The sequence below is a fragment of the Myotis lucifugus genome, unplaced genomic scaffold, assembly GCF_000147115.1.
Source record: "Myotis lucifugus unplaced genomic scaffold, Myoluc2.0 scaffold_41, whole genome shotgun sequence".
Taxonomy (NCBI): domain Eukaryota; kingdom Metazoa; phylum Chordata; class Mammalia; order Chiroptera; family Vespertilionidae; genus Myotis; species Myotis lucifugus.
Window position 1 is genome coordinate 1,558,930 of NW_005871089.1, and position 72,089 is coordinate 1,631,018.

The following is a 72,089-nucleotide window of genomic DNA, read 5'->3' on the forward strand; positions in this document are numbered from 1 at the left end:
TCGCAGTTTGCCGACCACTGTCCTAGGCTGATCGGCTCTGCGGACCAGCTGAGTCTACAGCAGTGGAGCTGCAGTGGAGGGGCCCATCCCATGGAACAAGACTTACTTCAGCAGGGCTCTTGTGCCTGCTGCATCCATGCCTTGCGTATGTTGCTCATGGAGATGGTTGGGAGGTGCTCCCATGTCGTCTGAAGCTTTCCATGTGGCTCTGGGACCTCCTGGGAGGTGCAGGGTAAGGTCAGCTTCTGCCTGTGCCCTACCCAGGACCACTTAGCGTGAGCTGCAGAGCTATCTGCAGATATTTGCCACTTGTGCTGGGCTTGGAGATCCCCAGGAGGAACCAAGCTGAAAACTGAGGCCGCTGCCATTAGTGCAGGGCTTGGGGCTGCTTAGCAAAAGATAGGGGGTGCACTGAGGCAAGTTGTTGTTTGTTTAGCATTTGTAGACCTTTCAGAGATTTTTAGGGAAGTCTGAAGCATGAGGGAAGACAGGCCATTTGTATGGCAATGGCACCGGATGTAGCTTGGGGGGTGGGTGGGGCTAAAAGTTGGGTGAGGCAGGGTCTCAGAGAATCACTAGGGCTGAATGAATGGTGTTAGCCATGTTGATGGAGACTCAGATATGGTGCCAACTTGTGCTTGTGGTGGGAGGGCTCAGCCAAGGAACAATGGCCTCTACCAGCACTTCTAGCCCATCCAGCTCCCACCTTGATGCCAGACAATTCAGTTTCTCCCCCATATCCTTAATGCCTTTCAAGCTGCTGCCCAAGCACTGGAACTCAGAGGGAATGAGTCCGAGTAAGTCCATCCATGGGCCCTTAAGAGGAATAATACTTGGGACTCTAGCAGCCCTCCGTCTCTCTGAGCTACAGTCCCTGCTGGTTTTCACAGTCAGAAGTTATGGGGACTTCTTTTTCTAGCACCAGAACTCTGGGTTGGGGGGCTGGTGTTGGGTTGGGAACCCTCAATCCTCAGAGGGGACCTCTGCAGCTGAGATATCTCTCCCGACTTTTAACCACCACATGTGGGTGTGGGACCACCTTGTTATGCATCTCTGCTCCTCCTACCAGTCTCCACATGGCTTTTTCTGTATATCCTTAATTATAGGGCTTCTGCTCAGCTAGACTTCAGGTGGTTCTCAATGAATTTTGCTCTGTAATTTAGTTGTAATTTTCATGTGGTCATTGGAAGAAGTGAGTACTGCATTGACCTACTCTGCCATCTGATAGAAACCCATGCCCCTTATATGTAAAGCCTAGAAGATGAGGGCTTCTAGGAGCTAAGAATATCCACCTCACACATACCTGGATAATTCTGCATTTCTGCCTCCTCTTTGTAAGGCCTTTGCACACCAGGGACTACGTAGTTGGCAGAGAGATTTTGTCCAGCATCCTGGCCTAATCAAGTGGTGGTGGCTGCTTCAAGATTATAATAAAAAGGACTCTATATCACTTCAATTCTCAGCCAGAAAGATTTCCATGTCTGCCATAAGCAAGGAATGTGGAACACCAGTGGCATCACTATTTCTCACTCTCTGTGACCTAAACTACGAGAATCAAGATATTTGCTCTAGTCCCAGCTTTCCAATGGGTTCCTATGATCCAGGGTAATGATACAGAAAATCAACTCTCTCAAGGAAGATGGGCTAGGGGAGAAGGAGGTGACTGGGGCTGTATAGCAGGACTGCATCTCACCCAATACCTTCTAGCAGCATGGAGGCAAGGTGTCTGCAATCACTCATACACTGGACTTCCTCAAGTTGCATTCTCCTCTCAGGTGGTAGCTTGTCCTCTCCAAGCCGTCTCTTGACATTAACTTTAGTTTTCTGTTGTAACACATTTTATTTTGAGGAGATACAGTGGGTACTCACAGTGAAATTGGCCCTCGGCCTCTGTTTTCCATTGGGAGGATGCTGGCTGGCTCATTTATGGGCTGGAAGTTGGAACTTCAAAGAGAATCCATTATCATCTAGTAACAAAAGATTTAGAAGCCAGCACCCAGGGAAATATTTGTTTCTCCTTATTCTTTCCATGTGAATGCAAAATAAAGCAAGTTTAAAATAGAACTGTAATGTGTGGAATAGAAAACCCCAGGAGGACTTTAAAAGTGGGCTTCCTAGAACTGGGGACAGCATGCAGCTCTATTTATGGCAGTGTGGTCTACTGGAAAAATCAAGATCTGAAATCAGAAAGCTGGAGCTCTGCTTTCAGCCTTGTCACTCACTGAAAAAGTCACTTCTCTCCAGGCCCCAGTTTTCCCATTTGTTACCTGCCCTGCCCATCTCAAAGGGTTTGAGGATAATCCAATAAGAGAAAGGATATGAATATGCTTTAAAAAGAAGTCTCAAGAGCTATGTAAATGGAAGGAATGCTTGTTTTCATAAGTGGGCTGTCTCTTTGCTATCACTGCAGGAGAGGCTGTTTGGATCATAAGTATTTGGCCTCTGACTTTCACTCTGGATTGGAGCAGCCGTGGGTGGCAGGAATGCAGGGAAAAAGGAAATATTAGAGCTAGCAAGTGTGGGCCTCAGTCTCAGGGTTGGCCAGGTCTCAAGGGGGGGCGGGGGGGGGGATCTCATGAAGAATACACTTATGTGATTTTTTTGAATGTTTCAGAGTCTGAAGAAAAGTTTTAAGGGAAATATCACAATCAATAGCAATAGAGTTACCCTTCATCCTAGGCTGTATAAATCTACATGAAATGCAGAATAGAAGAACTTATCTAAATAATTCAACATCCGTCTTCCTTCTCACATGTACACACACATGCATGCCTGTACACGTACACACAGGCACAGTATCTGGCTCATAGTAGACAGGAAGTTTCTGATCAATGAAATACCACCTGATCTGGAGTATATATTTACAGAAATGGCCCCCAATGAAGCATGCCTCTGTGAATCCATGTCCTTGTGTGGACCCTACCACATTGGCTCTGGGCTTGGCCATCTTTGCTTTGGTTAATGGGACCTTAGCAGGGACTTGAAAAGCACATCAGGACATGCATATTAAATGTAGAAGCCTGGGCCAGCCTGCTGAAGAATGTGGTACAGTCAACAGCCAACTCCATCTACCAGTCATGTGAGTGAGGTCATGTCAGACCCTCCAGTCCCCAGCAAACCAGCAGATGACTGCAGCCAGACAGTCAGCAGAATCATCCAGCCTAACTTAGCCCAAGTTGCTGGCCCATGGAATCATGAGAAAATATAACTGTAGTTTTAATCCACTAAATTTTGGGTTGGCATGTTATACACTAAGAGATAATTGAGATACTACTTCTTTTTTTTAAAAAAAATGTATAGACTCCTTTAGACCAGGAATGACAAATATGTTACAACTTGTCTATCAACTCTAATTGATTGGTAGTGTCTTCCTGGGAGGCTGTGTTGAAAAGAATTTGAAAGCCATGTTAATGGAAAAGAAAGCCATAATTTGTTAGTAATGTGTGCAAAAACATGAGTGGAAATAGTGGCAATATGTCTGCCTTATATTTGCCATTCTTATTCCACATTTTATCAGTCAGAGGTCAATGAATAAGAAAAGCAAAATCATTAAACTTAAATGTTAAATTGGCCAATTGGTGAGGATTTTGTCTCATGAATTAGGTAACATTTCACAGGAAGAGTGATTGTGAAGGCAGAATTCTTTGAGTGAACTCAACCAGACATTATTTATGTCGGTGGAGAACACAATTCTGTGACTAAGGAAAACCACAACTTAAAAACTCTAGGTGGCTACCCAGGCTTGCCTGGGACAGTGCACAAGTGGGTTTATTATGGTCACAGATCTGGTCATCAGCTTCATAGGTCCAGAAACTCAGTGTTGTTGATGCATCCAGAGCTGACTGGGCTCTTGGGAACAGACCTACTAGAAACACATTTGTGAGATACTGACAGCAAAATAAAATCTGAGGGCTTTCCAAGGATACAACAAGTCTTATCTGCTCCCCACATTAATTAGCCACTTAAAAGGCTCAGTCCCAGGAAGAGGATGGAATAAAAAGAAAGGAAGTGGAAAGGTTCAGAGAGAATATTTTACATGAGTCAGAACAGGCAGATAAAATATCTCTGTTTGACAACAGTGCCCTCTCTCCAGTAATAGGAAAACCTCTGACCGCAGTGCCTCTCTTCCTTGAGAAGAACTTGAGGCACACTGACCACTTATGGACATTGATTCTTCTCTGCCAAACCCATTTCTTTCGTGAGACATGCTTCCTCAGATACATTAATATGATTGATTAGGCTATTGTTACTTTAAAGTTCAGAAGCACTTTTGGGGATTCCATCTTAATTAAAGTTAGCTTTCCTACGTTCCTGATTGTCCATTACCACTTTGATTGATAAGGCATTTTACCCCCTCAAAGATTTTCTTTTTGTTGTTGTTGTTAATCCTCACTCAACGATATTTTTCCATTGATTTTTAGAGAGAGTGGAAGAGAGGGAAAGACAGAGAGAGAAACATCGATGTGAAGAAACACACTGATTGGTTGCCTCCTGCATAAGCCCTGACCAGGACCCAGGGAGGGCCAGCCTGCAACCAAGGTATGTGCCCTTGACTGGAATTGAACCTGGGAACCTTTGGTCCGCAGGCCGACGCTCTAACCACTGAGCCAAACCAGCTAGGGCTTTTTCAAAGATTTTTACATAATGCATTGATTTTGTCCATCTTCCCATCCACCACCCATCCATTTATCCATCCATCCATCCATCCATCCATCCATCCATCCATCCATAATTTCACCTATTTATCCTGTGAATAGTAATATGTACTCAGTTGATGCTAGGGAATACAAAGAGAAATAAGGCATGGGCCTTGCCTTTAAGGAACCTCAAAATTGAAAAGGGAGACAGGATTCTAGGTGGGAGACCAGTCCTGAACAAGTTCATGGAGGAAATAAGGATACATCAAGAGTGAGCGGAGGTGATAGGAAAGAAAGGACAAATATCAGAGAAAGAGAATGTTAAAGAGAGAAAATGGACTGTGATTAGCTATTGGGTGGGCAGTGAGGGAAAAGGAGAAAACCAGTATAAGAAAAATGATTGAAATGATTAACTATTATGTATTTATTAGTATCATCATTATTATTAACTAGAGGCTCGGTGCACGAATTCGTGCACGGGTGGGGCCTCTCGGTATGGCCTGTGGGGATTGGGCCGAAACCGGCACTCCTGCCTGCCGCTCCCGCTTATACCAGCCCTGCTGCACCTGCCATGGGCTCGTGCCCAGTCAGTCCTGATTGGGAGAGGCTTGCGCCACCGCAGCGGCACTTGCCAGCCACTGGCGCCCTTCCTGAGGGGGGTGGGAGGGCCGGGACAGGATCGGGGCCCTCCAGGTTGGTGGTGGGACGACCTTGCCTGCCCAGGATCCAGATCCGTCCTGCTGACGTTCGTGCCAGTTGTCAGGAGCCACCTGGCGGCCACTTTTATATGGTTTCTTCCTTGCAGAGCATCTAGGGAGGAGAAGCCGCTAAGGTGCCTGAGGCCGACTTTCAGGAGTCCAACAGTGCTGTTGCGCCAGCAGTGCCTGTCCGTTGGTGCCTGGCCCATTCTCCAGAGATTGGACCTGCAGGACTACTGAGGGAGTGAGTGGCTGCTGCGGGGCTGGTGGGCCGCCAGGACAGGTTGGTCAGCTGAGCGGCACTCCCGCTGTGAGAGTGCACTGACCACCAGGGGGCAGCTCTTGTGTTGAGCCTCTGCCCCCTGGTGGTCAGTGGTTGTTCAGTCCCTTAGGCTTTTATATATATAGACTAGAGGCCCTATGCATGAAATTGGTGCAAGACTAGGCCTTCCTTCCCCTGGCTAATGGCACTGGCTTCCCTCTGGCACCTGGGACCCGGGCTTCCCTCGCAGCCCCAGCTTCGTCTGGAAGGTCATCTGGAAGGATGTCCTAGACTGGAGATAGCTGGCATTTACAAAGCACTTCCACCATGTCAGGTACTATTCTAAGCCCTTTGTATGCCTGAATTAATTTAATCCTCAAAACCCAGAATGACTGGCATTGGCATTACATTCATATTTCAGGTGAGGAAGTGGAGAAACAGAGAGATAAGTAAGTTGTCCAAAGTGACACAGCTAGTTAATGACAGGAGTGGATGATCTTCAGATGTCCAGTTCAGTGTTTAAGTTGGTGCCTCCCACAAAGATAGGAAATGCAGGAGGAAGATACACAGTACAGTTTTATAAATGCACAATTTGGGATGCCCGGGACCATCTTAGGGAAGAACTTTGGGAGGAAACTGTATTTATGGGATGGAGGCCAAGGGGAGCATCTGTGCTAGAAACATCAACTTGGGCACCATCAACGTCCATATGTGGTGGTGAAAACCCTAGGCCTGGTGTGGAATGTCAAGGACAGGGCCAAGGTCAGGACCTGGGAGAAGACTCAAGAATGAGGGGCATTTGGAGCAAGGGAAGCTGTGTAAGGAGAATGGAAATGAATGATTAAAGAGTTAGGATATGAACCAGGAATAGGTAGTGTCATAGAGGGTGAGGGAGTGAAGAGATTCAAAAAGGAGCCAATGTTCTGATGGGTCACATACCACCAAAGGGAGCATATGAATTTGGCCTGAGGAGCAGCCACTAAATTAGACATTCAGGAGGCTTCACAACAAGTGACTTTGGCAAACACAGTGTCAGTGGCATGAACTCCAGCTCCCCAAAACCTGGGTCAGTGGTTCTCAAACTCTGGTGCCGAAGAATCCCTGACAGTTTATGAAAATGCAGATTCCTGGGGCTGCCTCCAGAAACTTGGATTCATAATGCTTGGGTTGGGGCCCAGAAACCTGAATTTTAAAAATTCTCCCTTCACTCAGGTGATTCTGATACAGTTGTTCACAAATTATATTTTGATAAACACTGCCCAGAAGACGGAAGCATTTTCTTTCCCACTTGCCCAGGTTCTAATTTCCTGCTAAGTGATCTACAACCTCTGTGGGAAGTCAACGCTGAATGATCAGCTTACCCTTCCTCCCCTACCCTCAGGGGTCTTGCCCCTCGGACCCCAGTGATATCATCAGGCCCTAATCAAATATATTAGTGTTAATCCTCACCTGAGGATATTTTTTCCATTGCTTTTCAGAGTGGAGGGAGGGGTCTTGGAGGAGAGAGAGAGAAACATTGATGTGAGAGACACACATTGACTGGTTCACTCTCACAACCCAGGTACATGCCCTTGACTGGAAATCGAACCCGAGACCCTTCGGTCTGCAGGACAATGCTGTAACTAACTGGCTAGGGCACTAATCATATTTTAATGCTACAATTAGAAAAACATTCATACCTATCACAGACACACACACACATGCGTGCATATGCATATACACACACCATGCATATACAGAATAGGTGAGAAAGCCATCTATCCCAGAGATAAAGAAAATAAATATAAATACGTGTGACAAGTCCAGTATGGGAAAAGGAGACTACAATAATACAAAAGGAAGCAATGCAAAAGTGCATCAAATACCACCAAAGAGAGCATATATGTGAGGTTCTTGACTAAGAGAAAATATAAATACATTGTATTGACGCTAAGGAACAAAGTACAAAGGAACACAGAGGAAGGAATGACAAATTCAGTTTGGAGGAGCTGGTGAAGGCATCCCTGAGAAGGTGACGTCTGAGATATTATCAGTAAGAGTTCGCTAGGCAGAGAAAAGGAAAAGAGAAACAGCTGTGTCAAAGTAGGGAGGCACAAAGGAGCCGTGTTTCCAAAACAGATAAGAAGTTTAGCAGGGCTGGAATACAGGAAGCAGGGTGGAGGGAGGTGGACGCAGATGGAATAACAATGAACAAGGTTGGAAAAAGTTACTTTGGGCTGCCCTTTGAAGGGTCTTTGATGCATGCTAAGGGATTTGAACTTGATCCTCTGGAAGTGGAGAGCCCAGTGGGTTTTCAGAGGGGACTGCGTCTTCTGTGTTAGGGAGCCAAGGATATGACAGTGGGGAAGCTGGCAGATCTCTTCCCCTCAGTCTGCTCAGCACCCTGTAGACAGGAAATGTCTAGTAGAGACAGACCCTGAGTTCACATGTTATTTGCAGATGCAGCTTTTGAGTTTGTTTCTTCTAAGCTGTGGAACCTGAAGACTATGGTTTGAGAAATAAACCATGGGGAGAAATAACACTCAAATGAAATAAAGAAGTATAACTTCTCCATCTCTAAACATGAATTTAAAATAATCACAAAAAAACAAAGTTTCATTTTTGCATGGTGGACTCGGGGAGGAGAATAAAAAATGACCAAAGAATAACAAAATAGAAAAAACAAGTGCTAGAGGAAAGAATATAAAAACAGGAAGTCCACAGGCAGCAATTCCCCCTGACCTCAATGGCAAAGCCCCAGGGGCCGATTCTCTGCAGGTCATGGGGGTGGGGAAGGGAAAGCTGAGGTACAGCTTTGGGCACTAGAACAGGGGATCAATGCCAGGAACTTCAGAAACCATTTCTATATGGGATGGAGGAGAGGTGGTCTCTTGGCTCCCTAATTGGGCCGAGGTGAAGTAGGAGGCAACAGCTAAATTCTGAGTCCTGTGTCTGGGTCTATGTCACTCTGGCCTAGGGCCTCTACCTCTGCAGCCTGTTTCCTCATCTGGGATGTAGTGTGGTTGGCCAGGCCTCCATGCATGCAAAGCCAAGGGGCACATCAAAATCCAGCTGTGCACTCTGGCATGAGTGGTGACCAGGAAGAAAGAGTGCTTTATTTTTCTAATTTTCACCAGAACATTATTCTGCCAGCCAGACCCAGAGCCCACAGGGCCGTGAGCACTTAGAGGGGTGCCTTTTTCTCTTCCATATATAGGAGCTCCATGGCCTTAACAGGGTTGGGGGTGGGGGTGCAGTAGACTATGCTGGAATTATAGGCTGAGGCCACCCCATGGAGAATCTTGGATGCCATGCGAAGGATCTTGGACTTGATCTTGAAGGAAATGAAAAGTCAGATATGCTTGAGCCCACTTGCCTCCCCCCATGCTCTTTCCCTGGCCCTGCTCAATGGACAGCCTCTGCTGCCACTGCCACCCACCTCCTAACACAGCAGCTGTCTCCGCCATCCTGGGCATGAGTGCTGGGTTTAGCATGACCTTTATGATGCCCACTCTGATAGGAGGCATTGAAACAGCTCTAGCGCCTGTGTCCAAAGTGACCTGGACCCACTGAGGCTGGCCCCATAGCTGCCCAGAGGGCCAGATACATGCAGAAGTATGAGGAAGTAAATGCCCATGGGTTGAATTTTGACCAGCTTCACTTCCCCTTTCTTTCACTCTCACTGCCCTGGGATGAACTCCCCTCCCCATACAACTCTGCCTCTTGTTTCTTAGGGAACCTGGGCTAAGACAGAGGTCCTCAGTAATAACTGATTCTGGCCATCCTTTTGTTGCCCCGGAGTGTGTTGGGACAAACTCATACTTGTCTGAGACATTTGGGCAGTAAAATCAAGAGGGCATGGAGTCAAACAGACCAGGGCTTAAATCCCGGCTCATTGCTCACTAGCTATGTAGACTTGGGCGATGACTTGACTTCTCTAAGTCTTGGTTTCTACTGTGAGATGGAGATAATAAAACTTACTGCATGGAGTTGGTGATGGTTAAATGAAATGAGATGATGTTTGTATAATAGTTAGCAGATTTCTGGACACGTAGGATGAATCAGACAATGCTGTTTTGTTCTAATGATAGGAAAAATGAAGAGTAGGCACCCAGGAGGCCTTTGAGTCAGCGCCTTGTAGCAACTGCAGAGGGACATCTGCGGCCTGTGGGAGGGGCCAGTCTGGAAAATATCCCAGACTAGATTCTGAGTGTGGAAGGGGACATGAACATTCATTCAGCCCCCTGCCCCTTGCCCCAGTCACTCATTTTATCTATAGGCCACACATGCCCACTCAGACACCCAATCAGATCTCAGCCCAGAAACTGTCCACCCCTCACCCACAAGTGCTGTTTCCACTGCTGCTCCTGTCCCCATTTCATTCTCAGAAAGGACAGGCTTCTTGCCTGGCTCATTTCCACTCTGGCCTTAGTCTTGGAGACTGAAGGTGACATTTGGCAGGGGGTGAGGCCCAGGGCAACCTAGGACAGAGACTGTCACTGCCCACAGCCTCAGCAGCCTGCGGAAGACTCTGATGCCAGCTCGGATGTCAGTGATTCCACCTCAAGGTCACTGTCACATTGGCACAGCAGGCTGCTGCTGGGGCCTGGGTTTACTTTTACTGCTCCACTTCTGCGTGGGAGCAGACCACTGGGGGGGGGGGGGGGCAGACTGGAGAGACAACAGGGAGGGGCTTCTACATCCCCTGGGTCTCTACACCTGCCCTGTATCTGGAGCTGAGCCCTTAGGTCTGAGGCAACCGAGGTAAACTTGAAAATATGCTACTATAGGTCTCATAAGGGAAGGTTTGGTTTTGTTCTGTTTCATTTTGGATGACGGGGGAGCTTGTATATGGAAGGAGCCAAAGAGAGAGAGAGAGAGAGAGAGAGAGAGAGAGAGAGAGATGACAGTTGGTACAGCAAAGGCCCACAGGAAACCCGGGAGGGGTTAAAGGCTGTGGAATCCAAGATACAGGTGAGGATTATAATCTCTCTACGGATGGGACACCTCCACTCTCTGACATTGGCAAGAGGATGTGAGGGCAGCATACGTAAGTTTGTAGGAGGGAAACTGGACGTTGAGGTATTTCATGCCAGGGCATTCAATGTTCTCTGGGAACTAGAAGGCACAGCCACCTGCTGAGAGGAGAGCTGAAGTAAGGATGGAATTAGAGAGTAGTAGTGAAGATCCAGAATAGCCACCATGAGGAAGAAACAAGATGCTCTCTAGAGATATGGTTCAGAGGCACTGAAGATTGTAAATGTGTGATTTTCTCTTTAGCAGCATCCAGCTGTGCAGATCCAGGGATCCAGGGTCCAAGAGAGCAGAGGTGGTGTTAGTCCAGAGTCACTACCTATGAATGGGACTAAAGGGCATCATTATGGGAAGCATCTTGCCCAACGCTTGGAGTCTAAATAGTTTTAAAGCCCAGATCTTCCCTTGTTCCTCAAAAGATAAGTGGCTCAGAGATATTTTAGTTATCATCAGACGCTCCTATGCCCACCGTGCATGCCCTTGCCTTTTCCTCACCCCTAGAGTCAAGGGACTGGTCTTAGGGACAGCTCAGGTGCTACAGGGGTAGGTGGCCAGGCAGGTACCCTACCTCTCTGGCAATGATTGATCTCCCTGTGCTCAAAGACAGCACACAGCCAAGACAAGGTGGAACCTCTGATTCCCTGGGGTACACAGGATCTTTAAAGCCTGGGGCCATAGGCCTAGATCTCTGCCCATCTATCAAAAACTGTTCATGAGATGTCACCCTGCCTTTTTTCCTAGGACCCAACATATGGACAAGAAATGCCACCCACCTTTCCTGGTGCCAAGGCCAACTTTATTAAAAGGGGTTGTTCTCAGAGGTTTTATTATCCTGACTCTGTGTTTCCACAAATTAGTTGTTTCCCCAAACTCCCCATTGTGGATGGGAAGAGCTAGGGACCAGTGTGACTTAGAAATATGTTTCCCGGAAGAGGATTTATTGGCAGAGCAACCAAATTGGTGCCGCTTATTGTCCTCACATATAAGATAGCTTAGTGCTAAGCCCTGGCCTACCTTTCTGAGATGCCATGAGCACAGAGATGTCAACCAAATGGCTTGGCCTTCCAGGAGTGGGATAAGCCAAGTGTCTGACTTTTTTTTAAAAAACCACTTTCAGTTTTGTTGATCCCCTTATTTAAAAGGATAAAGGACCAAAAACCGATGACGATGACAACAACAACAAAAACAAGAAACCTCCACCTATCCTACATCTTTTATCTCCAGGTTCAACTATTCATCCCTTTTCATTTTGGCAGTTAAGACTTTGTTCTATAGTGATACTTGCTGTGTCGCCATCTCGTGGTGGAAGAGGGTAACTGCCTATTATGTTCTGGGATTGTATTCATTATTTCAATAAGTACTGTATTTGTTGAGGGTCCACTTTGCAACAGGCACTGCATAGTAACTGCAGTCATCTGTTTACATTAAAATAAGACTCTGCCTATGTGGTAGGAATATGCCCCTGGGATTGGTGGTAACTGCCATTCCAGACCTTGCGTAGCAGCTGCAACATAGGAATCCAATAGCCTTACCCCCGTCCCACCTCTCTCTTTGAGATTTCATCCAGAATCTTGGCTGCTGAGGGAGCCTGATGGAATAAGGATGCCTGGGGCTGCAGAATTCATTTCAGGTGCAACAAAGTGTGACCTTTTCCATCTGTGGTAATTTCCCATCCTTACACATCAGTGGCTCTCAGCCCTGGTTGCACATTAGCATCACCCACAGGCTTTTAGAAACAGTGAAGTCCAGATCTCACCCCCAAAGATTCTGATTTTATAGTTCAGGGGTGAGGTGTTGGTATTTTTAAAGCTCTTTGGGTGATTCTAATGTGCCGTCAGGATTGAAAGATCCCTTACAAATTGATAAGCATGGGTCAGACATCACCCTTTTAATTGCTATTATAACTGGAAGAATGACTCCCTCACACACACCTCTCCCACTCCCCACACTCAGACAGAAATTGGGGAGCAGTATGGCCCCATCATCTAAGAATTTAATCTGTCTCTCACATTACAAGGAATAGTTTCCAAGTTTCCAGTGGTCTTTGAGAAGCTCACAGGCTCCTTTTCTGGTTCTTGTCCAGACTAAGGGAGCAGAGTTGCAAGTAGAATGGGTGGGGAAAGAGCTGAGCAAAGGAACATGTCCGGTCGGAATGTAAAGTACAACTCCAAGGAGCAGCCTTGCAAAGTATGGGAAGTTATGGGGAAGAGAGGTTGTTTTGTTTTCTTCTTAAGGGTATGAAGTTAGTCTATACTATCTCTGGGAATTAAAGTTTGTCATTGAGAGGCATGTGTGTGCATGTACCAACTCTTAGTCCATGGATACTTGGAAAAATAAAGAGGTCAAAATCTGGGGTCTCCACATCCCTCACAGCTTATCTGGCTCGGACGGACTTGGAGAACTCAAGTTCATCTTGAACCATTTGCTGAGACATTTTGGGTGAAATAATTAAGACTTGACTCAATGAACTTGTGGGGAGTTGGGTGGGGAGTGGGAGATTCTCCTGTGACAGACCAGTCCTCATAGGTGGATGCTGTCACAGAGCGGGGAGTTTTGGAGAGGGAGGCTGCCTCACCCAAAGGAAGCAGATATAAGGTCAAGGGAACATGTTTAGGTTCTGGAGAGCACCCTGTTAAAGAGATTCCTCCTGTGAAATGTTTAATTTCTTGGATGTTTTTCCAAGAAAAATGATACCTGGCTGCCATTTAAATTTTTCTCTCTGATATGGTATAACGTTAATTTTTAACCTTTAGTAAAGTCTGATATATTTACTTGCATTTGATTGATAATTTTGTTGGGGAGAGAAGGGACGCGTTTGCCTGCCTTCCCTGGACGTAGGCTATGACTCGGGAAGCAGCAGGATGCTGGTGTGGCCTGCCCATTGTTGACGGGATCATGGCCACGCAGAGCCCAGAGCCACCAGGAGAACAAAACTCAGAAGCCAGGAAAACTCAGACCTGAGGGGAGGGTGACAGCCCCTACGTCTCTCACAAATATAGAGGGAGGTGACCCTTGAGAAGGAAGGAAAGCTGTCATTTGGGTTCCACCATATATTCTTTCATTTCTGAGATGAAGGGAAAGAGAAAGGCAGGCGACTGAGAGGGCTGAGCGAGAGATGTAATTTTTTCCTTATTAGTTTGTGGTAGCAGCAGGATAGTCAAGCAGAGACTTCCCATAGGTATGAGGACATGTGTGGTAAAGACAAGGTGAAAAATTGAAGTTGAGAGGTAAAAATTGTAGAATCTAAGCACTACGAAAAATTTCCAGATATAACAGGTTTTGGAGACATAGACAAGTCTTAACCCTTTATACTTCACATGAGGAAACTGAGACCCTGAGAGAGGCAAGGGTCACTGATGTCCCCAAAGCTACAGAGCTATTTGACCTGAGATACTTGGCTCGACTACCTCTCCTGACTCCCAGAACAGGGCCTGTTTTTGTTTTTTCTTTTCCCAGGGGTCATCTTGAACCTAGTAATTTGAACATTGACTGTGGTGAACACATGAAGGCAATATGTGGGATGTTTTAGGGAACTCACCAACCCATATTCTTTCATTGGGTTTTATGGTGCCAATTGAAGGTACATTTTATTTTCGGTTTTCTAGAAATCTATTTTTGTTGTTTTGTTTTTCGTAGAGTAATTACCAATGTTTGTGCAGGCAGGGAGTTAAGTATCTGAGGCAGCACTCTCCCTTTTGTTTTCAGCGTACTCAGGCTTTAGGACTGCACGGGCCAAGTGTATCGAATGGTTTCCATTTAAAAGGGAACTGGAGATTGAGCCAGAGAGCTTGGCTGCAGTCCCCATGCTAAGTGATTCCAATGGGGGCAGACCTAACCCTTTTGTTGAGGAGACATTTGCCCAGGACCGGGATTCTTAAAAGAAGAGACAAAGCAGGAAAGAGGCACAGAAACATTCCAGGAACCAAATGAACCACCGCTTTTGAATGGGAATTGGCTACACTGGACAGACCGGGAAAGGGGAGTGTCTCTCTCTCTCTCTCTCTCTCTCTCTCTCTCTCTCTCTCTCTCTCCTTACAGAATGAATGCTCATATAGCCATTTTGTCAACCTGGACTTGGGAGTTTGGGTTGGGATTTTTGCTGCTAGTCAGAGGGTCCAGCAAATAGAGACCTATATTGGCACTCAAGTATCTTTTTTTCTACATTAAATGAGAAGCCACCTCAAGTGGTGACTCACAGGCTTCCCGACAGCCTTGACAACACTTGTTTTCTGAGGTTTGAGGTGCTAGCCCTTCCCATGATGCTCTGTTCTCCATGGATGAACCTCCCTTGTCCTTGTGGAGTTGGGATGACACAGAAAGTAGCTCTGGGGTGTGTTCAAACTTGCCCACACTTCCTGAGTGGCATGTTTATAGCAACAGGTCCTAAGCTGTGAGCTGGAGGAAGTGTCTGTGGTCTGAATCAGGTCGCCCTGTGCCTGGGACCCTCGGAAAAGCTTGGAGACACCACGTTTGTTTATTCGGAGGCAGAAGGCCAAGAAAACACACTGAAAGGAACTCTGTCCCTTCACCATTGGAGTTGGCCAGACAAGGAAATTCTCTCTAACCTCAAGACCACACCGCATTTTAAAAGCCAACTGATTTCTTGCCCTCCTTGCCCTCGGTTCCAGTAAAATGTTCCAGTTATTTGGACTGTTCTTCTCAAGGTATGATTACTTTTCTCTTTAATTCATCATTTTTTAAAAATGCAAAAGCCGTTTTTCCATAATTCACTGTCACTAGTATACCTCCATTCTCCACATGGCAGCCAGTATGATTTTTAAGAAGCAGATTCCTTTACAACCGTTTCTATGGCCCTGTCCTCTCACTGACTTCACTGTGCGCCCCCCCCCCCCCCAGCTCTTAACTCTAGCTCAGTGGTTCTCAACCTTCTGACCCTTTAAATACAGTTCCTCATGTTGTGACCCAACCATAAAATTATTTTCGTTGCTACTTCATAACTGTAATGTTGCTACTGTTATGAATCGTAATGTAAATATCTGATATGCAGGATGGTCTTAGGTGACCCCTGTGAAAGGGTCGTTTGACCGCCAAAGGGGTCGCGACCCACAGGTTGAGAACCGCGGCCTAGCTCTTCAGGTTTAGGAGACTGATAAAGATGGATTAGGCTGCATACACACTTTTACATACATCAATCATTTTTATTACTTTAAAAATTTACATACAATCAACTTCACTTTTGTTGTGTGTAGTCCTATGAGGTGTTACACATGCGTCAATTCTTGTTACCACCACCACAGCAGGACACAAAATGATTCCAATGCCCCGAAGAGCTCCCTGATGCTGCCCCTTTGTAATCAGTTCCTGTCCCCAAAGCCTGGCAACCACGGCTCTGTTCCTATCGTTTTGCCTTTTCCAGACTGTCACATGAAGTGAATCACACGGTAGCTAATCTTTTGAGACTGGCTTCTTCATACAGCATCATGTATTTGAGAGTCATCCAGTTGTTCTGTGCAGCAATAACCTATTCTTTTGATTGCTGAGTAGTATTCCATTGTATCAATGTACCACAGTTGTTGTTTTTTAATCCATTTACTCATTGAAGAATATTTGAATAGTTTCTAGTTTGGGGAAATTATGAACAATGCTGCTATTAAACATTAGTGTATAGGTTTTTGTGTGAACATAAGTTCTTACTTCTCACTAATAAATACCGACAGATGAGATTGCTAGATCAAATGGTAGTCATATGTTTAACTTTGTAAGAAAATATCAAACTATTCTCCAGAGTGCCTGTCCTGTACCAGTCAAGTGCAAGAGTTCCAGTTGCTCCATACCTTTGTCAGCATTCATATTATCAGAATTTTTTATATTAGCCATTCTAAAAGGTATGTAATGATATCTCGTTCTAGCTATTAATTTGCATTTCCCTAAGGACTAATGATGTGAACAACTGTTCATATGTTTATTTGCCATCTCTATATCTTCTTTTGGAGGTATGTGTTCAAGTCTTTTGCGCATTTTTATTTATTTTTAAAATATATTTTTATTGATTTTAGAGAGGAAGGAAGAGGCGGAGAGAGATAGAAACATCAATGATGAAAGAGAATCATTGATCAGCTGCCTCCTGCATGGCCCCTACTGGGATAGAGCCCGAAACCTGGGCATGTGCCCTGACAGAGAATTGAACCATGACTTCCTGGTTCATAGGTCGATACTCAACCACTGAGCCACATGGGCCAGCCTTTTACCCATTTTTAAAAATTAGGTTGTTTGTTTTCTTATTGTTGAGGTATGAATTTTTAAAAATATATTCTGGATACAAGTCCTTTATTGGATATGTGATTTGCAAATACTTTCTTCCAGTCTGTGGCTTATCTTTTCATTCTCTTAATAGTGTCTTTCACAGTGAAAAAGTTTTTAATTCAATGAATTTCAATTTATCAACATTTTTAAAGGATTTTGTTTTGTGATCCAATAGCACAAGATTTTTTCTTTATCTGTGTTATAGTTTTTTTTAATTTTACTTTTAAGTCTGTAATTTTGTTGTTAATCTTCACCTGAGGATATTTTTTCCATTGATTTTTAGAGAGAGGGAGGGAGGGACAGGGAGAGAGAGAAACATCGATGTGAGAGAGACACATTGATTGGTTGCCTTTTATAAGCACCCCGACCAGGGCCAGGGATTGAACTTGCAACCAAAGTATGTGCCCTTGACAGGGAATTGAACCCATGACCCTGCGGTGCACAGGCCGACGCTCTAACCACTGAACACACTATCCAGGGCCTGCGATTTATTTTTATTTAATATTTGCTTTTGATGTGAGGTATAGGTTGAGGTTCAAACTTTGCATATGAATATTCAACTATTCCACCACCAACTGTTGAAAAGACAACCTATTGAATTGTTTTCATACCTTTGTCAAAACTTTGACCAGACACTTCATAAAAGAAGATACATGAATGGCAAATAAGCATGTGAAAGGTCTTCAACATCAGGAAAAGATCTTCAATGTTAGAGAAATGCACATTAAAACCACAATGAGTTATCACCGCACACCTTTCAGACTGGCTAAAATTAAGTGTTGGTGAGGACGTGTCAGAGCTGGAACTCTCAGGCACTGCAGGTGGGAATATAAAATGGTACAAACTATTTGAAAAGAGTTTGCCAGTTTCTTTAAAAGTTAGTCACACAATTACCACTTCTTCCAACGATTCTACTCCTAGGTATTTACCCAAGAGAAATGGAAACATATGTCCATACACATGTCCAAAAACTCATACGCGAAAGTTCATAGCAGCTTTATGTGTAATAGCCAAAACAGGACTCAGCCTTAATGCCCATCAAGTGAACAGATAAGCAAAATGGATACAGCGGAGTACTGCACATCAATAAAAAAGAATGAACTATTGATACATGCTGCAACGTGGATTGTTCTCAAAATAATTATGTTAAGTTCAGGAAGCAAGACAAAAAAGCATTTTCTGTATGATTTAATTAATATTAAATTTCAAGAAATGTAAACTAACATAAATGATAGAAAGTAGATCAGTGATTGCCAGGAGTTAAAGTAGGTAGGTGGAGAGGGGTAGGAAGAAAGGATTACCAAAAGACACAAGGAAACTTTGGGAATAATGGATATGTTCATTAACTTGATTGAGGTGTTGGTTTTACAGATGTATACATATGTCAAAATTTATCATCTTGTGATAAATTTTTATTATGTGCGGTTTGTTGTAAGTCAATTATACCTCAATAAAACTCTTTAAAATTGACTATATTTCTGGAGTCTCTATGCTGTTCCACTTATCTATGTGTTTTTTCAGTCCATACCATCCTGTTTCAATAACTGTAGTTTTATTTATTTAGTTATTTTTTAATTATGAATTTTAGAGAGAGAAAGAAGAAGCGGTGGGAGAGAGCGAAAGAGAAAAATCAATTTGTTGTTCCACTAATTTATGCATTCATTGGTTGATTCTTGTTAGTGCCCTGACCAGGAATTGAACCCATAACCTTGGCGTATCAGGATGACACTCTCCAGCGGTTCTCAACCTGTGGGTCGCAAACAATGAAAATACATCCTACCTATCAGATATTTACATTACAATTCATAACAGTAGCAAAATTACAGTTATGAAGTAGCAACGAAAATAATTTTATGGTTGGGGGTCATCACAACATGAGGAACTGTATTAAATGGTCACGGCATTAGGAAGGTTGAGAACCACTGCTTCTAACCAACTGACCAGGGCTTATAGTTTTATTTCATAGTATATATTAAAATCAGGTAGTGTGAGTCTTACAACTTGTTCTTCTTTTTCAAAATTGTTTTGAGTATTCTAGTTCCTTGATTTTGAATGCAATGTAATCAGCTTATCTATATCTACCAAAAAATCATAATGGGATTTGCTTGGGATTGTCTTTAATCTACAGACCAATTGGGTAAGTTTGACATTTTAACTATAATGATAATCTAATACATGAACGGAATATGTCTCCTCATTTATTTAGGTCTTCTTTTTAAAAATAAATATTTTATTGATTTTTTACAGAGAGGAAGGGAGAGGGCTAGAGAGTTAGAAACATCGATGAGAGAGAAACATTGATCAGCTGCTTCCTGCACACCCCCTACTGGGGATGTGCCCGCAACCAAGGTACATGCCCTTGACCAGAATCGAACCTGCGACCTTTCAGTCCGAAGGCCGACGCTGTATCCACTGAGCCAAACCGGTTAGGGCTATTTAGGTCTTCTTTGATGTCTTTCCTCAGTGTTTTGTAGTTTTTACCATTTACATTTTGCACATATTTTGTTAAAGCTATAGCTAAGTACAAACAGTAATGTGTTTTAGTTTTTGTTTCCAATTAATTGATCATTTGTAGGTATAGAAAAATGATTTATTTTTGTATGGTGACCTATTCCATGATCTCGCTATACACACTTGGTTCTAGAACAGGGGTGGGCAAACTTTTTGACTCGAGGGCCACAATGGGTTCTTAAACTGGACCGGAGGGCCGGAACAAAAGCATGGGTGGAGTGTTTGTGTGAACTAATATAAATTCAAAGTAAACATCATTACATAAAAGGGTACGGTCTTTTTTTTTTTTTAGTTTTATTCATTTCAAACGGGCTGGATCCGGCCCGCGGGCCGGAAGTTTGCCCACGGCTTGGTTCTAGAAGCTTTTTTTGTAGCATTCTTGGGATTTTCTTACAAGTCAACTATTGATAACGGCATTTTACTTTCTTCCGTTCCACTTTGAAGCCTTTTATATCTTGTCCTAATTACACTTGCTACGTTTTCTAGGTACAATATGGTACAGCTAGGATCAGAGCTAACCATTTCTTGTTAATCCCTCACCTGAGGATATTTTCCCATTGATTTTAGAGAGAGTAGAAAGGAGAGGGAGAAACAGAGAGAGATAAACATTGATGTGAGAGATACACATCGATTGGTTGCCTCCTCCGTGAGCCTGACCAGGACTGGGGATCAAGCCTACAACCGAGGTGCGTGCTCTTGACTGGAATCAAATCCAGGACCCTTCAGTCCTTGGGCTGATGCTCTATCCACAGAGCCAAACTGGCTAGGGCTCCTATATAATAAAAGCCTAATATGCTAAGTGTTCGGTCAGCTGTTCAACCAATCAAAGCATAATATGCTAATGATATGCTAAGGCCACTCAACCGCTGGCTCTGACTTGCACTGACCACCAGGAGGCAGACAGTCAACCAGTCAACTAGTTGCTCTGATGTGCACTGACCACCAGGAGGCAGATGCTCCGACCAGTAGGTTAGCTTGCTGCTGGGGTCCAGCCAATCAGGACTGAGTGAGACGGGCCAGACATGCCCTGGAGCCCTCCTGTGGTCCCTCCCCAGATGGCCAACCTCCCACATCCCTCCCTGGCCCCGATCGTGCACTGGTGGGGTCCCTCAGCTGGCCTGCGTCCTCTTGCAATCCTGGGCTCCTCGGGGGATGTTGGAGAGCCAGTTTCGACTTGATGGCGGAATGACTGGTTGCTATGACATGCACTGACCACCAGGGGGCAGACACTCGATGCAGGAGTTGCCCCCTGGTGGTCAGTGAGCTCCCACAGGGGGTGCCGCTCAGCCAGAAGCCAGGCTTACGGCTGGCGAGTGCATTGGTGGTGGTGGTGGGACCCTCTCCTGCCTCTGCAGCAGCACTAAGGATGTCCAACTGCCAGCTTAGGCCTGCTCCCCTCAGGGCTCCCGGTCTGAGAGAGGGCGCAGGCCGGGCTGAGAGACCCCCCTCCCCTCTGCGTGCACAAATTTCGTGCACTTGGCCTTTAGTTCTTAACATAAGGAAAAAAGAGAGAGCCAGGCAAGTCCCTGTCAGTGTGATGCAGGAGGGATACACAGTCAGCCATGAAGTAGTCTTCTTGACAAAAAATTAAACCAGAGGCAGACCAAAAAAGAAAAATTCAGGATGAGACCAGAGGATGCCAAAAGAAAACAACTCAGTGATCCAGAAAAATAACATTTTAATGCAATTCTTAAAAAATTAAAAATTAACGAAAAAACTGCATGATAAAAAAATACCAACATTTTAAACAATGGCAGGATCAGTATTACCTACCGGCTTTTCCTTTGCCGCAGGTTCCATATGACTCTACCCTGGTGTAGAGTCTAGATCAAATGGCCATTTTACAGTAAACACAAGGATAGAAGAAATGTTGAATGAATCCAGTATGTGGGAAACTACAGGATGATGATGATGATGAGTTTCTTCAGTAAGTAAATTGCAAGAAAAAATCCCCTGCAGTGCCTGAGTGCATAGTCAGTTAACAGATGTGCTCACTTTATGATGCTTTGGCAAGCCATACCCTCATGATATGGGTACTTTTCAGCGGTTCTATTGTAATAAAATGTTTTTTAAAAGGTGTGGGAGAAACACTTAAATTAAAACAGTTACTAAGTTCAGGTGATTAGATTTTGGCTGTTTATATAATTTTTAAAAATGTTTCATAATGTTTAGTAATCCTTTTATAACTTATCACTATATAATTTATATAACTATGATTACTACCAAATGTCTAGTTATGTTATATCATTTATAATTTTATAATTTATACAGTATACTTTTATGAATTATAAATTTAAGCCAAAGTTTTAGAAATATTCTCTGGCTCATAATTATTAGAAATGCATACTGAAGTATGTAAGGGTCAACTGAATGAAGTATTTCATCTGTTTTTATTTATTTTTAAATATATTTTTTATTGTTGATAGTGTTACAGATATCTCTCATTGCTCTCCCCGCCTCCCCCCCATTCACCCCCATCCGGATCTGTTTCAAAATATCTTAGCAACTACCCTAGCTGGTTCGGCTCAGTGGATAGAACATCAGCCTGCGGATTGAAGGGTCCCAGGATCGATTCCAGTCAAGGGTACATGCCGGGGTTGCAGGCTTGATCCCCAGAAGGGGGTGTGCTGGAGGCAGCCGATCAATGATTCTCTCTCATCATTGATGTTTCTATCTCTCTCTCCCTATCCCTTCCTCTCTGAAATCAATAAAAAAATACCTTAGCAATTAATCCAGAAACTATGCCCTAAGAAATATTTTTAGTTACAAAGGAGGAGGAGGAGGAGGAGGAGAAGGTGAAGAAGAAGAAGGAAGAGAAGAAAAAGAAGAAGAAAGGAAGGAGGAAAGAAAAAGTTCTAAATGAAGTAATTGTGGGAAAAATGATGATTATTGAATCTGGGGAACATATTAGAGCTTCTTATATTCTCTACTTTTGTGTTTGCTTTAAATTTTGTAATCATAAAATTATAAATAAATAAATAACCTGTCACCCCACCTGTTGTCAGTTTCTATCCCATCACCTTGTTTTATTTTTTTCTAAACTATTATCTGTTATTATCTTTTTTATGGGTGTATTGCAGACCTCCTCCAAGAAGAATATAAGCACAAGAAGAATAGAATGCACCTGAGTCTTGTTCACTCATTCATTCCCCACAACAAAAAAAGTTAAAACAGTGAACTTTGTCAGTATCTTACATCTAACATGATTTCTCAAACAGTTGATGTGTGGTAATGGATATTTTATTTTTATATTATTTACAGAGTAAAATCTCAGTACAGCCTCACTTTTTGTCTCAAAGGGATCCCAGCTCCTCACAGGTGTCCCAACTCCTTTTCCTTGGATGGAGTCAGACTTTGATGGATGCAGAGACTACATCCCCTCCAGGAGTTCTTCAACAATCATTTCATAGTCCTGAGAGCTCATTGTCTGCCAATGGGTAACAACTACAAAGCCCAGCCCTTTCATTTGACCTACTGTTAAGTTCTTCTGTGAAGCTATTGATTTCAAAGTACTCTGGGGCTTTATAGACCCATCTTCCTTAAATTGTTGTAAGGCTCTGCTCAACAAAGAACAGATGTTGCACTCTGTTAATCTGCAATCACCAGCTTCTAATCAGTTTCCAATGTCAAAGTCAGCTTCTCCATCTTTGAAGAGACTCTGCAACTCAGAACACGAAAGTTTCTGTTCCAAAACTTAGCTCCTTAAAAGTGAAAACACAGTTGAAATTTCTCACACTATATTACTGTGTTTAAAAATAGAACAAATCTACTTGTCTTTCTGATTTATTTTCTGTTCTCGGTTATAGGTTTGTGGACTTACGGTATTAGAAGAGTCATTTTTGGATAATGAAAATATTTATTCATGCTCATATTTGCTCTTTCTCTGAAGTCTGCCCCATGTCCACTTGGAACAACATATTAGAGCCTCAAGGACATTTGCACAATTGAATGTATCTGAGTTGCTAATTGGGTTGGCTCTTTGGAGTGTATTCCAGGTGCTTCAGGATGGACATCTCCCTTATTTTGCACAGATGAGAGGCAGCGTCAGTGGTTTCTTGATCCCGACTCCATCCCTAAGCTCCTCCCATCTATCCTAGGTACTCACACTCCTTTTCAGATTCTTCAGGGGTTCAGAGTCCTGGTCCCAGGTTTAATCATGCAGATTGTACTTTCCCATAGGTTATGACGGGACACCAGGCTCTCCAAGGGACATTCCAGCACCGCAGTGTTTCCGGACAAGGCATTGTCAACGAGTCCTTGGAATCTGTGTGGCCTGTGAGAGGGCCTGCTTGGATGTTCGGAAACACCAAACTTGTCGCACACTGTATAATATTTTTAAGGCTGCAGAAAACAAGTTTTTATTCAGTAGTCATTCAACAAATATTTCCTGAACTCCAGCCACGGGCCAGACTTAATTAGATGCAGTGAGCTACTTGGTCTTTACCTCAAGGTTCATAATCCAGCAAAGAAATGGTGCATAAACAATTAACTCTAATGCAACGTGATTAGTGCTCTAGGTAAGGCTTTCCTATACTTCGTAGGATGAGTATATATGGCTAAGAGTTTTAGTGATGACATGTTTTTTTTTTTTTTGGAGAAATTTCTTTAAACTAGTATTGTGTGAAGTATTTTCCATATATTATCCCCTTTAATCCTTACAAAAACACTGATGTTGTAGCTATCATCATCATTCTACAGATGAGGAAACTGAATCTTAGAGAGGTGAGACAGGCCGCATAGTCTGGAAATTACAAGGCTGGAATTTAAACTAGGGTCTTTCTTATTCCCCAAAGATGAAAGTGTAAACTGGACTCTATGCAGGTGTTGGGTTATAATCCCTTTAGATAGGGCTATGTCCCAGGTTGGACACCAGAGGGCGCTGAGAGCAAACCAATGGGAGGAATTTGCCTCCAGGGGCTACCATTTTGAAATTGACCTCAAATTCATCTTTGAAGGTGTGTTAATAATAAGTGTTGAGAAAGCAGGTCTGAATGTACTGCACATTCCAGCTACAGATAAGGGCAAGGATCACGTAGGCTTCATCTTTCATCCAAAGCACTGTAGCCCATTATTTCTTTTGTCCATAGTATAGAATGCATGAGGAATTTAACTAGATATCTGTGTACAGTCTGTGTATGTCTCGCTTGCTTCTGTGCATCCACAGCTGATTACAAGTCAGGAGTGCTGTGCAAACAGCTGCTCGGCTAGACACTGGTTCAAGTGAAAGTAGCTCAGTTTACCCGCTGGACTGCATACACACTCCAGACATGACCCCACCACATTCATTCCAGCTCCCAGAGCAATGAGTGACCGGCACGACTCCCACTCCACTGACAGCCTCACAAAGGACTGGCCCATCAACATGCCCATCATTGTGAGAGGTGCTTCATGTGACGAAGTCCTCAGGCTGTCGCCTACAGGATTATGTCTCCATTATGGAATGGGCACTCACCTGGATCGAAGGTGGTGCCGGAACTAGAAGTCAACATTCCCGATTGTTCCCATCCTTTCCTCCTAGAGCATTGCCATGAGTTTCTAGGTGTTTTTCCATCATGGTTGCCACTTACAATATAGAATATGTGCTGAATTGGAAATAGTGAGTTCACATTTTAGGGAAAGTAGATAAAAATAATCAGTGACCAATGTGTCTTCACAGATGTCCTTTCTCAGTGTTTCAGTCCCATGTGGCAGAAAGCAAGCAGAGCCACACCCGGGAGTGATGCAATGGTAGATGAGATGCAGGCATGTTCCTGCCTCTGGATGAACAGAGCTGATGTTCAGAGGGCCTTCCCCCAAGACACATGGTGGGAGGTTAGGGTAGTTTGCCCCTTATTCTATGTTTAGGGAAGGAACAGCCAGCAACTTGTTTGTTTGTTTGTTTGTTTGTTTAAGTAAAGAAGTTATGTGAAGTAAGATGAGTTTGGAGGCATTAGGAGGGACCAGACACTAAGGACCTTGGGAGAAGGGAGAAGGACTTGGGGAAGAGGGAGCATGCAAGAAACATTTCAGGACTAGAACCAACAGCTCTGAGTTGCTGACCCTCACATTCTTTGAGTGTTTACCGTATGCAATTTAAGTATTTTACAGGTACTAACTTATTTAATCCTCACAAATCAATGAGGTGGGAATATTATCGTCCACCTTTTATGGGAGAGGAAACGGAGGCACAGATAAACAGATGTTATTTGTGAAAGGCCACTAGGATTTGAACCCAGCTGTCAAAGCCCAGCACCTGCATTCTGCACATATGCCGTGCAGGCTGTTTTCCAGTCTGGGGCCACGGGAGATGGTGGTGTCCCTGGCTGGGATGGGAGTCAGGAGGAGCATGTGCGTGGAAGGTGCAGTTGGAGGAGGGTGTTTTGGACATGTGTAGAGTTTGAATGTTCTGCCAGCACCTCAGGTGGAGAGGTCCAACAAGCTTTGAATCCCAATATGGAGAGAGAGCTGGTTTTCATTAAAAATAATGAAACATCTGTAAAAATACTCTTGGCTGAGTTTCCCAGTCAAGCTATTCAAGAAAGGCCTTCTATGCTAACAAACAGGAAGCCCAGGCTCCTGCTGAAGGTTTGGCCAGAGCTTTAGAAAGAGCAGGTTCATTAGCAAGGTGTTCAGGGTCTCTGGGCTCATGAAGGTCTACAAGAGAGACCAAGCCCAAGCCTTGAAAAAGGAGGATGGGATGGATGGGTCTAAGGCCCCCTCAATTGTTCTGAATGCCCCCCTCATTCTAACCAGTCTGTGCTTCTCATGCTGCCTGCCCACTGGAATCACCTAGGGCAGTGGTCGGCAAACTCATTAGTCAACAGAGCCAAATATCAACAGTACAACGATTGAAATTTCTTTTGAGAGCCAATTTTTTTAAACTTAAACTACATAGGTAGGTACATTGTTATTAACTTAATTAGGGTACTCCTAAGCTGGCCTTTGCTAAAAACGTCCTCAATCTGATTGAGGTACATTCGCTGAGGTCGACCCCTTCCAACTCTCCCATTCACACTCGTCTTGTATACTTGTTTCGTCTATCAGATGGACCGACTTCTGTGCATGGGCCATGAAGTTTCAATCGCACTGTACATGCACGCCCGCACGTGGTATTTTGTGGAAGAGCCACACTCAAGGGGCCAAAGAGCCGCATGTGGCTCGCGAGCCGCAGTTTGCCGACCACTGGCCTAGGGAGTTTAAAAAAACAACTGATTCCCTGGCCTCATCCATAACTAATTAAATTAGACGATGTCAGGGTAGACACAGGCAGTTTTGGAAAGCTCTCTAGGTGATTCTAATGTGAGGCGGGGGGTGAGCACCAGAGCACTGGAAGGAGGGTTTGTCTTTAAAGATGATCAGAGAAGAGGGTAATGACTAACGTCTACAAAGTACTTTTCAGTTCATAAAGCACTTGCACATACATGGCCTTATTTAAGGAGCATCTTATTATTATCCACTGGTTGGATGGGGAAACTTTGAATCAAAAAGAGAAATTACTTGCTCAAGGTCAGAACAGACACTTAAAAAAGCTAGAAACCAGATCTGCTGACCCCAAATTTGGGTTCCTTCATAAGACCACATAGGGCAGTACTACAAATAGAAGGCCAAGTTCATCTGTATTCACACAGAAAGGTGAGGATATAGGTATTTTTTCAAAGAAATTATGGTCCACGGGATTGAATCTAAAAACAGAGCTGCAGCTTGTGTGCCAGAGCATAAAGGAGTGGAAGAGTCTGAGCTAACCAGGCCCAGAGCTGGTGAAGCCCAGAGGGCCCTGCGGCCAGGCGGGCGTTGGCTGTGGGGAAGGCTCAGGCAGGGCTGAGTGGAGGCAGAGTCAGGAAGTGAAGCACAGACAGAGGCCTGGAGCGGCCACAGCATTGCCCAGGGTGAGGAGGCCTTTGGGCCACCTATAGCTGGTAGTGGTAGAAAAGGCACATCTGAGTAATTCCTGGAGGCATTTACCAGTTAATAGAGATTCTTCTGGGTCTTCAAAGGGACCCATTATCTTACTAACCAGATAATGAACACCTGCTAATTTGCATAGAGCTGTATAATTTAAAATACATTATCTTTTTCCATTTTCATAATGGCTTGTAGTATTATCTTACCTGAGGCATTGAAAGGATAACTGAATGTTTCTAGTAAAATGCCCAGCACATAGGAGGTGCTGAATAAATATTAGCACCTTTTGTGGTTCTTTTATTTATATATTTATTTATTTTAGATGAATCTTAGTCTCATTTTATTTATTTTTTGTTAATCCTCACCCAAGGGTATTTTTTCACTGATTTTTAGAGAGAGTGGAAGGGAGGGGGAGAGACAGAAAGAAACGTCAATGGGAAAGAGACACATCGATTGGTTAGTTGCCCCCCGTACGTACCCTGACCAGGGACAGGGATTGAGCCTGCAACCTAGGTACATGCCCTTGACCATAATCAAACCCGGGACCCCTCAGCCCACAGGCCAACGCTCTATCCACTGAGCCAACTTGGCCAGGGCTGTGGTTATTTTTAATGTGGATGGTTCGGTTCAGTGATGCTGAGTACAGCCGGGTGTTTGGAGTGTGGGCTCCAGCACCAGCTCCACCTATCTGGCCATTAAATCTTGGAAGTGTTAGTCATTTATCTGCACAATATCTCTGTTTCTTCTGGTGTAAAATAGAAATAATATCTGAACCTATTTCATGTGGTTCTTAGGAAAATTAGATAATGCACGGAAAACTCTCAGCATAGCTCCTGGCATCTAATCACTATTCAATAATATTAACAAATTCCATTAAATGTGACTTGCCTCAAATCCCCCTGAATAAGCCAACACTGAAGCCTTGGCCAGTGCTCTTTCAGCGACACTCAGGCAGCTTCCAGTGATAATGGACATTAACCCGAGGAAAAGGAGCAACTGCATTTCAGGCACTGACATCAAGACAAGCACTTTGCAGGGATATAATGAGGCTGAGTGGGGCTAGTAACTGCCTAAGGTCTAGGAAGTGGGGGGTGGCATGTGGCAGTCACACTATGTGACCTCTAGTCCCACACCTTTGTTCTCAGAATCATCAGGCAGGCTTGTTAAAATCCAGATTCCAGGCCCGTCTCCCAGAGGTTTTGATTCAGCAGGCCTGAAAATTTGCATTTCTAACAGATTCCCAAGTGATGTCAATGCCAGTCCAGGGAGATCACATCTAGAGAGCTTGGTCTACACAGGGCTGTCTTCTGCTCTGTGATTCACTGTGATGAGAGGGGTGGTGCTCTAACATCTGCATAAACTCTGCCACCTCTCAGGCTGCCACGAGCCCCAGGGCTGCCGTGAGGCACGCTCAAGAAATGTTTTGGTTAAGCACTTCAGGGCCTCATGACACACTAACCACAGCCTTGTCAGGAGGCAGGTATTTGTCAGGCATGATTTCAGAGCCAACACTCCCAGTTGAGTGTTTTATTTTATTTATTTTTAAAATAGATTTTCATTGATTTCAGAGAGGAACGGAGAAGGAGAGAGAGATAGAAACATCAATGATGAGAGAGAATCATTGATCGGCTGCCTCCTGCATGCCCCCTACTGGGGATCTAGCCTGCAATTCGGGCATGTGCCCTGACCAGGAATCGACCCGTGACCTCCAGGTTCATAGGTCAACACTCAACCACTGAGCCACGCGGCCGGGCTTGAGTGTTTTATTTTTTATTCACTTGACAGAAAACATACATTAGATCCTAGAAAACACCATGCTACAGGTTTAACGAGTTGCCACTGCACAAAAGAACTCTTCTGGGCTCTGAGGACGCCGCGTGGCCGAGGACAGCTCACCAAGGAGAAGGAGAAGAATCCTGCCCCGAAGAAGAGGCTGGCTGCCAGGCTTCCCGGGAGCCCATCCCACAGCCGTACGGAGCCGTGACGTTCACACACACGCAGAACAGCATCACAACAGCGGTCGTGTTGGGAGGAAGGGGTCTCCTGAACTAGAAGATGGCCTTAAAACCAGGGTGTCCAGACAATCTATATACACTACAAACATATAAATTAACAGGTTCATATGTATACAAAATTCTTGAAAGGGGACTTAATTTCATTCTATGGCATGCCAGGTATTTATCAGAACCTTGAAAACAGGTTGTTTTCAATGGAGCCAGTATTAAAAATAAAAGGTATTTATACATGGGCCCTGCTCCTCTCGTGTGCACTATGGAATCCTCTGGTGTTGTCAGGGCCTCTGGGCAACCTCAGCACCCCCACAGGTAACCCATCTGCACTCTGCATCTTCCGAGAGAGCAGGGGACTCGCTCTGGGGCTCTTCTCCTGTGTCCCCATCTCAGCTTGGCGGCGCCTCCGAACCCAGGGGCTGCCAGAGGGAGTGATGCTGCTGTCGGAGGAATAATCCATGCACTTGCGAAGGATCTCAGGACTGGTGCTACAGTTCAGCCTACCTTCCTCGGCCAGTGGGGATTTTCTGGAAACGCCTCTGCGTTGAGCCAAGGGGCTGCTCCAAGGACTTGAGCACGGAGAGGCATTTGGACTCAGAAAGAGATTCTGGTGGCCAGAAGGGCTGAGTTTATTGGTGGCCACATGCCGCCGGCCAGCCATAGGGGACGTGGGATTGCTCTCGGGGTCGGAGGAGCTGTTAGCAGAAGACTCGTCACCCATGTATTGAAGCTCCTCAACTCTCTTGTTCGGGGACTTGTTCAAGTGGATGCTCGCAGTGGGCTCCTCATCGTGGGTCTTGTCTTTGGGAGGTTTCTTTTTGGGTGGCTTCATACCAATCAGAACAGCTTTCATGTTCTCTTTGCCCTGAGATTCCGTGATCATAAACTCATGGGCTTTGATGGCGGCTTCCACCTCCTCAAACTCCACAATGGCACATTCTTGGGTCCCCACCTGGCTGTACCGGCTGCTAATCCTCCGAATGTCAGGGGGCAGCTCTCTCCCAGGTTTGAGGATCCGCACTGATGAAATGACGCCAAAGGTCCCAAAGAGCTTGAGTAGGTGTTCCATCACCTTCTCTTGCACCCTCCCATTCTTCTGCGGGGCGCCCAGGGCCCACAGCTTAGGGGACAGGTAGAGATCATAGACCAGGAGCATCTTGCTGGGGAGGTTCTCATTGGGGAAGAGAGGGACAGGGGTGGTCCTCCTCACCTTCCGGTGGTCCTCATTCAACTCCAGGGTCACCGAGTACTTGAGGGCATGAGCTGTGGTTCTCCAGTCCCGTGTAAGGTGTTTCACCTGAAGAACACAAAGCCAATCTGAAATGGCACCCAATGTCCTGGTCTACCTTGTGTCCTCTGTAATCTCCCTCCCACCTTTCCTTATTCCCCAGGACTGGTATCTACAATCATACCAGGTGTGAGCAGGCACTCAAAAATCTAGTGAATGAATGAAGGAACAAACACACTTTGCAGAATTTCAAATGAGGCAGCACAGTTTAGAGCAGTGCTGTCCAAAAGAACTTGTCATGCTGATGGGAATATTCTATCTATTCTGAACAAGTTTAGAGATTAAACCTGCAGGCTCTGGACCAAGGCTGTTGGATGCACAAATGCAAGGCTCACCTCTAACTGGCAGTGAGACCTAAAAAGTTATTCAACCTCCCAGTGCCTCAAATTCCTCATTTGTGAAATGGGGATGTTAATATGCCTACCTCATGGAGTCAGTCTGAGGATTAAATGAATAAATACAGGGTGCCCCCCCAAAAATGGATATGCACTTTGAATGATTATAAAATCAGTGTTTATTAGCATGCAGTTCATTTTCAAAATTTAAAAGAATCTACAGAAATGAATCATTTGTTTTGCCAATGCTTGTTTTCAAACTGATGACCTTTCTGAATTGTATATCTGCATTTATGCCTTTGCTACAGAGGAGGTTCCAAAAAATGTTTCATATTTCACTGCAATATCTCCTGGAAATAATTTGAGCTGTTTCAACTTGGAATTAAATGCAACTTAGGCCTCATGAAGAATGATTCAATAAAGCCCCTCCTCACAGTGGAAAGTGTGGGTATCAATGTTGCAGTATGTGAAAGCTATATTTATATGGTAAAACAGTAATTTTCAAGAGGCCCACTTTCAGTGAGGGAATGCCAGGAAGGATGAGTCATCCTGAAGAAACGGTGAAGACGGGTGGGGTGGGTGGCCTGATCCAGGAATGGCGAGATCACCCCGAGTCCTCTGAGGCCAGGCCAGAACAAGCTGCTCTGCAGAGGAACCAAAGCAGGAACTTCCCTGGACTCAAGAAGGAGGACTCCCTCACAGGGCAGCATTGGGAGGACCTTGGCAGAGCTCTCAAGCGCACAGGCAGGCTCCTGGAAAGAGGACACTTCCACTCTAGCCTGTGGCCTCCAGATGAAATAACCGGGTTTGTGCTTAGGATGTGGGAACCACAAGTCACCTACACACAGACAATGGGGCTGATCACTGTGACCCAGGCTAAGGGCAGAGAGAAGTGGGTCCAGGGAAAGAGTTGGACTGGAGGTGAGTGGGTGTAATGAGGGATCCAGAAAGGGTGAAGATGATGACCGCAGGTCAGGGCCAGGTTGTGGGAGAGCCAAACAGTGGTCCTTTTGAGGGTAGAACATGGGGAGCCTTCTCCAAAACAGGTCAGGGAGGGAGACTCTGGAGAGGACAATCTACTGCCTAAGCCCGGAGCCTGAGCGGACGGTGCCCGGAGGCGGCCAGTGCTGCCTTGCTCAGAGGGCTGGAGAAGTGGCCGCTGGCCACGGCCAGTGGAGAGAAGAGCAGGTTCTGGCAAGCACCCCTCCAGAGCCGGGAGCAAGGTCCATGAGAATCTCAGTCTGAGCAGCCCAGGCCTGTGTCTGAGCTTTTAGGAGTGGCCAGGCACCTAAGAGGAACCAGGGAGCTGCGGGCTTTGTGCAATTACTGAAAGAACTTTGTGAGATTTTAAAACACTGTCATTTCCCTGTTTGTTACCTTTGTTGTATAGGTTTGCTATTATGATTAGCAGGAAACCCTGTCAAAGGAAAAAGGTCTTTGCTCTCATTTTGGAGGCATGGGGGAGTCTGTGTCCATCTGCGGCTGGTTTTCAACAGAGAAGACACCTCCTAAATAGATACATAAATGGCAAGTTAAAAAGGAAAGAAAATCAGGATGACTCTTAGGGCGTCTGGGGAGGAAAAAAGAAATGTATAGGATGATTCCACTGGCTGCTGCATTTTGGGGCTCCCGACACTCTGCATGTGAAGGCTTGCTCACTGTTCTCTGCACATGTGTGATATTGCGATTTATAATAAGAAATATATGTATTTGGTCTTCATTCCCATTCCTGGCACTGAGCTCCTGAAACCTTTTGCCAAGTCCTGGGGGATCAGAGCACTAGCAGCATCTTTTGTTCTAATGAGGTGACCCTGGGTGGGCTCCCAAAGCTCCTGGATGGGGCTGGTCACCAGAAAGACTGAGTCATAATATGAAGCTTAGAACTTTCAGGCCTCTGCCCCATCCTCTGAGAGGGGAGAAAGGGTGGAAATGAAGTTAATAATGATCACTTTTAGGTGAGGAAGCCTCCAAAAAAATCCCAGTAGTAGGGGATTTGGAGAGCTTCCAGGTGGGTGAACACATCTGCCTACATGGAGGGTGGTGCACCCCAACTCCACCGGGACAGGCGTTCCTGTGCTCATCCCTTCTATCCCATCCCTTCTATCTCTTCACCTGGTTATTCATCTGTATCCTTTGTTATGTCCAACTGGTAAATGTAAGTGTTTCCCCGAGTTCTGTGCGCTATTTTGGCAAATAATCGAATCCAAGGGGAGGAGGCCACAGGAACCTCTGATCTGTAGCCAAGTTGGACAGAAGTTGTGGGTAACTTGGGGACCTACTACTTGTGATTGGCACCCGAAGTGGGGGTCAGTCTGTGGGACCGAGCCCTTAACCTCTGGGATCTAATGCCATCTCCAGGTAGACAGTGTCAGAATTGAGGTGAAGTGAGGACATTCAGCTGTGTCACAGAAATGCTTGGTGTGGGAACCCTCCCCTCACTTCTATTGAAGTGTGAGTGTGGGAACAGTGTGGCAGCAAAGGAGGTACACAGGAGGAGAGTAGGTTTTTCCGTTGTAACATGAAATGCCCCTTCCCCTGTCCTGTATGTTGAAAACTCCTACTCATTCTCCAAGATCCAACTTTAATGTCGCCACTTCTGGGAAGACTTCCCAATTCTCCAATCAGGATTAGTTGCTCTAAGCAACTCACCACCAACAGTGCTTGCTTTCTTTCATGGTGCTGTCTAAGGTCATATTGTAGCCCTTCACTAGTCTCTCTCTCCTTCACTGGACTTTGCAAAGGCAAGGGAAAGGCAAGGGAATGCCAAATTCATCTTGTATATCCTGTGCCTAACACAGGACTCAGCATACAGGATGAGTATGCTTGATGAATGAATAAAATAAAGAGAACAACAGAAGAGGGCAGAGCACACCAGGACCCGAGGCAGAGAAGCAGTCTGGGTGCTTCCTGACAACTTGGCCAGGACCTACTCATTACACATTTCATTATACAACAGTCAGCGTAGTGCTTTTCCATTCTAGTAAACACACTTCCCTCAAGGGAGGCAGAGTTCTGAGGCCAACTTATCTGTCAGCTCTTCGAGAAGCAGGCAAACACGGTCCACTTGCTGGATGTGTACACAGCAGGGCCATGCGGTCTGCTGCCCAGACGGCAGCAACAGGCAGATTTCCCACATCTCCATCTACAGATGAGGGTGGCATTGCACACAAAGGCGGCTGAAATCTTGGAGAAGGGCTTATCTCCCAGAGTTCTGAGCACTCTTTCCTCCTTTTATTTATTCAACTATACAAATGAAAAGCTTGAATTGCATATAATTCTAGGCCTGGCAGGTGTCTCAAAAGGCCATTGCTGAGATCTGTCCCCAAACCCAGGACCCTTTTCATAGTGTGGGACAATCCCAAATCCCTCCTCTTGATCATTTTTCTCTTTTTTCAGGCCTCAGAGGAAGTAAAAAATTACTAGTCATTACGTTTGAAAAGGGCAAAAAATATTTTGACCCATAACCCCAAACAGCCTTGAAACCCTTGGGGCAGCTCTGACAATGAGGCCTCACCTTTTTGAAGGATGTGAGTAGCTTAACACTCACATATCCCAACTTGTTCCTCCTCACGTGCTTTAGCAGGAAGGCATCCTTTTCCAAGTTTTCATCGGAAAAGTAGAATTCGATCTGATCCACCAGTTTCCTGATTAACTCCTCGTCTGGAGGCTTCCACTCCTGCTCCAGGTCCTCATGCTCATTCTCGCCCCCACTTGTTGTGGTGCCACTGAGACCAGAAGGAGACACTGGGTGTTATGAGCTGAATTGTCTCCCCCCACCCAGAATTCATATGTTGAAGTCCCAACATTCCCAGCTCAGAATGTGACCTTATTTGGAAAGAGTCTTACAGGTGTCATTAGTTGAAGATGAGGCCATATCAGAGCAGGAAGGTCCCTAATCCAGTATGACTCATCTTTAAAAGGGGAACCCGGACACACAGAGAGAATGCTGTGTGAAGATGAAGGCAGGGACGGGGAAAGGGGAGCATGCAGAAGTCAAGGAACATCAAAGATTGCCAAAAAAATGCCTAGGCCAGACCCTTCCATAGCACCTTGAGAGGGAGCATGCCCCCACTGACACCTTGATTTCAGACTTCTGGCCTCCAGAACTGAGAGGCAATAATTTTCTGTTGTTCTAGGCCAGTGATGGCGAACCTATGACACGCGTGTCAGAGGTGACACGCGAACTCATTTTTTTGGTTGGTTTTTCTTTGTTAAATGGCATTTAAATATATAAAATAAATATCAAAAATATAAGTCTTTGTTTTACTATGGTTGCAAATATCAAAAAATTTCTATATGTGACACGGCACCAGAGTTAAGTTAGGGTTTTTCAAAATGCTGACACGCCGAGCTCAAAAGGTTCGCCATCACCGTTCTAGGCCCTCCAATTTGTGGTGCTTTGTTACAGCAGCCCAGGAAATTGCGCTGGGCCAGACCTGAATTGGACTCCACAGAGGGGGTGATCACATGGCCACAGGGGATAGGTTTTGCTTCCAAAAAGCTAAGAAATCATGCTTTTGTTTTTAACGAAGAGGGGGGACCATTAATACAACAACACCCTCTACTAATATTTATGTGCTGCTCTGCTACCCGATGCTTTTCACAACACACTCCTTATCCTTCCCTCCCCACCTCCACCCTGCAAATCCTGATTTCCAGAAGATAGTTTGGCAAAGTGACTAAGAGTCCCAGTTCTAGAGTTACACTGCCTGGGTTTGAATCCTGACACCAGCATTTATTAACTGAGTCAAACTGGGCAGGAGCTCCACTGCCACACCTCGGTGCCATTTCTGTAAATTGGGAGTCATGATAGGATTATTGTGACGGTTAGATGGATTAAGACATCCCATATCCCGAAGAGCTCCTGCATATCCGTAGAGCTCAGTGAACGACAGATACATCCATTTGCTCATTCATAAGAGGCAGATCTAGGATCCAAACTCAAACTGTGTCTCCAAAGCCAGCACACACAATATTTTCCCGGTTTCGTTGGGACCCTGCCCTGGAATCTGAAACAATCCCACTCACGGGGGGCTTCTAAATGAAACCCACACCCCCAGCAGCTCCACCTGGATGACTTCCCCTCCTGAGAATAGAACATGAGAACAAGCCAAGGAAATCCTGGGCAAAGCTTCTTCAGGGTGGTCAACCTTTCACAAAGGGGTTATAAAAACTTCAAAGCCACCAATATTTAGGGAATGTGTGATTATCCAAATCATAGTGGATATCATCATTAAAAGTTATCAAAGGTGAGTTATCATTTGTACATTTATTACCAAATTAAATTATGCATTATACAAATACTACATATACTCCACAATAAAAAGGATTAGTTAAAAATTACTTCCAGAAAAAAATATAGCTGCTTTCCTATGTGGTAGCTTTATGTCCAAGAGCATGAACACCCGACTCACAGCTTCCATTACCATGTTCTGAGCAGAGAGAACAACTGCTGGTACTGACACACACACCTAGTCCACCGAAAGCATCAGTGTGCTTCTACTCTGTTGGGAGAATGTGTTCCCAACAGCATTATTCACAATAGCCAAAAGATGGAAGCAACTCAAAGTCCATTGATGGATAAATGGGTAAACAAGATGTGGTATGTACATACAGTGAAATAGATTTCAGCCTCAAAAAGAAAATTCTGACACATACTATAATATGGATGAACCCTGAGGACATTATGCGAAGTGAAATAAGCCAGTCACAAAAGGACAAATACTGTATGATTCCATTTATATGAGGTCCCTAGAATAATCAAATTCATAGAGACAGAAAGTAGAGTGGTGGGTAAAAGGAATTGGGGCAGGGTGAATGGGGAGTTACTGTTTAATGGATAGAGTTTCAAGTGGGAAAGAAAAAAATTCTGGAGTAGGAAGGTGGTGTTGGTTTCACAACAATGTGAGTGTACTTAATGCCACTTAAAAAGGGTTAAGATGATAAATTGCATGTGTATTTTACCACAATTAAATTTTTTTAAAAACGGAGGCATTCAATAAAAAAGTATGTATGTTTACATGCATATTATGTTTCCTTTACAAAGAAGCAAACAAGTAACATTTCCCTTGGATCAGCATTAAACTCTTACATGAATTAATCAACCAATCCATCTCACAATTTTCAAATTCAGAAATTAAAATTAGCATAAAATACAGGCATTGGTTGATTTTAAAAATGAAAAGGTTTCGTTATTTGCCTGCAGACAGTCTGGAAATTTTTTTAAAAAATACCTTCCTAATGTCCCAAGACAAATGTGTATGAAGAAAAGAAACATGGAGACTAACTTTAAAAATATCTTTTTAAAAAAGTCTTTTAAAAAATATTCTTTTAAAAATGGAATGCTATCCAAGGAAAAATATTAAAGCAACCCATGGGTATAGCAGATCAAATGCAATTTCAACACTAGATAGCTGACTATTTTAGAAGGTCTATAAAACATAGCTGTGGCAGACATTAATCTGACTTACCCAGCATCTACTAGCAAACTCTTCCCCACCTGCTTTTTTTTTTTTACTAGAGAGATTATTTAAAAAACAAAAAACACTAAATACACATTTTCCCAGCTTCTCTTACAAGTAATAGCCATTTGTCACATTATAGCCAATAACACACAAATGAAAATGTTTGGCCCTGCCCCTTCCCCTTTTATCTGTTTTGAGTGTGGATGTGATGGTTAGAGCTTTAGCAGCTATTTCACTGCCATAAGGAAAAGGCCAAAAGAATCAGCTTGGGCCCTGGCCAGTTTGGCTCGGTGGATAGAGTGTCAGCCTGCGGACTGAAGGGTCCCAGGTTCGATTCTGGTCAAGGGCATGTACCTTGGTTGCAGGCACATCCCCAGTAGGGGGTGTGCAGGAGGCAGCTGATCGATGTTTCTCTTTCATCGATGTTTCTAACTCTCTATCTCTCTCCCTTCCTCTCTGTAAAAAATCAATAAAATATATTTTTAAAAAAGAATCAGCTTGGTCTGATTTACTGACGTTATTGAGTTGCTGAACCAATTCCTGTAACTACCTACCTGAAGATTTCTAATTACATGAGGAAGATAATATCCTATTTGTTTAATTCACTAGTTAGTTGGGTTATCTATTACTTATAGCCAAATACTAGGGTAGTAACACTGCATTGAGGAAAGAGGTTTTCCAAACATGCCAGTGGAAAATGCAGTGGAACAATCAATGGAGTGAAAAAGGAGAAGTGAATTGGACAGAACAAATTTTCACTTTATTAAAGAAAATGTGTACCCTAAATAGTAGTTGAAACAGATAGGTTGAATATACCAGGTAAAATAATTACAAATGCATAGGAAATTCTAAGCCCAGCTGACAAGGATTACAATAAAAGCAGGGGATGAGGTGAGGTGTGTGACAATGATCAATGAAGAATTGTGGGTGGACTCAGGGGTATTAGCGAGTCCAGTTAAGTCCTAACCAGAGCCTTGATGCTATTATAAAAACTGTATTCTTAAACAAATAAAACATAATGGCAGGAAGGCGATTAGTTTTTCAATGTCTCCAGTGCCCATTCTAGAGCCTCCTGTTCTTCCCAATGGCTGCCACGGGAAGACTTTATTTCCTGCAGATGATTCGTTTGGGGGCTTGAGAAAAAGAAGTTCATCCAATCAGACTTGCCCAAACCTCCCTTGTGTCCTGCCTTCCCACCCCCAAGCTTCCTCCGTGTCTAGACATCCACCAGAGGCCCCGTTTACCACATCAGAAGCCTTTTCTCCATCCTGGTCCTCTTGCTCTGCTGCAGGATGGTGGATACTGCTGACCACCTTCTTCTAGAAACTATTCTCCCTGGGCTTATATGACTTGCTCTTTTCTGATTCTTCTCATCCATTTAATTGCCCTTTCAGCCTCCTCTTTCTTCTCCCTTTTCTAAGCGGAGGTATTCCCTAAGGACCTCTCCTTGACTTTTTATCTCCTGACAGCCTCCTCACTTCTGCCCCTGGTTAGCTCATTCAATTCAACTCTGCCTCTCCTCCCCACCTCTGTCCTCTCACTCCTGAGCTCCAGTCCTACCTGCCTGCCTGCCATTCCACTTAGATACCCTGATACTGAATCAAATTCATTATGTCCGGTTCTGCAGAACTCAGGTAGGATTGACACCTGAGCCTACCAAGAGACATTCTATCTGGGAAGCTCAACTTCCTTTCAGTCTCACAGTAAACAATCCATAATGTGTTCAGGGTAACTCTGCATCAGTTATTTGCACCCACTGAGCAAGCAAGCAGGTAGGCAGAGATTTTGAACAGGTGGGCAGAATTGGGGAGGTGTGTACAACCCCTATTCGAGTGCAGAGGTGAGCTTCTTGCCAACAGGGGACCCCTCCCGCTGCATGGGTGCTTTAGCAGCAACTGTGTCTCTCCAAAGGGGACTCTTAGAAGAATCAGAGAGCCTGTTTTATAGCTGGGAGCATGCTGCACTGTTTCCTGGTTCAAACAAAAAAGATCCGGAATCCTTTACGAACATTTAAAAAGTTTATATCCTTTAAATATTAATATTGGCAACTTTTTGTCAATTACAGCAGCCCTGTAAAAACCATATATCGTCTCTCCCAAACTGCCTCACCAACTACTTTCCCTATTCATTCTTCTCTGCACTTGGGCTCAAAACCTAAGATGTCTCTTTTGCCCACATCAAGTCAGTTGCCAAGTGTTGGTTTTATTCTGCAGCATCTCCCACCTGCTCTCTTTTCTTTCTTTTTAAACAATATATTTTATTGATTTTTTACAGAGAGGAAGGGAGAGGGATAGAGAGTTAGAAACATCAATGAGAGAGAAACATCCATCAGCTGCCTCCTGCACACCTCCTACTGGGGATGTGCCCGCAACCAAGGTACATGCCCTTGACCGGAATTGAACCTGGGACCTTTCAGTCCGCAGGCTGATTCTCTATCCACTGAGCCAAACCGGTTAGGGCCCACCTGTTCTCTTTTCCATTCCAACTATCCTCATTACTTTCCCCTTGAAGACTATTAATAGCTCATCAAAAATGAATCTTAAAAATTCAGTAAAACTAAAATAAAATACTAGAGATTTTATTTTAGCAACACTTTTCTGCCAATTTCTTCTCACTAGAAGCAACCTCTCTTTACTTGATCATTTAGTTCTTATGAGAGTTTTCTTATAATTCTACAAAATATGCTCATAGCTCTACTTTTCACTTGTCAATTACAGACATTCTCTACTCGTGTCCTATTATATAAGATGAGGATTTGGGGTTGCTCACCTATCAAAGCCTCTTATCCCAATTTAAAAAAATTTTTGCCCTAGCCAGTTTGGCTGATTGGCTCAGTGGACAGAGCATCGGCCTGCAGACTGAAAGGTCCTGGGTTAGATTCCAGTCAAGGGCACGTACCACAGCCTCAGTCCTGGTCAGGATGCATGCAGGAGGGAGGCAACCAATCGATATGTTTCTCTCACATTGATATTTCTCTCTGTCTTTCCCTACTTTCCACTCTCTAAAAATCAAGGGAAAAATATCCTCAGGTGAGGATTAAAAATATATATTAAAACATTTTATATTCTTTTTGTCGTTTTGTGTTTTTAAATAATGCTGTGTTTTTAAATTCTGTTTCTTACTCTATCAACATTAAATAATATTTCTCAATTCCTCACTACACATGATAAGCATATTATTACCCTTCATTTCTCCTTCCATTTCCAAACATCCAAATTTTATCAGATATACCTTTATTTCATTTTGTAATGGTTCATAACATTTACATTCTAATTTGTAATTAATTTTCCATGTTTTGTCTAAAGACAGTAAAAGTTAAAAGTTAAAAGTTAATCAGTTATATCTATTTTTCTGAGTATTGTTCACTGCAGGTTGAAGGCATTTGCTAAGGTTACATTTGTTTTTTAAAGCCCTGTTAGTTGACTGACCATCTGGATTGGTCCTCTATGTCTCTTTTCTCTCATAGTGTCTGTCTTTGCCTTTGTCTTTGATTTACAAGGGAAGAGATTTCCTTGACATTATCTTCCAACCTCTCCTAGCGAATTTTTTAATTTTAGTAATTATTTATTTATTCTCTAAGAACTTCTCTATGTTTTCAGATTGTTCCTTTTTAAGAGCATCTTGTTCTTGTTTTGTGGATGCAATATTTTAAATTCTCTCTCAGGGTACTAACTGGAGTACACATTTTTTAGTCTTTTTGTTTCCAACAGTGTCACCTCTGTGTCCTCTGAGGTCAGTTTTTCTATTTAACTTTCATGTCATTGATTTTCTTCATGTGACTGGTAAACAATTCATCTTTTTCTTTATAAACATTTAAAAAATAAACTTATTTTAGAATAGTTTTTAGATTTATAGAAAAATTGTGAAAATAGTACAGAGAGTTCCCATAAACCCCACACCAGGCTTCTTCTTCTATTATTAATAGCTTACATTCATAATATATTAATGAATATTGGTGCATTATTATTAGCTAAAGTCCACACTTTATTCGGATTTTCTTAGTTTTTACCTAATATCCTTTTTCTGTTGCAGGATCCCATCCAGGATGTCATATTGCATTTAGTCATCATGTCTCAGTAGGCTCCCCTTGGCTGTGACAGTTTCTCAGACTTTCCTTGTTCTTGATGACCTTGACAGTGTTCAGGTGTCTTGTAGAATGTCTCTCTTTATGATTTGTCTGATTTGTCTGATAGTTTTCTCATGATTAGACTGAGGCTATGGGGTTCTAGGAGGACCACAGAAGTAAATTTCCATTCTCATCACATCATATCAAGGCTACATACTATCAACATGACTACCCACTGTGGATGCTGACCCTGGTAGTTTGTCTCCATCATAAAGTGACTCCTTTCCCTCCCTTCACATACTGTACACTTTGGAAGGTAGTCACTGCACACAGCCCACACTTCAGGAATGGGGAGTTAGACTCCAAGGCTATTCCTTTTGAAGAATGAAGGTCTGGATAGCTTTTTCTTGGTGGGTCATGTGGGTTCCCTCTAGAGCTGTACACTCCTATTGGTTTTCTTCTTAGGTGGCTCACGCCAATTGGCAGGCTTCACTTTAGGGAGAACAGGCAGGGAATCATTACGTAAAAGCTTATGTGGAGAAGGCTTTACATTGTAGATACAGGCTCTCCCTTAGCAGCCCTAGATCACCAGTTAGTTCATTTAGTTCCTTTAGAAAATAATCTTTTTTCCCCCCTTGGAAGTAAATGGTATGCTGTCTGCTACTTTTCATTGTCAGGCAGAGAGACTGGACAATTGTTCTAAAGGAAGAATTTGAATTACTTCTCAGATATTAGCATTGTATAATGCTAATTATAAACAATTATAAACATTGTAGCAATGTTTCACGCTTGTATCCTTTCCAGGCTTCTGTCTTCCCATCTCCTGCCACCTCCTCTGGCCCCCTGCCTCACTCCAGTTGCATTTCAGGTTAAGCCTCTTCCACTCTGTGCCTTAGCACATGTTTTGAAAAACAGCCATGTCATTGCTCTAATGATGATGTTAACAAAACAACAATGTTTTCTATTTCATATTAAATAAAACCCAAGTCCTTAGCTCTATATTCACATTTACTTAGAATCTGGCTGTGTAACTGGCTTTCAAACTTCTTTCAACCTATTCCTTTCAGATCCTTTGCTCCAAGCAATTAAAGACTTATAGTTCCTGCCCTGGCCTGGTGGAAGGCTGGCTGGAGTGTCATTGGTACACCAAAAGGTTTTAGGTTTGATTTCCGGTCAGGGTACATACCTAGGTTGTGGGTTTGATCCTTGGTCAGGCACATACAGGAGGCAACTGATCGATGCTTCTCTCTCTCTCTTCCCCTCTCTCTAAAATCAATAGAACATTTTAAAAAAGACTTATAGTTCTGCTCAGCCATCATGGCTCAGTGATTGAGTATCCATCTATGAACCAGGAGGTCACAGTTCGATTCCTGGTCAGGGCACATGCCCAGGTTGCGGGCTTGATCCCCAGTGTGGGGTGTGCAGAAGGCAGCCGACCAATGATTCTCTCTCATCATTGATGTTTCTATCTCTCTCTCCCTCTCTCTTCCTCTCTGAAATCAATAAAAATATATTTTGAGAAAACTAAAAAAAAAGACTTACAGTTCCTTATAAGGGTCCCAAGGTTTCTGAACTGTAGGCCTTTGAGCATACTGTTCCCATCTCCTTGAATGCTTTGCCCCATCTCTCAAGTATAAATCCTAGCTAGACATCAAGGTTCATCTCAAATGCAATTCTCCCAAGAAGGAAGTCATTTGAGCTTTCAACTAACACCTGTCTATACTTGTATTGGAACTACTTGGGTGCACTTCTTTTTAGTGTCCTGAACTCAAAGTGCCTGGAGAGCAGGGTTCATATTGGGTTCTTTCATTCTAGCATCAACCAAGAGCCTTGCACACAGTAGGAATTTAAAAAGTACCGCCAATATAAAGTGAATCATTTCTGTAAGGGCAAATCATGCCTATCAGGATTCTTTGAGACAGAAAGTATAAGTATGGTTACTGGTGAATATCTTTAGTGCCCTTTCTTTTTTAAAAATATATTTTTATGGATTTCAGAGAGAAAGGGAGAGGGAGAAGGAGAGGGAGAGGGAGAGGGAGAGAAACATTAATGATGAGAGAGAATCATTGATAGGCTGCCTCCTACACACCCCACACTGGGGATTGAGCCCTGGGCATGTGCCCTGACTAGAAATTGAACCATAACCTCCTGGTTTATAGGTCGATGTTCAATCCCTGAGCCCATCAGCTGGGCTTGTTAGTGGCCTTTCAAGAGAACTTTGAAAAAGATTTAAGTTTTATGTTTACATTATTGTTTCATTTTAAATAAAGCATTGTACATTGGGAGTGGTGATAAATTCTTATAAAGCCTGCTAGAAATAGAAACATGGTGTAGAAATAGGGGGCACATTTCAAAACAGAGGACTGGGCTCCATAGGCCAGTGTTGAAATATTTATCATATTTGCAAATAATTTGGAGAAACAAATACAGCATAAAATATCCAAGGCTTTTCTCATAAAATCTCAAGCTAATTTGGATATGTTAATTGAGTGGTTAATCTATGAAACTTTACAGAAGGAAAATATCCAATCTAAAATGGTGGAGTAGTGAGCTCCTCACTGAGACTTTCAACACAGGAAAGACCTCTTGGACTCATCTGTCCTTGCAGATGGTCTGATATGGTGCTTTGGCCACCGAGACCAGGAAAATGCTGGACAGCAACAAGGAGAATACTGAGAAAACATCATTTATGAAAAATACTAGGGTTTAGTTCCATCTGTGTGAAGTTTCTTTTGCCTTGTCTCTAGAAAAAGATAAGAATCTGAAAAAGTTCAAAAAGGCAACCAAATTGATGATGCAATATGAAAACACAAGGGCAGACTCAGAAGATAAAGGTTCTTCTTAGAGACAGATTGAAGATATGCAAGTTTGTTCAACTTCGGAAAAGGCACCTTGGGAACAACTCCATTTTGGATGTCACTAGCAGAGGCTACATCCTGTCCTGTGTGCCCACGGTTCTGATATATTTATTAGAGATCATGACCTATCTTCTGACATGATGTTTGGATATGTTCTCAGTGCCTAGGAAGAGTATAACTAGTGGATGTTTCTGCAGATCTAAATAATGATTTGTGATGAGGAGCAGAGGTAAGGTATACAAAGTACTTAGCTCCAGCCTGACCAACCTGGCTCAGTGATTTGTGCATCGACCTATGAACCAGAAGGTCACGGTTCGATTCCTGGTCAGGACACATGCCCGGGTTGCGGGCTTGATCCCCAGTGGGGTGGGGGGTGTGTGCAGGGGGAAGCCAATCAATGATTTTCTCTCATCATTGATGTTTCTCTCTCTCCCTCTCCCTTCCTTTCTGAAATCAATAAAAACATATTTTAAAAAACACACAGAAGCCAGAACCGGTTTGGCTCAGTGGATAGAGCGTCGGCCTGCGGACTGAAAGGTCCCAGGTTCGATTCCGGTCAAGGGCATGTACCTTGGTTGCGGGCACATCCCCAGTGGGGGGTGTGCAGGAGGCAGCTAATCGATGTTTCTCTCTCATCGATGTTTCTAACTCTCTATCCCTCTTCCTTCCTCTCTGTGAAAAATCAATAAAATATATTTAAAAAAATAAAAAAAAAAATAAAAAAAAAATAAAAAACACACAGAAAACCAAAGTACTTAGTTCCATGTCTGGCACAAACTGGCATTGATAAATGGAGGCTTTCATTATCATCATCCAGAGCAAGGGAACGATCGCTTGAGCAATGTCCCTAAACATTATGGAGAGAAAGAAGCCTAGATGTTTCTGTTTGCTATATGAAAAGCAGGTATGCTAAAAAAAGAAAGAAAAGAAAAGCAGGTATGCTCAGTGGCTTATTATTTGTACTAATATTTAGTATTATAATTTTAAATCATTTTATACATTGTAAGACAAAGCAAACAAATGAATAGGTTAATATTATTAGAAATCAAGAGTTCCAGTGTAAAATTAAAGGAAGTAAAGCAAAACCTTATAATATTAAATTAGAATTAGCAATATAAATTAAAAAAGAAAACATTTCCTAGCTCTGTCCATTGAAAGGACCTGAAAGCAATGGTGCCCCAGTAGAAATTAGCACTCAAATCCAAGTCTTGGTTTCTAAATACCTTTCCACTAGTATTTGAAAAGCTAGGGATTCCGGTGGAAATGGCTAAATCCCATGACTGGAATAGGAAAAATATAAATTAAGTCTAGAATATCTAATATCAGAAAGTAAGTACTCAAAAAGGGGAAAATAATTAACCATTTCTGTCTGCCTCTTTAGGAGGAACTCCTGTTCAATCCCAGGCGATGACACAAAACTCTCTTTTACAGCAGAATGCAAATAAATGTTCTATAAAGGATAAAATTAGAAAGTCACCAATTTGCCATCCCCAATGATGGCAAGGATCTGACTCCAGCAAGGGTCATCAGTGCATGCTACAGCCATTAGGAGAAAGTGGTTGGAGAAAGAATATTCACAAGAAGTGCACCTATTACTTGTTAATTGCAATAGAGGGACCACCTTAACTAAGGGGTCAAATTTAGCATCACTAATGGTACATGCTGCCTAAGGAGACGCAATGAAAAGCCCATGGCATTGCCTATGAAGTGTTCTTGCCAAAATGTTTCATCTGAATCTAATCAAGTCTTTAGCCCTAACTTCTAGTTTACAGGAAACACACATGGCACAAAGGAGCAAGTTAAACCAGACCAATTCAAACTGTGAAACATTCAACAAGACATCTGGCCTCTTAATTCCAAAATAGAAAAGGATTTTTTAAAAAGTGGTAATGTTCTAGATTAAAAGATTGTAAAGACACATAATAGGCAAATGCCTCGACCTGGATGGGATTCTGGTGTAAAGGGGGAAAATACAGCTGTAAAACACAATATGGGGCAATTGGGGAAATCCTGACTATGAAACTTGACTATTAGATTATTTTAGGGATTATATTAGGGAATTGTTAATTTTCTTTTTTTAAAAAAAACTTTAAAAATATTTTTCTTGATTTCAGAGAGGAAGGGAGAGGGAAAGATAGAAATATCAATGATGGGAGAGAATTACTGATTGGCTGCTTCCTGAACTCCCCCTACTGGGGACTGAGCCGGCAACCCAGGCATGTGCCCCCAATCAGAATCAAACCCAGGACCCTTCAGTCCACAGGCCAGTGCTCTATCCACTTAGCCAAAGAGGCTAGGGCAGGGAATTGTTAATTTTCGTAATTGCAATAATAATATAGGAGACTGTCATTATTAAGCGCTACAAAATGAAGTATGTAGGGTATAAGTCTTATGTCCCAGATATTTGTAAATGCTTCAGGAGAAACCATACACATTATATGTCCATCAAATAAATGACAAAAATATTTCCAACTGTATTATTGTTTCACATTTTATGTTTGAAATTTTTATGTTAAAAAGTGATAATAAAAGGAAAAAACTCTTTAGTGAACAAGATGTGAGAAGACTAATGACCATTTGGAGGTTACAAAGATTTTTCCATTTAACCCTTGTCCCTGGGTATAAGCCAGGTATTGGGCTAGGTACTGGAGACACGGAGAGGACTCGGGCAAGATCACTGCCTTCAAGGATCTCACTATCTAGTGGAGGAGACACACATATACTTCAACCCCATAGAGTGACTCTGATCTCAGAGACATGATTCATTCGACAAATATTTAGAAAATACTCACTACATGCCAGGTGCTGAGAACAGGGCAAGCATGGTCCCTGAATTCACGGAGCTCATATTCTGTTGAGGGATATGGAACTCTAGAATTATAATTGTGGGTAAGTGCTCAGACTAAAATGGACAGAGGGCTACAGCAACACAAAGGAGAGGAAACAAATCCAGTTTTGGGGTCGGGATGGGGAAGAGGCAGTAAAGCCTTCGGGCTGACGAGAAGTCATCAATCAGAGGGACTTAGAGGCGTGACTACAAAGGCATATAGACACAAACTGCACCCTGCATTCAGGGACCTAGAGGGGATCGGGCCTGTGGGAGCATGAATTGTTAGGGCAGGCAGGAGAGGAAGCAGTGGGCTGCGGGGATGACATGGGTGGGTGCCACATCTCACCGAGCAGATTCAGAAACCTGGGCTGCCTCTAGCAGGCTCTGGGACCCCAGAGTGTTCTCTCAGGGTGGCGGCATCTCTGTGCCAGGCTGGGCCCAAATGAGGGACAGTGTGCATCCTGTCCTTGGCTGCATCCCCTTGTGCTCTGGATGTCTGCCTGCTGGGTTCTGTTGGCTGCACTACCCTGAAGAGCCCCAGGGATTTTCTGGGGTCAACTCTATGCCAGTGGGCAGCAGGAAATGCTTCTGACTGACTGTTCTATGAGACTCAAGCCACTGGAGCTGGGAGAAAGGGTGGTTCTGGAGGGAAGGTGAGGAGGGTGGGGGCAAGAGGCCTACCAGAACTGAGGATCGTGTTCTAGATCCCAGAGGGGATCTTTCTGGGCCCCAAAAATAAGTAGGGCTTTCATCCGTGCTAATGGTACTGTCTTAGCCCCAGGATAGAGGGCAGCTTTTTGCTAACCACAGGCAAAATAAATGTGAGAAGGATAAACCACTCGGGGCTATTATACATGACCTCTGTAATTATTTGACTAGGTGGCTGCCTTCTCCTCAGCACTGTGAGATCCAGTGACTATGGACTCATTATTTTTATACTCTCAATACTCAGCAGAGCTGAATGAATGAATCAGACTTTATAGTATGTAAAGTGCTGAAATATCTACTATGTCATCTGCTGTGGCCCAGCTTTCCTCCTTGAATACCTCTGTCGCCACTGGACTACCCTGAACCTCTGGGTCCTTAAATCCAGACTTTTCTGGGAAAGAGTCAGCCAGTGGTGGGGGATGGCTTTGGTCCCAGTCTCCTTATGCCCTTGAGTTGACTATTTTTCCAATGAAGGAGATTTATGCCTGCCGCAGAATAATCCTGCAGAGCCCTGACAGCTAAAAGCATGTGCAAGGAGTCTCAGAAGAAGGCTCTTAATAAGCGCCTGTTGGCATTTCCCAGAATTTGCAAGTTCTGCCATTCTCTACTCTCATTTCTATGGATACTCCATACTGTCTCTCCTTTCAACAGCAGGAACAAAACCACAGTCCTAAAAGGCCTGGGCATTAGTTGGACACAAGAATAAGATCTCCAGTTGATGACAAAGTTCAGGGCCCAGAGGCACAGCTAGACAGGTGGCTTCTTGTGCCATACCAGCTCCAGACTACCCACCACCCAGGAACCCAACGCCAAGGCAGCAAGAAGATGATGCAAGCATAGAAGTCAGGTGGGGAAGACTATGTGAAAATGGGAATCCCCAGCAAGGGAGGATACAGGCAGCAAGCCCTGAACCGAATCAGGGCAACAGAGCTCTCTGCACCATGAAATCACCCCTCCTGGGATCCCACAGCAGCAAGTGTCCCTGTGCCTGGCCCCACCCAGAGAGGGAAGCCATTTGGATTGATAAACAGACTGGGCAGTGAGGATTTGCTGGAATCCCTGGGGTAAGGGGGGGCGGGGTGTCAGCCTCTAGTCTAGGGTAAAGTCCGGGCTGGGCTGAGCTTTTTAGAAGCTCAGGGAAGGAGAGGACAGGGAGAGGATAGCCCAGGAAGGACTTCCTCCTGGGTCCCAGACCATGCCCACCGACAGGCCCCTCAGATCCCCGCCACCAGCCCTGGGAGGGAGGGAGCCTTGGTCGCGTTACAGAGCTGCGGACCCTGGCACAAGGACTGCCACAAGCCCTTCTGACCGTGCGACACCCGGAGCAGCATCCCCGGGCAGGGCTGACTCAACCCCCTCCGCTCGCTGAGCGGTCGCCCCCGAACTCCCAGGTGCCGGACCGGGGGTCGGCAGCTCCCACTGGGCCCGGCACGCCGTCGCGCCTACCTGTGCCCGCGGCTCGGCTCCTCCTCGCTCGCGCTGCCCCAGCCGGGGCTGAGGTTCCGAGCCGGATGCCCCGCGCCCCGCGCCTCCGCGCCCTCCTCCTCGTCCTCCAGCTCCTCCGCGTCCTCGGCCTCCTGGATGGCAACGCGGATCTGCACCGCGGTCTCGGGCCCGGGCAGAGCCTCCTCGCCGGCCTGGGCCATGGCTCGCGGGCCGGTCGGCTCTGCGGCGCCTCAAGGCCGAACCAGCCGGGCTGCAGCGTCTACGACCCAGGGGGCAGGGGCCAGCGGGGGCGGCCGCACGGGGCGGCCCGGGAGGCACGGGGTCCCCGCCTCCGGCCGCTGCCGCCACCGCCCCGGACGCAGGCGGAGAGCCAGCACGGGCGGGGCCGCGGAGGGAGAGGGCGGCTTCCTCTGCTCTCCTCCCGCAGAGGCCTGTCCGGGGAAGATGCCCCGGCCCCCAGCCTTCCAGCGCGCACCCTCTGCTCACCGCCCCGACCTGACGCGAGGAGCTGGGCTCCGGGCTCCAGCCGGCTCCTTTCACGGCTGCCCAGGGCGGGGCGCAACACATCTGACTTCTCAGTTTGTGGATGACTCTGGGGGTGGCAGGCACAGACAGCAGCTAAAGGCTTCGGTGCCTCCTGCGAGTCTCCCCCGCTGACCTGACAATATGTCTGAAATCTCCACCGTTAGTCTTTTGGGCATAGCCAACTAGACTGTGCGTCCTGCGAGGGCAGGGACTTGGTGCCTGGTTCTCAAAGTGAGGCCCCCAGACCAGCAGCACCAGCTTTACCTGGGAACTGGTTAGAAATGCAAATTCTAACCAGTTCCAATCCAGACCCGAATCAGGATCTATGATTCAGAACTTTTAACAAGCACTCTAAGTAATGCTGAAGTTGAGTTTGAAAAGCCACTGTCCTATATTACTTCTTAGAATATGTCCTCCACATAGTAAGTATTCAAGTATTTGTTGAATGAATAAAGGGCGCTATTGAAATGCCTGCCACCGTTTCCACATTTAGCTTTAAATGAGTTCCATCTCAACCCTTCAAATATGACCCAGAACCTAGGCCTAGAAATGAATAAACACCTAAGCTGCTTTCTGGAAGCTCTTAACGTAGTGCCTTACATATAATTTATCGTGTTGACCTGCCACACTAGAACTCCCAAAGAACAGAAGCCTAGACCAATACATTTTGATATAAGGAATCAAGTCAGGAGAGGTTCAAGAAATGGGGTCTCTTGGAAAGCAGAGTCATGTAAAAGAACTCATGTCTGGGCTGGTGTCAGGAGAGAGCCAGGGGTTCAGGAAGAACAGCTCGTCTTTTTAAGGTTTGACTGGAATCTATGTCCCTTTCTTTGTCAGATCTCTCTCTTGACAGAAGAGGCCTTAGAATGAATAAGTGAAGGAAGAGCGGGACCTTGGTGTTCTGCACCAGCACAGCTTACAGCCCAGGTTCTGAGATGCTGGAAAGGCAAAAAGTGGAAAGGATCTTTTCCAAGCCACCTGTGCCTTTCACCAGGGCTACAGAGCATATAGAACCTCTCTACCCACCCAGCCCACTCCTGCGATGAGGATCAAGAAGAGGTTTGCATCCCCTTCCATGCCTCTAGGTCTGATAGCTTTAGTTCCTGAATTTTACAAAGCAATGCTTTTTCTTTTATCTAAACCATCCTGTGTGGCAAAGACAGCAGGGATTATTACCCTTACACCACAATAATGCCTCACATATGTACCAGGTTTTATAGTTTATGAAGAATTCATGCATACCTTATCTCAGGGTTTCCAATCACCTGATAATGAGTCCTCTGAAGATTTTTCTGAAAATATAGATTCCTAGGCCCCCGTAGTTTGAGAACTTGCAGTTGGTGAATGAATCTGGTCTGCAGAAGCATTTTATTTAGTTGGAGTGTTGACAAATAAATTCAATTTATAAGCCTTAGTTTCAAATATTTTTGGCTATGCTGATTCTGATATCATTTACTCCTCATAAAAGAATTTTGAATTAGAAAAAATATAAAACGTCATCTAGCCCTAAGCTCTCCAATTAGGGAAAGGGTACCCCAAGAGTACAAACCCCTTTCTGCCAGGGCTCCACTGAGAGAAAAGCATATATGAGTATATTAACAATTTGGAATATACTGTGAAATCAAATGCAAACTTTGCTGGAATTTTTAAGGAAACTTCACATTTGATTTGACTAGTCCTACCCACATGCCCCATCATTTCTGTCACTGGTGAAGGAACCAGGCTTTTTAAAGGACTCCTTGTAGTTTCTAGCTCCTTCCTTCATAGAGCTGTGGCTGGAGAATGAGGCCAGTCCTGCCCAGGCCTGTGCTGAGCATCATTGCAGGGAGTTGGACCAGCATTGAGATGACTAGCAAAGTCTCTTTCATGACCTCAGTCTGGAGCTGACATCAGCCCCTTTCCTTGGGATCTTAGGGCTCATTTTTACACTAAACTCAAAACAGAAAACAGTTTTTCCCCATCACTTCTGAGGATGAAACAAAAGGAAACACATTGACAAGGCATTAGGATAGACTGAGGTTAGACTAAAGCAAACACTCAATAAGGAAGACCTTTGCAGTATATAAAAGGTTGTTGTTTTAGGTCCAGTTGGAAATATGTTTGAGTGTCCCTGACACTAGAGTTGGAAATAAAGGACTTAGAATAAGGTATTAATGTGGTGAAATTGGGGGCAGGTTAAGTGTTGAAGCTACAAATTGATAATATGGATCAGGGTCCAGTAAAGGGTCTGGTTTTAACTATAAGTCAAGGGAGTTTTTATTTACTCATTTAATCATTTGTTTAAAAATGTAACAAATACTAGGCCCTGTGCTGGTCTCAATTGTATAAAATGACTAAGACATGATCCATAAATACCAGGAGATGGAGGGAAGCTGGAAAAGATAACCTTCCATAATAAGAACTGCAACAAATGCTATAGTCAAAATATGTACAAAGAGGCACACACAGTGAAAACATCACCGTAGATGTCTAGAAGCTTACTACAAAAGCTCCCACATAAGCAGTAGAATGTAGTGGAAAAAGCACTCACTCTGGTATCAGATCTGGATTCAGACACCAGCCTCACCATATTTTAGCTACATAACCTCTCTACTGTTAAATTTTCTTATCTTTGAAATGGTCCAAATGGTCTTTATCTCATCAAGTTGAGGATGTAGATTAAATTAGATTATTTGTAAAAAATGTCTAGCACAGCCTGTGGCCCAAATTAGATGCTCAGTATATGCTAGTATGTGCTGTGATATGGTCTTCTAAGAGCTACATACCAGGAAACTCTTAGCTTGAATAGGGAACATAAACATTCTAGTTACTGATATGTATTTTCCTTCACTGGAAATTAAGAAATTGGTATTTTTTTGTCAATATGCCAAACTCTTCTAAGTTGAGGTAGCCTTTCAGAGCCAACTTAATTCTGAATACACTGACAAAACAGAGGACCTCTCCAGGCAGAAAATCCACATCTTCCTATAGCTCATTTCTGGCTTCAATAAGAACTAAGATACTCATCCATAGGTATGAGGTGTTTTTTGTTTTTGTTTTTGTTTTTTTGTTTTTTAAATATATTTTATTGATTTTTTACAGAGAGGAAGGGAAAGGGATAGAGAGTTAGAAACATCGATGAGAGAGAAACCTCGATCAGCTGCCTCCTGCACACTCCCCACTGGGGATGTGCCCACAACCAAGGCACATGCCCTTGACCAGAATCGAACCCGGGACCCTTGAGTCCGTGGCTGACGCTCTATCCACTGAGCCAAACCAGTTAGGGCAGATATGAGGTGTTTTGTCAGACTTACTCATCAATATGCATTTTCCCTTGTTTAATAATATGAATCCCCAGTCTTAGATGGATACATGGCTGTCAAATTAGAGATTACATTTCCAAGCACACTTTGCATATCGTTATAACCATGTGACTAAATTCTGGCCAATAAGATGTGAGTAAAATGCTTTTCTCCCACTTCTGGATTGTGCTTCTGGAAACTCGGATGTGCTTCTCCGGGCTTTTTCCTCTACCTGTTGGCCATAACAGCGACGTTGGACCCAAGGAGGCCACGTGTTAAAGGTGGCAGAGCCAGCAAACTAGCTGTGGACTTGTTTAGTGGACCATCATCTGGAACATTATTTGAGTAAAAAAAGAAACTCGTACCTAGATTAAACCTATATTTTGAGATATCTTTTTATAGCAGCTTAGCGTTTATCCTAACTCAAAGCTGAGGATGTGGTAAGATTGAAAGAGATAACATATGGAAACACCTAGCTCAGGGCCCAGGACAAGGTAGCCACACAGTAAAATTGGTGTTGAATTTTAATTTTTAAAATTTGACAACTGAATAACTTTTATTGCATGACAAAAATATACAAACTGTGTGGTAAGAATGATGTAGACTTCAAAAAGGAGTAGACTATGCTCTCTCTTTCTAGGAACTCATGTCCTAATAAGAGAATTGGACTCTGTGTTTCTGCTTCAAACCCTTTTATAAGGATAAGATTACCAGCATTTCTGATGGAAGTCCAACCATTGTTGCAAGTGTCAAAACAGTGGGTACTTTGAAAAAGGCTCTCTGCTACTTTCTCCCACTCCCCTAATTTTGAGGTTTCTCCCTACCAAAAAAGCAATCTTGTCCCAAGTTGCGCTCTTACCATTTAAAAATAACATCTCACTGTCATAATATATACTTCTTTGTGGCATATTAACAAATTGTGTTGACACGTACTTCAGAGAGAGTACTTAAGCTTTGCCTGCCACTTATGCCTTGTGGAAAACCAGTTTATCAAACTGATGGGGAGTATGACACATTAAAAATAGATGGATTTTATTTGAGAGGAGGGAAGTGAGAGGAGGGCTGGGCCTAGGAGAGTGTTCAGAAATTGCAGGGGTAAAGGTGACTAGCATTAATGCCAAGAAGCACAAGCAACTGTTCTTGTTCATTTATTGAGGAAAAGCCTAGAGAACTTGCTCTAAGCTGGGCCACACAGAACAAGAGGGCCTGCTGTAGACTCCAGGCAGAAAGGTGAGCCCATCCCTGGTCCTCCATCCCTAGGAAGACACACAGCAGCCCTCGCATCTGATCAGGGCGAGGGCTCTATTAGGTCAGCTATTTTGCACAATAGAATCACCTTGGGAGCTTTTATAAATTCTGATGCCCAGGCTGCACCTCCATTCAATTAACTTCTGGGCGTGAGACCCAGGCATCAGAATCTTTCAAAGCTCCCAAAGTGATTTCAACATGATGCAAAGGTTAAGAACCTCTGTGTTAGATCTTTCAAGCTCATATTCTCCAGACCTTTCCCAGAGACTGGTTAGTGGCTCACTGTGTATCCAGGAGCAAGTAACTAGAACAGTTCAACCCTAGTATCTTCCTGGAACTTACTTAGAGATTGGGTGACTTAAAGCTGAATTTCTCTGGTGCACCATTTCTTAGCAGGAACAGGCTTCAGACCAGGCTGCTGCAAATTGTATGCAGGTTGTGCACAGCACAAGGACACTTGGCAAAGGGGAAGAAGGGGCTGAAATTACAGCCTAAACTCTGCTCACCAAGTTGTCATTCTGGCCTTGGGCTTGGTCCAACTAAAGGGAAAGAGATGCTTATTCCTAATTGTCAGAAAGAAGCGGAAGGGTTAATAGTGTCCCTGGTTCAGGGTCAGGTCTGCCTGAGACAGAGGCAAAGGGAGATTCATGAACCATCTGCATCTGAATTACTTGAGATCTTATTAAAATACAGGTTTCTGGGCTCTGATTCTAGACCTAACAAATCTGATCTCTGGGGACAGGGCCTAGAAATCTGTATTTTAACAATATCCCAAGTGGTTTTCATCAAGCTGAAGTTCGATGACCACTGGCCTAGGGTATGGGATGATCTTTCAATAAAAATAAATTGAAGCCCTACTGGTGTGGCTCAGTGGTTGAGCATAGACCCATGAATCAGGAGATCATAGTTCGATTTCTGGTCAGGGTACATGCCCTGGATTGCAGGCTTGATTCCCAGTAGGGGCCATGCAGGAGGCAGCCGATCAATGATTCACTCTCATCATTGATGTTTCTCTCTCTCTCTCCCTTACTCTTTCTGAAATCAAATAAATAGATAAATAAATAATCACTTCCTACATGCCAGGCCCATGCTTCTTTTCAGAGATACAAGAGCAAGTAAGATCCCATTCCTTCCTCAAACATCCTGAGCTAGTGGGAGACACAGACAAAAATTTTGGGTCCCAGAAGCCCAAGCCGTGACCTCTGCTGGGGTTCAGATAGGTCTGGCTCATTTAGAGAACCAGTGAGCAGACCCGGAGATCTCTACAGGAGGGACTGAAGCTCCTCCCACGAGAAAAGTCATCTCAGGGAAGTAGGAGCCAGGCACCACAAGCCTGACCCACCAACAAAGCCTTCATTGTCAGGAAGGAGGAATGATTTGGGGGACAGCTTGGTGTCTGACACATGTTTATTTGTGAGCCAAAGCCCCAAGGCTCAACCCCTGTTTATGTCCTGTCTTTATATATCTGAGTCCCAGGGAAGCTGGGGGAGTGTGCACTAAAACTGAAAGAGCTGTTTCCCTGTAACACATATAAGCTATTTGGGCAGAAGGAATGTGACTTGGGACCCCACTCATGAGCATACACACAAAGGGAGAGGCATTCTTTGCCAATGCACAGAACAACAGCTCACAGTTTTGGCACCCTCTGGGCTCTTTCTCAGCTGCAGGGGTGCCTGTGGTGCCTGGTGGACACAGCTGTGCCCAGGGGAGAGGACACTGAAGGCAGGTGCTAGGGCAGCAAAGGAGAGACGACCTGCAGGCACCAGGTGGAGACTAGCTAGACTTGCCTCTGAACACATGTGAGACACCCTAGGAAATGCCCACAGGTAGCTGGGGAGCGTTTGCAGGTAGCTAGGATCAGATATTAATGGCATTAGTGGGTGAGAGGGGACTGGTGGCAGGAGCCCTAGAAACATGGGTAAAAGACCCAGAAGATTTGGCTTCTTTTCATTCGTCATCTTTGCTGCAGAAAGAACTTGGTGCCTAGTTGGAGTAACTTCTGATTTGTAGCCAGATCAAGCACTTGGAGAGGCCCTGAGGCATGAGTACTGGGATGGGGCAGGGTGTTGAGAGGAAAGGACCCTAGAGTTCTGAGGGGCAGGCGGTGGGGGTCATTTCCTTTGCTCAGGGGAAGGTCTAGCGTATTCTGGTCCCTGCCCACCTTTCCCCACTCATCTCATGTCACCCTGGCCCTTACTCTCTCTGCTCCAGCCATGTGGAACTTCTCTCAGTTTATTCTAAAGCACTTTAGCTTCCTATGCTTTAAATATGCTGTTTCGGATGTTTTAAATACTTCTGCACTTTTCCCCTGGCCAACTCCTACTAATCTTTCAGGTTGCAGCCAAAATGGCACTCACTAGGGGGGACCTTTCTGGTGGACCAGGTTAGTTGTATAGGACATTAAATGCAGTTCATAAACTCAGATGTGGAGACCTAAATGTAACTCTTTGGGGTGATGAAAACCGAATCTCAGTTTTAATTTGGGCTCAACCCATAACTTGGACTTGGATCAAATTCCAGGCATCTGGTCACCAGTCATCTGCTTATCCAGGAATCTATCTACTGAGATTTCTGTATCATCAATCAAGAGCTCTATTGGCTGCTTCAATGTCAAGTTTGGGGCATGAGGATCTTTTCAAGGCTCTCTGTGATCCCATGCACCTGGAACCAACACCACTGACATGCAATCATTTTCCTCCTTTTTCTCTTGCTTCCATTCTGGAGGAATCATATTCTGATCCAGGGGAAGTTGCTCTCATCTCAAACCCTATTCTGCTTAGTGGTTGTTGATTTCTTTCCTAAAATGTTATTATTTTCATGGATACAGAAATAATAAAATGAATATCCTTATAAACTACTGGATTAAAAATTGTTAAGATTTTTTCATCATTATTTCCTCACCTCTAAGTCTTTTAAAAATAAGGACATTCATTTACATAACCACAACACTATGGCCTCATCTAACAAAACTAGAGGCCTGGCACACGAAATTCACGCACTTGAGGGGGGCCTCAGCCCAGCCTGCACCCTCTCACAGTCTAGGAGCCCTCAGGGGATGTCCAACTGATGACTTAGGCCTGCCCCACACAGAGAGCGGTCCTAAGCCAACAGTCAGACATCCTTAGCACTGCATGGAGGTGGGAGAGGCTCCCGCCACCACCACTATGCTCGCCAGCAGTGAGCTCAGCTTCTGGCTGAGCGGCGCTCTCCCTGCAGGAGTGCACTGACCACCAGGGGGAAGCTCCTGCATTGAGCATCTGCCCCCTGGTGATCAGTGCATGTCATAGCGACCAATCATTCTGCTGTTCGGTCAATTTGCATACTAGCTTTTTATTATATAGAATTATCTATATTTCCACAAAATCATCTAATATCTAGTTCACACTCAAATCCCCCAAATGTTCCATTCCAATCTTTTTTTTTTGCTTAAAAATAAAAACTAGGATCTAATTAAGCATCACACATTGCATTATCTCTTTATATTCTTCTAGCCTATTTTATTCTAGAATATATCCTCCACCTTTTTTATGTCATTGTTGTCACTTCATGGTGTTGACATTTTTGAAGGATTCATGTCAGTTTTCCTAAAGGACTCAGGTTTTGGAAACAAAAGCCAGAGAACTCTGCTCCAAACTTTTTCTGAGGCAAAAAGTTTAACCAACCCCATCCTGGTTTACTCAGGATTGAGGGTTTTCTCTGACTGGGTAGGTTTAGTGCCAAAATCAAGAAAGACCTGGACAAACCAGGATGCATTAGTTACCCTCAGGAAAGGAGGCACAGAATTGGATATTTGCTTGAGTGGTTGCCAGGCACAGGGTAAAAGCCTAAAAATGATAGTTACCCAATATTAAAGAGCTGCACTTGATTGATAGATGCTTTCTAGCATTCTGTGGTTATCCTTTTGCAACACTCATCATTTTTTTACTCTGATTATTTTTTACATTTCCCAATAGACAGTAAGCTCCATGAAGGCAGGAACATGTATGTCTTTCTCATTACTCTAATCCCACTGTATCTCCATAGTTCTCCTATATATAGTGTTTTTTAAATATTTATTGAATAAAGAAATAATTGAATAATGTCAAGGTATTTTAGAATTGAATGTATAAAGTAGAATTCATCATTTTCTGAATGCCCAGCTAAAAAAAATTGAAGCAGTAAGACTGCAGCCCTAGTTGATACTCTCCATACCTCTAATCAATGAATATTAATAGGTTATGTGGCCTGCATGGAAATCTTAACAGGCATCCTGTACAACTGTCTTGGCCATCCAGGTGAGACTTTGGAAGTTTAGTAGTCTTTAAGATCAAATTTAGACCTTAGCTTCTAAGTCCTCGGAGGTTTCATGCAACAGGGAATAGATAAGGATAAGGGGTACCTGGGAATCTGGAGACACTTAACCCATTGGCTAAGTAGCACTGGCCCATATATAAGAGTCCTAAGAAAATCAATCACACTGTAATAAAATTCAATTAAATCAGGTAGAAATCAAAATAATAATCCTATAGTATTTTAAATTTAAATCATAAATTATTATTAAAATAATAATTCTACTTGTACCATTCTTTAGATTTGAACCATTTGGGCCATTAAATAATTGGTCTCTGAGAAGCCAAGAAGGAGGGGCTGGAGTTGAGGAAGCAATTGAAATATGGTGTAATTCTGGACCTGGCCTGAACTCAGGTTGGCTCAAGGTCAAGTCTGGCCCTTAGGAATTCTTCTGGACTGGGGATTTGGTGACAGACTTGAAGTTGCAATGAGTACCTGATTGTAGATCATTTAATTGGAGGCCGGTCTGGGCTGGAGTCTTGAAGGGCCCACTGCCCAGGATTGACAGGGTCCAAGTGGAAGACGTCACATCTCAATGCATGCTCTCTCATTCTTTTCTCCCTCTCCAGAGGAAGACCTGGTTGGGACCCAGGCTAAGTAAAAAAGGGCTGACTTTGTGGCAGGAACACTTAGTTCAGCATCAAAGAAAGACTTGATACAGTCAGGGTCACTACAAAGTATCAAAGAAAGACTTGATACAGAAGAGCATTTAGAAAAGAAAAGAACTTCTTAACTGAGATGAACATCAACAGAGTACTTTTTATGTTTCCCTCACACTAGGGTGGGGACTGAGGTACTGAGAAGACACCAAAGTATTGTAAAGAAGATAAAAAGAATGACCATTCTTGAAGCAATTACTGTTTACTATGCACATGACCTCATTTCATCCTTGCAGCAGTCCTAATGAAGTATTGTTTGGGGAAAGTGAGGTTTAGTAAAATTAAGTGACTTGCTAAGTTATACGGGTGGGATGTGGCAGAACATGAACATTTATACTTGTGCTGTCTGACTCCAAATCTCTACCTTTCCCACTATACCACGCTGCATTCTTTTGGAGATACAATGGGATGAAGGCCTAAACAGACTCAGAAGTGGGAGGATTATTAAATCCAGGTGAAGGACACACTCATTGCTGCCATGCTATTCCAAGAGCCCTGGAAAGATATTTTTGCTTTCCAATTTTATCTCCCACACCTACCACAGTCCGGGCATGCATTGCTTTGAGATGAATATTGGGGCCATGCCTCTCAGAGCCATTCTAAATGGGGCGAGTTCCTCTGTACTCTTCTTCTCTGTCACCTCCATTCTAATACATTCCAGATGTCCCAGCAGCTTCATTTCTCAGTATTAGCTGTGAACTTCAGAGCACTGTGTTTGCCTGTCTCTTTGGCTTGATTGTCTTTTGTTCTTGGGGGAGGGGAAAGGGCGCGGATAGCCTGGAGGGTGGCCTGATTTTCATTTTGCAATCTCCAGCCACAGCTGCTAAAGAAAACTTATATTGTGTTTTATTCAGTGGGGAAAACATGTTTTGCTTTGCACTCTTGTGTAACCATGACACATCTTGAGTAACTTAGCTTAACACTTCCCTCCAGTGTCACATTTGGGCTAAATGACATAGAAAAATGTTCACCTTGACCGTCACATATGTTTGGATGTATACCCTGCAGGGATTCATGTAGCAGTTACAGGCAGGGCCCACCACCTTTAACCCACATCACATTATTCCTTGTAAATGGTCAGGGTCTAGAAAATGATATTTGGGCACTCAAAATGGAAACACTGGATGGCTTCAAAAAGACTCCTCACTGCTTTCATCTGGGGAATCTCAAATTTGAGCAGATGTAAGAAGCACCTGGGAGATTTATTCAAACTCAGACTGGATGCTTGGCCAGTGTGGCTCAGTGGTTGACCATCAGGAGGTCACAGTTTGATTCCTGGTTATGGCACATGCCTGGGTGGTGGGCTTGATCCTCAGTAGGGGGCAGTCAATCAATGTTTCTCTTTCATCAATGATGTTTCTATTTCTCTCTCCCTCTCCCTTCCTCTCTGAAATCAATATAAATGTATTTTAAAAAAACTCAGACTGGCTCCCATCCCCAGAGTTTCTGATTCAGTAGGTCTAGAGCAGGGGTGGGCAAACTTTTTGACTCGAGGGCCACAATGGCTTCTTAAACTGGACCGGAGGGCCGGAACAAAAGCATGGATGGAGTGTTTGTGTGAACTAATATAAATTCAAAGTAAACATCATTACATAAAAGGGTACGGTCTTTTTTTTTTTAGTTTTATTCATTTCAAACGGGCCGGATCCGGCCCGCAGGCCGTAGTTGGCCCACGGCTGGTCTAGAGTAAAGCACAAAAATTTGCATTTCTGGTAAGTTTCTAGGTCAGTGATGGCGAACCTTTTGAGCGCGGCGTGTCAGCATTTTGAAAAACCCTAACTTAACTCTGGTGCCGTGTCACATATAGAAATTTTTTGATATTTGCAACCATAGTAAAACAAAGACTTATATTTTTGATATTTATTTTATATATTTAAATGCCATTTAACAAAGAAAAATCAACCAAAAAAATGAGTTCACGTGTCACCTCTGACACGCGTGTCATAGGTTCGCCATCACTGTCCTAGGTGATGCTAATACTACTGGTCAGGGGTTGGTTATAAAGGGACATATTTTGAAAATCTCAGCTTTAAACTTTGGTCAACCAAAGTGAGGAATTGAACACAGTACATGGGATTGGCAAAAACTATATAGAGCTGTATACAGTGGCAATGTTCAGTTTTATGCTTTGTTTTGTTTTCCTAACTAGCCAAGAATTGATGCTAAAATGAGATGGCCACATTTAATCATTGCTGGTGGAAGGATGCTTTGGTACAAGCTTTCTAGAAAACTAATTGGCAGTAAATAAGTATTTATAGACCTTGATCCCACCATCTAGGTATCCCCTAAAGAAATAATCAGAAATATGCATAAAGATTAAGGTACAGGAATATTTATTGCAGCTTTATTTAAAATGGTAGACACTTGGAAATCACATAAATAGCCAATAGTTCATAAATTATAATAATGTTCATACAATGAAATATTATGCCACCATCAAAGTACTTGTTACTGTAGACAGTCCATCAGAGCACCAGGGAGTCTCCCCCATTTACCAAGATGGCTCAGGGGGAGATTCTTACACTGAGTGTGCCAAAAGCTAGAAAGGTGAATGAGCAGAGCCCACGCACACCAAAAACTACAAAGATAACTGGATAGGGCCCCCAATGCCAGAAAGCTAGCAAGATAATTGGATCGAAATAAGTCATTTCCTTCCTATCCCTGTAAGCACCATGGCTTGAGCAGGAAAGGGAGATCATCTTTGAGATGGGAGTCCACCATTCTCCCAGATCCCAGTACCTGAATAAAACCTCTTTCCTTTTGCACAATCACCTAGAGTTTGGCTTTCCTTGAGGCAGGTAGCCAAACCTGCATTTTTCAGTTACAGTTTTTGGCAACTCTGAAGGGACAGCATGGGCCTCAGTAAGTCCCTGAGGGCCTGGGCTGGGGTCCCAGCTGCCTGTGGCAGGCCAACCCCTGAACAGGACTGAGAGCTTTTCTATAGGAATTTCCCTGCACTCCTTCTCAAGGCATCAGCCACCTGAAACACTTGGCTGATAAAAAGAAAAGGTTTCTGGGGAACAGACGGACTCCAACACTGGGTAAGTCAAACTGGTGTGCAAACTCAGGGTCCTCTATCTCTATAGCTTGGGCTTCATAATACTTGAGTCCAGTTAGGACCATTCACCATACCAATTGGTAAGCTATCCCTGCCACTTGGGCTTCGTTCCATTTGGGTCTGGTAAGAACCACTTGCTGTATTGGTTGGTAGGAGATAAGACCCTGGAAGTTGCTTGTGAGCACTCATTTGGACTAATAGAATTAGGAATCCAAGTTCTGTTGGTATGTTCCCACTTTCTCTGGGGTCTTGCAATGGTTATGGTTTGGGTTTATACTTTCATGCCGCCAGGGCTTGTTCTGTTTCAACTCCTGAAGGGATCCCACTGTGCCGAATTTTAGCAGATTGGTTGATGTACAGCTGTGAACCAATGACTAAGAAGGAATTGGTTTTCTATTGTAACACTGGTTGGCCTATGTATACTTTAGACTACAGGGAGGGAGGGATGGCCCCTAAATGGTTCCCTAAATTACTACACCATCATACAATTGAAATTACTTTGCCAGTCATCAGGGAAATGGGACAAAATCTCTTATGTCCAGGTGTTTATATCTTTACACAATAAGGATTTGGCAAAGAAAGGGGACAACCTAATGATGCAGAGAAGGGAATTGGCTTCAAAACCCCTCCCTAGTAGTTAAGACACAGGAAGAAAAGGAAAATGAGGAGATGAGTCTCCTTAATGTCCTGAATCCAGAGGACCCAGGATCATCAGCAGGAAGATTTCCCCACCACCACCCCTGCTGTCAGATACCCCTGATAATGGGCCCAGAGATGCAACAGCCCCACCCCTGTATGATTAAGGAATGGTCTCCTCCTTGAAGACCTGGCAGGGCACCCAACTTGGCCAGAAAGTATCCTTATCCAGAGCAAGACAATTTCCTTTGAAGCAAAACCCTATAGGTGAAATAAACCAGGAAGGCCAGCCTGCTGGCTGCTATTGGCCCATACTCCATTTTCCACTTCATATTTACTGAATTGGAAGAATTATAACCCCTCACATTAGGGAGGACCCCCAGAAAATGGCAGATCTTATCATCTCCATTTTTGCCACTTGCCATCCAAACTGGGCAGACGACAGGAGAAAGGTGGCTAGTTATATAATACTAGAAGCCCAGTGCATGAATTCGTGCACCAGTGAGGTCCCTTGGCCTGGCCTGCAGGATTGGGCCAAAACTGGCACTCTGATATCCCCTGAGGGGTCCTGGATTGTGAGAGGGTGCAGGCCAGGCTGAGGGACCCCACTGCACTATCTGGGCCGGGGAGGGATACGGGAGGTTGGCCAGCTGGGGAGGGACCACGGGAGGGCTCCAGGCCATGTCCAGCCCATCTCACTCAGTCCTGACTGGCCGGAACCCAGCAGCAAGCTAACCTACCAGTTGGAACGTCCACCCCCTGGTGGTCAGTGCACGTCATAGCAACTGGTTGACTGGTTGACTGTCTGCCCCCTGGTGGTCAGTGACCGTCATAGTGAGCGGTTGAGCGACCTTAGCATATCATTAGCATATTATGCTTTGATTGGTTGAACGGCCGACCGTACGACCGGACACCTAGCATATTAGGCTTTTATTATATAGGAAGGCTAATGAAGAAGCTCATGCCCTCCATCAAGAGAATCCCAATAGGGACCTCCAACCAAGCTGAGGCAATTACCTTGACAGAGCTCAAGTGGGACCCGAATAGCAGGGACCTAGCCTTCCTAGAACATTATAAAAGGTGCATATTGGAAGGGCGTAAGAAAGGGTGCCTAAACAAAAGAGCCTGAATATGATACAAGCCAATCAACAGAAATAAAGCCAAGATCCCTCTGAATTTTTAGAAAGAATCTATCAGGCCTTTTGAAAGCATATAGATGCTGACCCACGGGCACCAGAAAATGTCTGGATGGTAAACATGATTTTTATTGGGCAAAGTGCCATGGATATCAGAAGGAAGCTCCAATATTTAGACAGAACATTGGGAATGAATTCCTCCCAGCTTGTGGACATGAAGTTTACCATGCCAAAGAAATTAAAGCAGGCTACCATTTTCTTAGAAACAGTGCAGGGAAACCAGAAGGAAAGGTGGAACCTGAAAGGAAAAGGGAAAGACCCACTAGGTGCCAATCTATGTGCCTATTGAAAAGAGAAAGGCCATTGGAGAAAGGACTGCCTAGAACTCAAAAATAAAAATAAGAAGGATAGAAACTCTCTCTGAGAAATGTTAGAAAGGAATGACGAATCTGGTAATGAGCAAGGAGGCCCAGGAGCGCCCCTAGACACATCCTGACCTATTGGTATTTCCCCATAGGAGCCCAGGGTACAATTAACAATGAGGAACAAGGTAATTTACTGCCTCATAGATATGGGAGCTACAAAACTAACCAAAAAAAGTTTAGCTACAGTTATAGTTACTGGAGTGATCGGACAATCACAAAAACAGATGTTCCTTCAACCTCTAGAATGCCAGCTTGGGGATCAAAAACTTACACATAGTTTTCTCTATAGTCATACTGCCCCATTTCATTGTTGGACCAAGATTTATTTTGTAAATTGCATGCACATATAACTTTTTCCCCTGAGAAGCATCGATTTTGTTTATGAGTCCTGCTGGAACATGCTCTCCAGTCCAGGTGCTCCCGACTTGCTAGGAAAGACACGGAGGTTAATTCTTCCTACCTGAGATTTATGACCAGGTTGGTTGAGCTGTTTAGGCTGAAGGAAACCTAGGTAGACAGTTAACATCCAACCTGTAAAAATTAACCTAAAAGATGGGGCAAAACCTACAAGATGGAAGAAAAAATATCCCTTTAAGAATGAAGCTTTAGAAGGAATTCAACCAGTCTTTAGAAATTCTCAAAATCAGGATTAATTCAGGCATGCCTCGCCCTGATGAACATTGGTTTCTACAGGACCTTAGGGCCATAGATGACATTGTCCAGGATATTCTTCCCGTGGTGCCCATGCCTTACACTTTGTTGACCGTGGTGCTCAGGGATAGCAAATGATTCTCAGTCCTAGATTTGAAGGATGCTTTTTCCTTCATCCCAATAGATGAACAGGTTAAACTATTATTATTATTTTTAAAAATCTTTATTATTGAAAGTATTACATATGTCCCCTTTTCCCCCATTAACCCCCTCCAACCCACCCCTACCCCCCACCCCAGACCTTCATCACCCTATTGTTTGTGTCCATGCGTTATGCATATATGCATACAATGTCTTTGGTTGATTAATTCCCACCCACTCACCCTCCCCCGCCTTCCCTTTAAGATTATTAAAAAAATATATTTTTTTATTGATTTCAGAGAGGAAAAGAGAGGGATAGAGAGATAGAAACATCAATGATGAGAGAGAATCATTGATTGGCTGCCTCCTTCACATCTCCCAATGGGGATCAAGCCCGCAACCTGGGCATGTGCTCTCACCAGGTATCCAACCATGACCTCCTGGTTCATAGGTCAATGCTCAACCACTGAGCCAGGCCAGTTGGGCTTAAACTATTATTTGCCTTTGAATGGAAGGACCCAGAAACTAAAGCAGTGCACCAATACTGTTGGACTGTGTTGTCACAAGGATTTAAGAATTCCCTGACGATATTTGGGGAAATGTTAGCTAAAGATTTTAAGGGATATTAAACTGAAATAAGGAATTCTTCTATAATATGTAGACAACTTACTAATAGCTAGCAATATTTACAAAGACTGTTTGCTCAACACCATCACAGCCCTAAATCATTTGGCAAAAAGAGGATATAAAGTATCACTTCACAAGGCCAAGATTTGCAAACAGGAGGTGATATACTTGCGATTCCAACTGAAACAGGGCACTAGGCACTTGACGGCTGATCAAAAACAAACCATTGCTACGATAAACTTCCCATAGAACTGGAAGCAACTTCATGGGTTCTTAGGGATTGCAAGGTTTTGCCAAATTTGAATTTCAAACTTTGGACATGCATCTTGGAGACCCCAATCTATGGGGAAGACTGAGAAAATGAACCACACAATAAAGAAGATCCTGGCAAAAATATGCCAGAAAACACATTTGAAAGGGACCAGGCACTCCCTATTGCCTTGCTCCAGATTAGGGTATCACCCCAAAGTGGGCTTAAATTAACACGTTTTCTCATTGCAGGTCTATCTACCCATCTGATGAGCCCTTGCACCCGTTCCAGCTGGAAGACTGTTTTACTAAAGACCTAGAAGATTCAAGGTCCTGAACATGCAATGGACCCATCCCTATGATGTCCTGCTGATTACACACTCTTCCCTATAGCTTATGGAAATCAAGCCTTGGATCCACCACACACAGATAAACTGGGTGCCACCTGAGAAAGACTCGTGTCTTGCTGCTGCTGTTGATACTGAAAGGAAAAGCTGGACCTGCACTCCTGAAAGATACGTAAAATTCCTCCTTTGGAAAGGGCCAGCACCTCCCAAAGCTAAGTGACAATGTTATTTTTCATATTATTATTAATTTTTGACAATTGCTATCCTTTATGCCCACACTGGGACTGATAATGCCTTTGTCCACATGTCCCATACAGTGGCTTTCTTTGTAAACTTATCCACTCATTGTTGTCCACCCAAAGCCTGTTCAGAATTAGATCATGGGGATCTTTCAGTCTCCTCCGTTTCTGATTTCACTACAATTCCTCCTGCACTACTAGGCATACCTCTCACTAAATACTTGATTGCTTGTCTACACAATAGGTCTCACTTTGGAAGCCCATCTGCACCATCTCTTGAAATATGAAGCAGTCTACCAGCTTCACTTGTTCAGCAGTGCCATCCTCTACACACTGAGCATGCCATTTCTGAAGACAGCAATTCTTCTCCCTCACATAAAGACCTCCCTCCATTCTTGATCTCCTTCTTCCTTTAGTAGATAGCAAGAATCTCTGGACCTGGGGATTGGTAAGACCATGCCCCTTGACAGCAGGAAGAAACTACAGAAGATGAGAACTCCCTCTATTTACCTTTGTACGATTACAAGGGTCCACAGTTTTGAAGGGGAGCATTGTCATCATAGACAGTCAGTCAGAGTGCTAGAGAGTGGCCAAGATGGTGGCAGGGGGAGGTTCTCACACTGAGCCACCAAAAACTAGGAAGATGCATAGAGAGGGCTCCAGCACCCTGAAAGCTAGCAAGAGAATTGGGTAGGAAAAAAAAAGACCTCTCCTCCCTATTCTTGTAAGAACTGTTGGCTTGAGCAGGAAGGAGAGATGGTCTTTGAGACAGGAGTCCACCATTCTCCCAGGTAATGCAGCACCTGAGTAAAACCTCTTTCCTTTTTGCAGCAGCATCTGTCTCATGAGTTTGACTTTCATTGCAATAGGCAGTCAGACCTGCGTTTTTCAGTTACATGTTTAGAGAAAAATTTTAGTGATGATGGGAAATGCTTGCATTATACTAGTAAATAAAAAGTCCAAGGCACAGAGCTACTGTGAGCCCTGAGAGGGAAAAAAGACTTCTACTTAGAAGGGATCCTGGTGGCTAACTGGGCTCAAATTAAAAAAGCAGAAGCCTAGCAGCCATTTCTGCACAGGGCTCTCTCAAGCAAACTGCACTCTATGGAGAGGCCGCTATGCTAAACTGCCTGCCTACACTGTTTCTGCCGTCTGAGCCAGACCAAGGTTTCCTGGAATCCTATTTCAACCAATAGAATTGAGGCTTTCCCCCTTCAATCAGAGCTGCACAGCTCTGGCCAATCAGAGAGGCTCTATATTGATCAGTCAGGACAGTGCCTTTGAACTAATCAAACTATGAGGATTGACCAATCAGGGACTAAACACAGGGACTTCTGTGCATACAAGCCAGCCCCCTTCTGGCTCAGAGAGTGCACTTTGCTTTTCTATTGAAGGGTGAAGTCTTTCTCTCCCTGGCTGAGCTCCAACAGTGAAGATATCCTGCAAGAGCAAACCAGCCCTGCGTGGAGCAGAGCAAAGCAGACCATCGCTGGAGAGGGATCTGGCCCCAGAGCGGTTCTACAGCTGTGCTGCTTTCAGAGCCACGCTGTAGCAATGTTGAGCTGTTTGCATTGAATACAGTTTCCTTCTTCATAGTGCCCCAAATTGGGGATTCCTTTGGCATTGAATTGGTGCCAACAACCATAGGTTGACACTACTTATATAGTATATCAAGCAAATTATATATACATACTGCTATAAACAGCATATTATCTAAGGAAACACGGAAGTATTAACAGTGATGAATTCTGGATGGCATTACATTTGTATTATAGATAGCAGTCATTTCCCTCCTATTTAATCTTCTAAAATAACATATCACACCCATAACTCCATCCTTCCAATCCAAAGAGAAGTTTTAGGCTGGTATATTTATGCCAAGTGATTCACCCTCCCAGTGATGGGTGATTGGACCCTGTATACACCTGACCCAAGGTGAACCTACCAGAGACTCCATCACAAAATTGGAAGACTAAACTCAGCAACTGTGGTTATTCAGCGGTGGGATATGTGTAGACTTAGGGCTGGTGACCATCTTGGGTTGTATGCAAGCAGAGGAGGCCAGTGCAGATCTGCAACTCTTGGTTATCACAGCTTCAGGATAAGCAGCACATGCATGCACACACACACCCTCCTTAGAAAGCATGGGGGAGGAAAGGTTGTAAATATTAAATATTAAGCTGTAATCCTTTTGTCTCTGCTGTGTTTCCAACAATATCTCTTTTTTGCCTTGAGCTAATTAGAGAGGGTTTCACTTCCTTGCAAGTGTGTCTTAAATTAGCAGGTGACTTTTATTTGTTTATTCATACAAGTTTGTTTTTTCTTATTCTCCCACACTGAATGTATTGTTGCTTTTATTAACAGGAAAATAATACTAAAATTAAAACACTGAGATGCAATGGAAAAAATATTTACTGGAAAGTTCCTAGTTGATTACTGGCTCTCTCCTCCAAACCTTTTTTTAACACTCTGTGCTTCAGAAACTGAAGCAGTTTGGTTCAAAATCCAGGAGAGAGTTTAAGTTTGGAAAGTGTCCATGAAAAAGTCTTGTCCTGTACTGAGCCAAGCCCTATCATTTCCCACAGCAACTCTCTGAGTACTCCAACAGCAAAGACTGATGGCAAATAAAAGATGAAGAGCATGGTTTTCACCATTGATTTATGGACTGTAAGATTGGAATGGTGAGTCATCAGCAGCATGAATTGGGAGGGGTTGCTGCAGAGCAGCTCAGTTCGCATAAAAATTCTGTTGCAGTATCACATTAGCTCAACGGTGGCTTTTTATTTTTAGAAATATGAGTGAATGTCATATAGTTGATTACCGTTTTTTATGACACATCAGATTCATGTGAAGTTACATCAATCCCAAAGGGTAATACAATTCAGGACAGGACTGTTTGACTAAGCCTATTAGCTAATTCTTATCCCTCTCAAGGTCATCATCTCATCCTCTTCCCCACTGGGAATAAAATTCTAACTAAGGAATGATTGGAATTGATTTTGGAAATTTTTAGATGTGCTCTAAGATTTCTATGGGGAGGGCTGATTCTGCCATATTTGATTTTCTCCTCAGTTTGTTTGATGAGTGAAAAAACATTCATATTGTGCTAAGGGATGAACCTGAGGGATGAGTACCTAGAAGTAACTTTCTGAGGGGTTCATTTTGGGGACCCAGAATTGTGGTTTAGGAGCCTGGGATGATGTTGGGGATAAAGTGGTGATACAATTTCTCCAAAAGTATGTGTTCTAAAAGGATAAGAAAATTATCACGAGGAGAAAATTATTGCCACTTTAATAAAAGAGGAAATTTAGACCAGAAAAGTTCCATAAACAGAATCTAAGAAAGCTGTCATGTCCCTGAGGAGAGTGATTCAGGACTGAAACCAGGCAATGGATCTGCACCCAGAGAAAAAGAAGACCTTATTTCCCAAGAGCTTCTGAGACCTGTGAGAAAAATGAGTCAGTGATGAAGTCAAGCAGAGGTAACCTGAGTGTAAACCTGCAGCTGACCCAATTTTAATAATAATTATGCTCTGCTATTCCAGTATGAGGTAAAATATCACATACATTTAAAATGGCTAACTAAACCTATTATGATACAATAGAAGGATGAGGGTTTAGATGAGAAGGAAACAGGAAAATACTGATGCCTTTTCCCTAGAGAATCTTTACCACTACATATACAGCAGGTAGTGTTTTGCTGTATAACACGCTACCCTACAGTGTAATGATTTAAATGACCATTAATTTATCTCACAATTCCATGGCTTGGTTGAAAAGTCTCTCTGTCAGGACAGGATTGGCTGATGCTGCTGGGCTTGCTCATGCTTCTCCAGTCACCTGGCATGTTGGTGGTGGTGAGATGACCTATGATAGCCTCACCCATGTTGGGCATTTAGAAGTCTCTTGGCAAAGGTCTGGATGCTTCTTCACATGGTTTCTCATCCTTTAGCAGCCTAGCGTGGCTCATTCACCTGGTAGAGCCCGGGTTCCAAGCACAACAAGAGGATAAGCCTTTCAAAGCCTCTGATTGCATCATCTTTGCTAATGTCCCATTGACCAAAGCTAGACATTGGCCAAGCCATATACCTCTTGGTGGAAGTGGAATTTATGGCCATTTAAAAAAATCTACTACAACTAGATAGTAGGGTCAGTAAATAAATAAACCAGTAAGTCCTCAGAACTATAGAGAAAGGGTTGGGATATCAAGGACACAGTCCTTAGCTATAGAAAGTATTCATTTCTTGGATAGTGTTAGCAAAACAGTGCCTGAATGTCCTTTAGTCCAGCTAGCAAATGCTCTGTTTAGGGACTGCCATGGGTTATGTTATCCCAAAGCCACGTTTGAAGATCTGAGTAGGACTGCAAATACCATTTTGGAACAATCTTGAGATGTCATGGATGTCTGGGATCCATCTGTTCTTAATCTAAACAGGCAGGTGCAACCACCTGAAATTATCTGAAAACCTAACCCTGATGGGGAAAGAGGGTCTACCTTTTCTTTTCAAGGGCAGAGAAGAAGAGCCAGGAGGTGCCAAGGACGGCTATGTGAGTAGCAATGACAGGTTAGTTGTTTGAGATGGAATCAGGAAAATAAAGACTATGGATGGTAAGCCCACTCCCAGAAGTAAGCAATAAAAGTTAATAATAAGCAGGAGAATATGACCTGGATAAAACATTAGGGAACATTTATAGAACCGGTGGAAGAAATGTGATAGTCTCCTGAAGCAGTTTGAATTTTTTAAAAGATGATGGGCCAGCAAAGATTCTAAACTCAGCTCTGCCACTAACCAGTTAGTTATGTGACTGTGGATGAATTACCTCTTTTAGTTTTCTCATTGACAAAATCAGAGATTTTGACTCAATGATTTTTCCAAAGTTTATCCAGCTCTAATATCTTCACAGAAGCTAGAAAAAGAAGCAAAGGATTGGCATATATGTGAAAGGAATGAGTCTATGTTAGTTAGGAGGAATCCCTAGCAGAGAGCATTGGAACAGGTATTGAGGAAGATGTGAAATCTCTAGAGTGTTAATGACATGAAAAATCCCTATCATGCATTCAACAAATATTAACTGAAGATCTACTATATGCCAGAGTAGTCAGTGAATGACAGCAGCTTGCTCTTGCTCCTGCAGCTTCTTCCTGCTTACAGAATCATGCAGGTTTGTTCAAATAATTTTAGAGAAAAAGTAGGATTTGTAAGCCCGTGCAGCTTTATTATTCAACCATTTCTCATGAAGAGTGGGATTGGGTTTGCCAAAAATGGGC

At 43.8% G+C, this 72,089-nt stretch overlaps 1 protein-coding gene across 2 annotated transcripts; it reads right to left on the bottom strand.

The window, feature by feature from the left end:
- Positions 1-28,975: 28,975 nt before the first annotated feature.
- LARP6 (La ribonucleoprotein domain family member 6) lies at positions 28,976-49,556 on the bottom strand. 2 transcript variants are annotated; one of them, XM_023753087.1, is made up of 3 exons: positions 49,271-49,556; positions 34,446-34,623; positions 28,976-30,572 (listed from the first exon to the last, which is right to left on the bottom strand). In XM_023753087.1, exons 1-3 carry the CDS (start codon positions 49,468-49,470, stop codon positions 29,505-29,507), a joined length of 1,446 nt encoding a protein of 481 aa, XP_023608855.1. In that variant the 5' UTR covers positions 49,471-49,556; the 3' UTR covers positions 28,976-29,504. The 2 variants fall into 2 exon arrangements, with proteins under 2 accessions (XP_023608855.1, XP_006087886.1); XM_006087824.3 differs by having other exon boundaries at positions 34,413-34,623.
- Between the last annotated feature and the right edge of the window lie 22,533 nt (positions 49,557-72,089).

What these genes read in the sequence shown, in the direction of transcription:
- LARP6 (XM_006087824.3), bottom strand. Translation starts at nt 49,470, where the DNA reads ATGGCCCAGGCCGGCGAGGAGGCTCTGCCCGGGCCCGAGACCGCGGTG. An exon ending in GAGCCGAGCCGCGGGCACAG is followed by an intron (nt 34,624 to 49,270) that starts GTAGGCGCGACG and finishes TTCTGGTCTCAG; the next exon opens with TGGCACCACAACAAGTGGGG. An exon ending in TACTCACATCCTTCAAAAAG is followed by an intron (nt 30,573 to 34,412) that starts GTGAGGCCTCAT and finishes TGTGTTCTTCAG; the next exon opens with GTGAAACACCTTACACGGGA.